Consider the following 72,089-nt stretch of genomic DNA (forward strand, 5'->3'; position numbering starts at 1 on the left):
AGAAGGCAGAAAGCTTGTCTTCTCAGAGTGCCCCTCCAAACACCCTGTTGTTCCTGCGTTCCAGGGTTTGCTTGGGCAGCTAATGCACCAGCCTATCCTGGTGAGTTGCCCACACCCTAGCCATTCAGTCAGTGTCATTTCAGTATCCCCAGAACTTCTAGCTCAGGTTGTGCAGCAGCCCCCTCACTCCTGTGCCCCCCCCTCCGTCCCCACACTTCTGGGTTTAGTTAAGGTGTTACAGTCTGCACCAGTTCAGGCAAACCCAGCTATGTGTCCCAATCGTAAGCGCTCACCCAGCTATGTGTCCCAATCGTAAGCGCTCACCCAGCTATGTGTCCCAATCCAATCTTAAGTGCTCTTGGTTACTACACTCAATAGACACAGGCTAAAATCCCACATCAGACATATAGCTAATACAGAAGACTGTGACTAGGTCCTGTCAAAATACCATAAATAATATGAAAGACCAAGACAAAGCAGCCTCCCAGTACCCTCTGGTATGCATAAAGGTTTGCTGATACAATTATCTAGGCGAAACAGCATTAGAATTTAAATGAACAATTATAAATGTGATCAAAAATTTAAGGGAAAAAATGAGCAAACAGGATTTGGAATAAATTCCTGAATGAAGTTCCAGAAAACACAGGTACCTGGCGGATTGAAATGAAGAAGACAATTCAGGATTTGGATTCAGTAATCAAAAATACTGAAGAATGTTCAAGCTGAAATAAAAATAGAATTTAAAAACTCAATAGCCCATGCTGCTGGAGAGATGGCTCAGTGGTTAAGAGCACTGACTGTTCTTCCAGAGGTCCTGAGTTCAAACCCCAGCAACCACATGGTGGCTCACAGCCATTTGTAATGAGATCTGACGCCCTCTTCTGGTCTGTCTGAAGACAACCATAGTGTACTTATATACATAAAATTAAACCTAAAAAAAAAAAAAAAAAAAAAAAAAAAAAAAAAAAAAAAAAAAAAAAAAAAACCCTCAGGAAAGCTGACCAGTAGAAGAAATCAAGTAAAGAAATAGAACTCGATAGAAGAGTTGGAGCACTCAATCAATACTAATTAAAAGGTTTCTGAAAGCATGATCATTCTTATTATCTTATCTCGTAGGTAATAATTAGGACAGAAAGAATTTTTTTTATTACAAAAGTAATGTTATATGGAAACACAAAAGACACCAAATAGCAGCCTAATGAAATTAAACTAAAAGGCTTCAGCACAGGAAAGGAAACTATGGAATGAACAGGAAGCCAAAAGTGGGAGAGAATTTTTACCAGCTATACATCTGATAGACAGTTAATGTCCAGAATATACAAAGAACTCAAACAATGAGGAATCTAGAAAGCCAGTGGCCCAGCTGATCAGTGTGCTGTGGAAGTGAAGAGTGGGCTCTCAAAGGGAGAAATGAAAATGACTAGGGGACATCTTAAAAACTTTTCCACATGCTTAGCAATTAGGAGAATGCACATAAAAACTGCTTTGAGAATTCATCTCGGCCCAGTCCGAATGCCAAAGAGCAAGAAAACAAAGCAAATAACACAATTTAAGAGTTGGGTACAAAGGGCTGGAGAGATGGCTCAGTGGTTAAGAGCACTGACTGCTCTTCCAGAGGTCCTGAGTTCAAATCCCAGCAACCACATGGTGGCTCACAACCATCTGTAATGGGATCTGATGCCCTCTTCTGGTGTGTCTGAAGACAACCACAATGTACTTATAATAAACAAACAAACATTTAAGCCAGAACAATAAGACAACAAAAACAGGTTAATGTGATTCAAATTGGAAAAGAAGACGTCAAAATATCAAGATTTGCACATGATGTGATAGTATACTTATGTGACCCCAAAACTTCCACTAGGGAGCTTTTACAGCTGATCACCTTCCACTAAGTGGCTGGATATGAAATGAACTCAAACAAATCAGCAGCCTTTCTCTACTCAAAGGACAAATATGCTGAGAAAGAAATTATAGAATTGACACCCTTCACTATAGCCACAAAGGATATAAAATAACTTGGTGTGACCCTAACCAAACAACTCACAGACTGTGTGGAGTCCAAGAAAAAAACAAAACAAAACAAAAAAAAAAGTTGAATTAGTAAACCTATAATAATTTTGGTCATATGTAGAAATGTATATTTTTGATTCATTAGTTATAATTCCATTTCTATTTATTTGTTTCTTCTTTGCATTATTCATTCATTAAAGGTTATTATATCATGGTTAAAAAAAAAAAAAGAGTTGGGTACAGAGCTGGGTGGTGATGGTGCATGCCACGAATCCAGCACAAGCAGGTCTATTTCTTGAACCTTCTCTCGGACGCTTTTCCTTCTATTGTGTTTTGTCAAATTCTGATGTGTTACTTTTTGTTTTATCTTATCTTTTATTGTATTATTATCTCACTTAAAATTATTTTAAATTTGTGTGTGTGTGTGTGCTCCAGCATGTTGAAGAAGAGGGCATTGGATACCCTAGAACTGCAGGTTCAGGGCACCGTGAGCTGCTGTTGTGTGGATGAGTTGAACCAGGGTCTTTTGCAAGACTGGTTAGTGCTCTTGATTGCTGAGCCATCTCTGCAGTCTCCAGGCCCCTGGGGCTTGGCTGGCCTGGAGGGTAATTTCTTTAAACAATATTACAGTTTATTTAAAACTACCTTTGCCCATGCTTCTGATCTGGTGTCCTTGTGCCTCTAACTCTGTAGGATGCATTATTCTCCTGAGACTCATCAGCAGGCTTATTTACTAACACGTCTTTCTGCAAGGGGGTTCTTGTTCCCCGGGCATAGCATGACTAATGTCCATTACACAGTAGAGATTGCTGAGGTGGTTACATAGACCTCTATAATGCTGGCAATAAAATAGGCTGGGCCAGAGATAGCTAGGGGTATGGTAATATAACAGACCTGTGAACACTCTAGATGCAGAGGCAATGGGGAGTCGCTGGACTCTCAAGTGTGGCACTAGAGTACAGGAGGTGTGAGGCTGAACACTGGCTGCCACCCTGAGGTCACCTCCTCATGTTGAAGTGCGATTTCTCCAGTCATGTGGTTGCATTTCAGTTACCCATACTCCTTTAACTTCATCCATATTCCTACACCGACTCAATAAGTAAACATACTGGTCTGCCCCCCCTGCAGTCCCCCAAAAAAGGAAAGAAGGAAAACTATCCATAAATTCTGACAAAGACAAAAGGATGAGATTGCAGCCTGGTACAACCACTCTGGAAGTCAGTGTAAAAAAGGAAAACTTTGAAAAGCTAAAAGTAGATCCTCCACGTGGCCCAGCTGTACCACTCTTTGACGTCTACGCAAAGACACTGGCATCCTCCTGCAGAGACACTCAGCGGGTCCGAGCTGCTTCATTCATGATAGGTAGGAAATGGAATCAGCTTTAACTGATGAATAACAAAAGTTCATGTAAGACAAGTGTGTCTGCATTCACACTCATATCCATACATCAACACACACACACACACACACACCATACACACACAATAAATGAATAAATAAAGCATGCTTTAATTTCTCTCTCTGTTTTCATGATACTGTTTTCTCTGTTTTGAGGTTAAACTCCGGCCCTTCGTTTAGTTTCATCCAGATGGCCACAGTTCAGAATTGTAGCGCATCGTTTCAACTCGTAACAACGAGCGTTTTCACCATATAAAGGATGCCTGACATTAACACAATGTATGACCGCTGGTGTCAGTATTAATGGGATAGTTTTATTTGCTCCATCCCAAAGCGACTTTTTCTCCCGGCTTCTATACTGGTAACTTTGGAAGGGGACTCTGTGCAAATGCAGTTAATAAGGGGAAAGCTTTTTCTCCGCCTCCTTGAGAACTGAGTGTCTACAAGATTTATTTGGAGTTATTTTGCACTATCTTGTTATCCAAATTGACCCACTGGAAGCTCTGTCTTTTGACTTCTGTTTCAGAAACAGTTTTATCAACTAGAGTCCAACCTTTATGTACAGTTCTTGTTCTTAAACTTACAGTTTTTTCCTTCCTAGAGCTTCTTCCTTGAATTCCATAGTTATACTGGTGTATTTTCTTCTCTTGTTTTTTAGTGAGGTAATTCTAAATGCTTCTCACAGTCCAGCTTTTGACCTATGGTCTCCTGTGAGACTTGGAAAAACAAGACCGCAAGCCCGAAAGCATTGAGTGCTGTTCCAGTCCATTCTGTGCTATAAAAGTCTGAGTTTAATGCATGGAAAATGTCTCATAGCCACGCCTACAGTACCATATGGAGTAATCTCACACTGGAAATTCCTGTTCTGTGCTTATTTCTTATCCAAACATCCTGCCTTCAGGCCACTGGCATCCCCTGACCATTAGCTCTTGGTCTTCATAGCTTTACTGTCCCCAAATGTCATGGAGAAAGTAACCTGTGATGTTCAGTTCTGTGCCTGAACATGAGTGAGTCAAAGTGCTATTGGCCAGCTGCTAAAACACTATTTCTGAGTGCGTCTGTGAGAATTTATGAATGAAGAGACTAGCATTTGAATCAGTAAACAGAGTTAAGAAGTTCTGATCTGCCCTGAGGTGGTGTGTGTGTGTGTGTTTCCATTCTTTTTCCCTACCCTTCATTGGTGAATACTGGCTAATATGTTTTTTTCTGTACGTTTTGGAGAACAATCTACCATAGGCACACTTTCTGGTTTAGGATGAGTTAGTTTCATCAGTATATAAAAAAAGGCATAGAATAAGACAATAAATTATCAAGGGTGGATGGATCAACAGCAAAACATCATCAAAGTAGGGTCTCCAGACACCCAGCAGAAATCCACCGGGAAACCCTGAAGGTGTTGAAACCGGATGACGTTCCCAATAAAGTCTTTGTTCCCTCTGCAGACATTTTCACATCAGAGGATAAATACTAGCGACATTGGAAAGAGCTTGCCTTCCAGCTGCTCAAGAAAATGCTTTACCTTGGGTCATTTTGCTAGACTTTTCCTCAGCATCACAGGGAATGGGGAGCCATCCCCAGAGAAGTGGGTTTAGAGGACACAACTTAAACAGTCCTGGAGAGGAGGGACCAACCCCACTTCCAAAGCCAGCTTCTTAGGGAGCTCAGATGGCATATGAGAATTTACCAGCATAATGTACATTACCAACATCTAGTTCCTGGCATATTTGGGAGAGGGGATTGAGGCTTTTTTTTTTAACTTTTAAACTTGTGAAATAAACATTTATGTGTAGTTTTATCTCCTGTATTAAGACTATTAGGGTCCTTGAGGACAAGATAAATTTTATTTTATCACACTCTTATATCTTTTTTAAAACATGAACTCAAAGCTGGAGGGATGGCCCAGCAGTTAGAGCACTTACCACTCTTTGAGAGGACCCAGGTTCAGTTACAAGCGCCCACATGGTGACTCACACCTGCCTGCTGTTCTAGTTCCCAGGGAACCCAATCTTCGGGCCTCAGAGGGCATTAGGCATGCAGAGTACACAGACACACATGCATGCAAAGCATTCACACACATAGAGTAAGATGGAAACATTTTTTAAAAATGAATTAATCATACTTAGCAATAAAGCAAGATCTACATGTGGTAGGATGTCCTCAGCTCACACCTGAGTTCAGTCACACCCTAGGCACACGGAATACTCATCAAGGAGATTGGCCCTAAGGAATATACTCCCCGCCCCCAAAATGGGCAAAGTCATGAGTATTAAGCTTCCCTGTGTATATCTACTTGACATGTGCATGACTTCCTCATAAAAAAGTCAACTATACCTCCAAACTAATTCTCAAAATATTAATAATGTATGTATGAAATTTCAGATGTAATACGTATCCATTTACTTTTATTCAGACGAAGGAGACTTATAATTTCAAAGACAACTTATTCTGAAAGATCATATGCTTTTGTGCGTCTCTCAAAGTTTTATTTTTGAGTAATTTCCTGTTGTTGACTTGTGCTTTCATAAGCTCCGCAGCACAACCCTCAAGTGGTTCATGGCTGCCACGCTATGTTAATGCGCCTGATTTCTGGAGGAGTTTTATATCTTGGATCCCAGTTGTACTCTGGTGACAACACCCTAGTGGGCTTATTGATAAAGAAATATTTATTTAGGTGGCTTTCAAATGTGCTATCCAGTTCCTTTGTGCTGTCATCTGTGATTCCCTTTATACACTGTTCGATAAGATCTAAGACATCTAGGGGTGTGCCACCGACAATGGCATGGTGGTAATAAAGATCCCCTTCTTCTAAGGGGATAAAAGCTGCAGATTTAGTTCTTCTCTCGTATGGAAAATCTCTGGGCTTTTTAAAATACCACCATGCATGGAGCTGAGCTACAGATCTGCCCAAGGCTTCTACTCCAAAGTTGTTCTTGAAGACCTGGTTTGCAGTCACCATGAAGAGAAAGTTGACTTCATATTGTATATATTGTATGATTCTGATTTTCATGTTACCCATGTTTCTGAGATTACAGTCTTGACACATCTCTACAGAGAACCTCCATGTTTTAAGTGTCCGAAGAGGACCCAACTCAAAGTATGGTAGACTGTAAACGTCATCAGTCAAGATGTAGAAAATAACATTGTAGCCAACCATGAAGTACTTATCAGCAGATTTTATGAAGCGTTTCAGGGACCCACTTGAAAAGCTAGGGAAACAAAAGATAAACACTTTGTTAATTTCCAGGAGATATGTGCCATTTAGCATGCCAATTAACACACAAGACATTAGTGTTTAAGAGGATAAAGATAGCGAGGCTTGTGTCTGTCCCTTCGGCAGTATTGGTCAGTGAAAAGCAATCTGGTAAGCTTGGGGACCCGAGAAAAGACATAAAGTTTGTTATGAAGAAAAGGAAAGAGAGTTAACTGGACAGTAATTAAAATCCTTGAACAAGTTCTAGCATTCAGCTAATGCTGGGAAAAAAAAAAAAACAAATAAATAAATAACCACTATCCATTGCTACACAGGGCAGAAAGAAGCCATGACAGACTCATTAGGAAGTCGTACTTTGGCTGCTCATCCTTATTTCTCCAGAACATAAAGGGCAACTAACTACCAGCAGTGCATACTTTCCAGTAGCAAAGACGGCCAAGCCTATGGTGATGTTCAGTCTCTTATAATACTGTTCTAGAACTTCTCTGTTATAAGTTCCTTCCCATAAGATCGGAGCGAGCCAACCAGTTGTTGCTACAACATCAGGACGTTTTCTGTTGAACACAAAAGAGCAAAACCCCAGCAGATTAGCTTTACTGTGACAAGGTATGTAAGTGACAGCAGTTAATGACTGTGGGGTGTTTATTATGTTTTTAATTCCTGTTTCTCCTCCCCCACCCCCACCGCTGGAAGATCTAGAGTATTCTCTTTGTGGAAATGGGGATGTAGCTCACCCAGTAAAGATGCTTGCCATGAAAAAGTGACAGCCTGAGTCTGGTTCCTTGGAGCTCATGTCAAAAAAATGTAGGCATGGTGCACACATAGAGGTGGAAATGGGAGGAGCCCTAGGTCTCTGTGAGTACCAGCCTAGCCCTTCGTGACCTTCATGTTCAGTGAGAATCTGTCCCATGAAATAAAAACAAACTGAAGGAGACAATCAGTATCGACCTCTGACCTGCACATGCACATGTGCACACATGCACAAGTACACACACACACACACATGCACACTATGTGCTATTCCCTTTTCAAGCCCTCCTTTATGCTTTAAGCACATAGCTGCGATGCCAGGGGAAATGAGACCACTAAGACAAATAGAAAGTATCAGACTTGTTTCTGATGGATAACGGGAAGGCGGTGTTAGTAGCAATAAATAATCTGTCTGAAGTCGAAGCATTAAATCAAGCACATTAAGATACATGTCTCAGAAGGAGTTGTATATAAAATGAGGTTTAGATTTAAGTACAAATCTACATCTTTACAAAGATAAAATTTGGCAATCCTTACCAGTGTATTAATAATATTGATAAAATCACATAGTAACAAAAAAAGTAAAAATATGCCATTACTGTTTTAAAGATTCTTTAACTCATATATTTATTTTATATAGTTATTTTAAGCCTCCCCCTGTACTAAAAATGTATAGGCATACACTTATATTTAAATCACAAATTTTAAACTACACTCTAAGACAGACTTTCTGGGGTAGTAAATGTGGCTCAGTTGGTAGAGTACTTGCCTAACATGGTCTTGTATTAAATCTCCACTTAGGGGATGGAGGCGGGGGGTTCAGGAGTTCAACTCCGTCCTTAGCTACATAGCAAGTTTGAGACCAGTGTGGGCTACATGGGATCCATCAAAAACCTAACTGACTACATTTTTTTGCCACAGTGATGAGAGATAAATTAAGTTTGCTATATATTCAAATAAAATCTGTAGGGAACATGGGTTATACAATGCCCATTGTGGTTTTGTTTGTATATCTTTTGTTTCATTTTGTTTTCTGGAAGTGTTAGTGTTTAAACCCAGGTCTTCATATTTTACCATTGAGCTACCCACCCCCAAATCTATTTGAGACAATGAAACAATTTCAAGATTACTGTTTTTTTCTCAACAAATCAGGCTAATTTAGGGGGAAGGCAGAATGAAAGAAAAAGATTATTTTAAAGATCCATGATGAGAAATTGCGTGTGACTACCATGCTTAAGTTCCAGAAACAGACAGCACTACCCTCCCCTGCCCAGAGAATATTGGATCGGTGGATGAAAACATAAACACACACAATTGTTCAAATGCTAGTGCTGTTCGTTTCTGGAGCTTAAGTGGGATAGCAAAGCTACACGGAACAGATGGCGCCCACCGTGGGGTGAGAATCCACTATTAATCTAGGAACGAATCACACGCGCAGTAATTCAAATCTAGGAAGAGGGGAGAATTGGTTTCTCAGCGAGAAGAGCAGAGTAAGCCATGTGGTGGCTCCAGCGAGGGAGGGGGACGGGGGGGGGGATATGGCAATGAGGGGGGCTTGAACCAAGAAACGCAGAAAAGGCCTCAGCTCATAGGTGCTGGGATCCCCTGCTGTGACGAGATAGGACACAAAGAGAGGAGAGGGAGCTCTCCATGCTTCTAAGGGAGAAAAGGGTGACCGGCCATGTGAGATCACCTTCCAGGCCGCTCCTACAGGCGGGAGGTCGAGGATGTTTAACTGGGACTAGAGCTTTAGGTGTTACTGAGCAACTAAAGTTGAGGGCACCTGGCGAGGTACAGAGCAAAGAAGATTGAGAAGGGCATGTTTCTCCAGGCGGACATAAGCAGTGCCCAAAAACTGTCCCAAAAGGCAAGATGAGTTTGAATAGCTGTGTGTGTCCATGTTTTCATCTGCGGATCCATATTCTCTGGGCGAGGGCTGGTAGCAAACGGTCCTTTCCGGGAGCTTAGGTGGGGTAGCAAAGCTACACGCAACGGGCATGGGAGACGGCTCAGTGAGAAAGTTCTTCCTGTACCAGCACAAGGAATTCAAGCCCGAGTGCCCAAGCGAAGACTTCACGAAGAAGCTTTGGCAATCCCTGATCTCTTATAAACCACGTCTCTGTTTGCTCCTCTAAGCCTGGGCATGGAAGCCAAGAATGAAATATTGATATTACAAAATTAACATCAAGCAAGTATGTAAAATAAGAAAAACATTGCTAATATTCTCCCACTATATATTGGAAAGTAAATGGAAAGATAATCAAATGTAATTGAATAGTCTAAATCAGGGATTAAATTTTGTATCATTCATTCATTCATTCATTCATTTTCAAAGATCTTATTTTTGTATGTGAATACACTGTAGCTGTCATCAAACACACCAGAAGAAGGCATCAGATCCCGTTACAGATGGCTGTGAGCCACCATGTGGTTGCTGGGAATTGAACTCAGGACCTCTGGAAGAGCAGTCAGTGCCCTTAACCATTGAGCCATCTCTCCAGCCCCTAGTTATTTATTTTTAAGGACTTATTTATTTTCAATTTCTAAGTGTGTTTTGTCTGCATGTATGCATGTTTACCACCTGGTACCAAATCAGGCCAAAAGACAGAACGGGATCCCCTAAAACTAGAGTTCTATATGGCTGTGAGCCACCACATGGGTGCTGGGAACCAATCCTGGGTCCTCTGTAAGAGTAACATGGACTATTAACTGTGGAGCCATCGCTCCAGTCCCTAGTTATGTGTATTTACTTTTACTCTGTAATGTGTGTGTTGAATACATGTATGTGCATGCTTACATATATGCAGATGCATGTCTATGCGTGTGCATGTAGAGGCTAGAGATTGGCATGGGGCATCCTCCACAGTTGCCCTCCAGCTTCTGTACTGAGGCCGTCTCTCACTGGAATCCAGAGCTTACCAATTAGGCTAGCTGACCGGTTTGCCCCGGGATCCTCTGTCTTCACTTCCTGAGCTCAGGGAGAGCAGGCTGGTTACCGAGTATACACAGGTCCATTTTACACATAAACAGCATCCATTTTACCACACAGAGCCAACTTCCCAGGCCTTAAAATCTGAAGTCTTTAAATTATCGACCCCATGTTAGAAATCTATACTTTTACAATATGCCCACACACCTGCATGCACACGCACACACGCCATGTGCACACACTTATATATTTTGGAATATAATAGACCCCAAATCGCAAATAACACACAATGTCAAGGAAATGCAAAAATGCACTGTAAACATTTTATAAACATGTTCAGACCGCACAAACATAAAACCAAATATCCCACAACCATTACAGAAGAACAGTGACCTCCCTTGAGTGTCAATGGTGATGAATACAGTAAGAAGATTTGACACTAGTAAAACATGCTGCATACATGTGTAGGAATGTCACAGTGAAACATTCGTTTGTATAACTAACATGCAAATTACAGTGATCGTAAATTAAAACTCAGAGGAGTCAATATTGGCATTTTCAGGTTGGACTTAAAAACATTTTCTCCCTAATAGTACCAGGGAGAAACTCCCTAATGTTAAACCAGATCGAATATGACAGTTTTCTTATTACTTAACTGTACGACTCTTGAAAAATAGATCATAATCATATGAAAAAAAAACCTTAAAAGTAAAATGTTTCAGGAACGAACTGGCTCTAGGTGTCTCCAGTATCTACATTTTGATAGCAGAATAACATTCTCTTTACACTGAGTTACATTGTTATTTCGTTCTTACTTTGGATTAAACCAGGCCGAGAGCTGAGGTTCTTCCAAATGATCTTTCCTAGGCACAAAGAGAAGACTCAGCTGGGGTCATCCACTCAGTGACTATTTCCTGCATCTACCATGGGCGGAGTTTGGTGCAAAGAGACAGATATAGGAAATCTTATCAATAGAATCAAATGGAGAGAGAGAGAGAGAGAGAGAGAGAGAGAGAGAGAGAGAGAGAGAGAGAGAGAGAGAGAACTCAGCGGGTGGGCTCCATGGGGCTGGGATGGAGTGGGGGAAAGAATAACACAGCAGGTGGGATGGGTGGGACCAACAGTGGGGGGGGATAGAAATAACTCAGCAGGTGGGACCAACAGTGGGGGGGGGATAGAAATAACTCAGCGGGTGGGACCAACAGTGGGGGGGGGAATAGAAATAACTCAGCAGGTGGGACCAACAGTGGGGGGGGGAATAGAAATAAGTCGGCAGGTGGGATCAACAGCAGAGTGGAAAAGATGAAAGACTTTACAACGTGGAATATACCATTTGAACAACTAAGATAAAAGCTAAAAACAATGAAAGAGACGTTTGAAGAGTTGGGGTGGGCCATAACAACAGGCAACATTCTTGTGACTAGAATCTCAAAAGGAGAGGAGAGGAAGAGAGGTGCTAAAATAGTATGTGCTGGAAAATTTGTTATCATCATCATCATCATCATCATTTTGGGCATTATGCCTTTTTAAAAATTAATTAGTTTATTTACATTACATCTCAACTGAAATTTCCCTTCTCTCCTCTCCTCCCGGGCCTCCCCAGCCCCCACCCACCTTCCCTTCTGAACGTCCCCTCCTTCTCTCTTTCTCTTCAAAACAGGGGAGGCCTCCCATTCGTATCAACCCACCCTGCATAACAAGTTGGAGTAAGACTAAGCGCATCCTTTCCTACTGAGACTAGAAGAGGCAGCCCAGTAGGGAGAAAGGGTCCCAAAGGCAGGCAACAGAGTCAGAGACAGCCCCCTGCTCCCATTCTTAGGAGTCCCACATGAAGACCACGCTGCACAACTGTCCCACATGTGCAGAGGGCCCAGGTCAGTCCCATGCAGGCTCCCTAACTGGCAGTTCAGTCCCCGTGGTCCCTACAGATCCAGGTTAGTCCTGTAGGTTTTCTTGGGGCATCCTTGACCTCTCTGGCTCTTAACAATCCTCTCTCCCCTTCTTCCTCAGGATTCCCCAGTTGTTTGGCTGTGGGTCTCTGTATCTGTTTCCACCCACTGGGGGAAGCTTCTCTGATGAGAGAGCTAAGCTAAGCTCCCATCTGCAAGTAGAGCAGTCCCAGTCCCTCCACTGGAAGTCTTGCCTGGTTACAGGAGATGGCCAGTTCAGGCTCCTTATCCCCCATGGCTAGGGGTCCTTGCTCACATCACTTTCATAGATCCAGGGAGATTCCATTGCCCTAGGTTTCTAGCTTACCCCAGAGACGCCATTCCAGTTGTCTTTCTCTGTACTTTCTCCCTCTGGCTTTCCCCACTCATGATCCTTCCCTGTCCCCCTGCCATCTCACCCCCATCCAGTAACCCTTGAACCTCCCCATCCATCCACCATGCTTATTCTATTTCCCCTTCTCAGTGAGATTCACATGTCTCCTCTTGAACCCACCTTACTACTTAGCATCTTTGGGTCTGTGGATTGTAGAATGGTTATCCCTTTACTCTACCGCTAATAACCACTTTAAGTGAGTGCATACCATGTTTGTCTTTCTGGGGCTCAGTTACCTCACTCAGGTTGAGCTTTTCTAGTTCCAACCATTTGCCTGCAAATTTCACGATGTCATTGTTTTTAACAGCTGAGTAAGAATTTATGGTGTAAGTGTACCATGTTTTCATTGTCCAATCTGTGGTTGAGGGACATCTATATTGTTTCTAGTTTCTGGCTATTAGGAATAAAACTGCGATGAACATCATCGAGCAAGTGTTAATGTGGGATGGTGGAACATCCTTTGGGTATATATGCCCAGAAGTGGTATAGCTGGGGCTTGAGGTAGATCAATTCCCAACTTTCTGAGAAACCACCATTTTGATTTCCAAAGTGACTGTACAAATTTGCACTCTCCCCAGCAGTAGAGGAGTGTTTCCCTTGCTCTACATCCTCACCAGCATGTGCTTTCTGTTGCTTGAGGGTCTTCTCTCTCTCTCTCTCTCTCTCTCTCTCTCTCTCTCTCTCTCTCTCTCAATCTCTCTCTCTCTCTCTCTCTCTCTCTCTCTCTGTGTGTGTGTGTGTGTGTGTGTGTGTGTTATCTTAGCCAGATGTGAGATGAAATCTAAGTTGTTTGACTTGTGCTTCTCTGATGGCTAAGAATGTTGAACATTTCTTTAAGTACTTCTCAGCCATTAGAGAATTCTTTTTAGAGCTGTAGCCTATTTTTAAAGTTGTTTGTTGATGTCTGCTTTCTTGAGTTCTTTATATATTTTTTTATATTAGCCCTCTGTCAGATGTCAGGTTGGTTAAGATCTTTTCCTATACCCTGGGCTGCTGTTTTGTGTCCATTGCCTTATAGAAGTTTTTCAGTTTCATGGGGTTCCATTTATGGTTGATCTTAGAGCCTAAGCTATTGGTGTTCTGCTCAGGAAGTTGGTTCCTGAGCCAATGCATTCAAATCTATCCCCCACTTTCTCTCCTATCATGTTTAGATTATCTGGTTTTATGTTGAGGGCTTTGATCCACTTGAAGTTGGGTTGTGTTCAGGGTGATAGATATGGATCTATTTTCATTCTTCTATATCACACAGGCTAAAATTATCTGAGTAGAGGGATCTTGAATTTAAAAAAATGTGTCCATAAGATTGGGTTGCAGGCAAGCCTGTAGGACATTTTTTTAGTGACTGGGGGGTGGGAGGAGGAGAACCCATTGTGGGTGGGGCCATGTCTGGGCTGGTGGTCCTGAGTGGTATAAAAAAGCAGTCTGAGCAATCTGTAAGTAAGCAAGCCAGCAATCAGCACCCCTCCATGGCTCCTTCATCAGCTCCTGCCTCCAGGTTCCTGCCCTATTTAAGTTTCTATTCTGACTTCCTTCAGTATTGAACAATGCTGTGGAAGTGTAAGTCAAATAAACCCTTTTCAAGTTGTTCATGGTGTTTCATCACAGCAATGGTAACCCTAAAACACAGAACTTAGGGGCTGGAGAGATGATGTCTCAGCAGTTAAGAGGCTGCTCTTCCAGAGATCCTGAGTTCAATTCCCAGCAACCACATGGTGGCTCATACCATCTATAATGGGATCTAATGCCCTCTTTTGGTACACAGGTGTTCATGCAAATAGAGTACTCAAACATAAAATAAAATGATTCTTCACCTGTTGAAAACAAAAACTCAGCAAGTGGGTTTCTCATCAGGAACCACGGAGGCCAAAACAAAGCAGCATAATATTTTCCAGATCACTTAAGAAATCAAAAAAAAAAAAAAAAAAAAGCAACTGGAAATTTCTGGTTTCTTTGGAGACTCAGTTGTGTCATGTGATGTTTTTAAACTGTCTTATGAGAGTATATTTTTGTTGAAAGCAGAGATGTGGGAGGATGTTTTGTTAAGAACAGACACATGGTGTTTTTCTGAAAGGTGCCTGGGAAAAGGGCACATGATTTTTTGCTAGAGTGGACACTTGAGAGAACATGTGATGTTTGAAAAGGGTATAAATATAACCCAATAGACAGTGGACGGACACTGTGGCATTGGTTCACCTTGCCACTCTTTGATGTTATGACTTCATAGAGACAAATGCACCAAAGAACTTCTGGTGGTGTTCTGGCGGCCTTTTGAGGCACCCAAGAATTCAAGATGATTGACAGGGCCTCAAAGTTTCTTGCAGATAGGACTGCCATTGCTGATTCGTGAATGGTGTTTGACAGTGGATCTAGCTACTGTGTGTAAACTGAACTGCTGATATCCAGACAACAAAGACTGGATTCACCCCAAAGAACTATTTCTAAACAGGTCCACACTCTTCTTTGCCCTATTAACCTTTCCTTTCCACTACCTCTAGTGGGTAGTGGGCTAGAAGGGAGGTTAAAGCACTAAAGTACCCTTCTTAAGCTAGGTTTTGAAAAATATGAGTCTACACTAAAATCTGTCTGACAAATTTTGCTATGTTCATGTATAAAATATTACATATCAGTAAAATCATTTGGAATGTTAATAAACACAAGGTACTTGTGTGTCAAGGGCATTTTGCTGAGTGACAACACCTCTTAGATTATGTATTTTATGACCCTGTTTATAAAAGTCTCAGGATTACAAGTTGTTGGAGGTAGAAAAATGATTAGAAGTGGTACTCCAGATTAAGTAGGCTCTAGAACAGGGAGCATCACACAACGCCAAACAGGATAGTTTGGGCTGTAATGCAAAAGTAGTATATCTTGATTGGTGTTGTGGTTGTATGACTATTGACACATGATAAAAAGGCAAAATTATATAGGCACCTTGCCTTGGTGTCGGTTTCCTGACTTGGAGTATAGTCATGTGAGCTGTAACATTGGGGAGCATTGGGTGAATATCAGCTGATTCCTGTGCAACTTCCTGTGAGTGATAATTATTTTGAGATAAAGTGGAAGGTAATAAAGAGTGTATCTCTTAATTTTCAGAAGTATCTTTAGCCAAAGATACTTCACTGTAGAATCCGCCCGGTTCTCTTTCTACATTCAGATTATCTGTGCCTAAATGCATTAAACTGTGTAGTGACAGAGGGAGAAGTTTGCTTTTGCTTTATGGGGGCTTTGTTTTGCATCAATGGTTTAAATTTTTGAGCAACATCCATCATCTTGAAATTCTTTTTTCTCTTATTGAAAATAGATTTTTAGGCTGGTTGAGGTGGTACATGTCTTTAATGCCAGCACTTAGGAAGCAGAAACAGGTGGACCTCTGAGTGAAGGATGTCCTGTTCTACAGAGTGAGTTCCAGGACAGCCACAGCTCCACAGAGAAAGCCTGTCTAGAAAAACCAAAACCAACCAACCAAACCCTGACTTCCCTGCCCACATTTTTTCCCCAACAATATATTCTGACTACAGTTTCCCCAACCATAACTCGACTGAGTTCCTCCCACCTCCCTTCCCATCTGGATCCACACTCTTTTTGTCTCTGGTTAGAAAACAGATAAGCATCTGAAAGGGAACTAAATTCAAGGCCTGATAATCCTGTTGCTGGTTAGTATATTTCAGTCCTTAATAATTAAGACCTTCTACTATCTGGCAGTCTCTGCAATGCTGAATCCACTCTTTTAGGAGAAATAATGATTCCTATTGTCTGAATATGATTTGTCTAGGCTATCTCTTATACAAGGAGATGGAAAACGGGAGTGAACAGACAGAGAGAAGTATCTTGTCAGTTGTTAGCTAGGAAATTTAGGGCTTAACTGCTTAACTGCCTCCTCTGGACACCTGGGCACCATTGATTGTGGAGCTCTGGAATTCACAGTCATTAGCAAAGCTGTAACTTATCTTGTATAAACACCACAGTGCCTGAGACTGCTGGAACCTAGGAGGGTAATTCTTGTGTAAATGCCAGGTCCTTGAAAGAGCCCATCCTCTCACAAAGAGGGAATGGGGTGAAGAGGTCATTGTGTGGGGCTCGGGCTCCAGACTTCCCGACTACAGTGAGTGTTGAGCAAGCTTTTCTTAGCCCCCCAACTCCCTTATTATAAAAACCTCCAACTTTTGAGCCTCTTGGTCGATATGATACCTCTATCTCCTGTGTGAGATACATATCAGTCCGGAGCTCCGTCATTAAACTACCTCGTGCTTTTGCAACATGAAGGTCTCTCGCATTTCATTGGGTAACCCCGTGTCCTGAGACTTGAGTGGGGGTCCCCAAAAGGGGGTCCTACACATCTAAGGAGTAATAGTAAAATAAATAAACAAACAAACAAAATCAGAATAGGACAAAACAAGTAAACAGAAGAAAAAAGAGCTAAAGAAAAGTCCCAAGAAACATGGATAAACACAGAGACATGTTTGCACGCACATAAATCTCATGAAAACACAAAGCTGTAAGCCATGATACATATGTAAAGAAGCTATAAAGTGTAAAGAGAGTTCATCGTCTTGTGGGTAGAACCCAGGCTGCTCACAAGGAGCTATCACCATCTACAAAAAGCCAAAGCAATCACTGTCCTGAACAGGGATGCTTATATTGAAGTTTATGGCCAAAGCAAACTTCTCTGTACAGCATCTCTATTTGAAATCATTTTGCTCCAAACATTTTTCCCTCCACAGGTCTTAGAACATCACAGGACAGACCCTTACCAGCAGGCATACATCTTCTGTAGGTGATCCTTTGTTCTTTAAGGGAAAAAAAAAGTCAATTTATCAATTTAGTTTTAAATTTAAAAAATTTAAATTAACACAATATTTATTAATAATAAAAATATAGTAAACAAAACAAAACAAAACAACCGAAACTCAACAGTTGAAGTTTCTCTTCCATCTGTTTGTGCACTAAACACGATGCCTGGCTTAAGGCTGCAGCAGTAAAACGGGATGAATTAAGCCTGCTTGCAGGCCATGTGTTAAGATTTTAATGCCAGGCTGTGAATCTCCTTTATTAAAATATAACAATTCTGGAGGACAAATACATGTAGACTAGGATACCAAATAGATGGGGTTAACTGTAAGGACTTTATGTCCCCACACTCGGCTGTCTTTCAAACCATGGCTGGTGCTGCTGTTACAAAAGAAGACCTTGGTGAGTAGGGCACAGAGGAGCTGAGAATTTAAATGTTTCTGTCTGGGGACATTAGCATATTAATGGTTTTTGTTTGTTTGTTTATTTTCCCCTAGAGAGTGGCTATTTTAATTTAGTTTAACTGTTTTTTCCCCTACAGAGTAGCCTCATTAAAAATGATTAGAACTTAGATGTTTAAAAGGTTTTTTCCCCCTAATAAAACAAAACAAAACAAAACAAAATCCTAAATTAGTAGCCTATTGTCTTGAAGGTGTTTTTGTTTAATACACTGAAAGCAGACTTGGCATAGAAGCACAGAGATTGAACTGAATTTCAAGCTAATGTAAATGTAGCTTTGCTTTTTTGAGGTAGCAGTTTTTTTGTTTTTTTTTTGTTTTTTTGTTTTTTTGTTTTTTTGTTTTTGGTGTGTGTGTGTGTGTGTGTGTGTGTGTGTGTGTGTGTGTAGCCTGTCTTGGAATTCACTCTGTAGACCAGGCTGGCCTTGAACTCAGAGATCTGAGTGCTTGCTGGGATCAAAGGCAGGTTCTGGAAACATTGTTCTAAGCGAGTGCCTTGAGAGGGAATAGGAAGCTGGAGAGCTGGCTCAGCAGTTAAGAGTGCTGCCTGCTCTTGAGGAAAACCTGGATTTTGGTTTCCAGCATCCACATGGTATGGCTCCCAACCCTCTGTAAGGGGATCCAGCTTCTCCTTCCAGCCTCTCCTGTCACTGCATGCATATGGTGCATAAACGTATATGCAGGCACTCACGCATACACATTAGACAGAAGTTTTTAAATTTTGAGTAAAATCAGGGAGGAGCTCCCTATGGCCCTTTCATGGTCTCATCTCTTCATAGCATCATTACACAGCATTATGACAGCACAGGAAACAGGCCATTTATTTCCTTCTAGACATAAGGCTTATTAAGCACCAAGAATTTGATCAACTCTTCTTGAAATTTTGAAAAACTGAAGGAGTTGAGATATATGTTCGCCATCACCATGGGAGAGTGCTGTGATGCCTTAGTGTAAAAGCCCAGCACTTTAGGTCAGCTGTGTCAGTCATTAGAAACTGTGATACATCAAGGTTACATATTTACCTGGAGTAGCGCTGAGTGAGTGCTAACAATACAGCAAGCACAATTAACAACAGTGTTTCTTTTTTATGCTGCATCCCTTCCTAAAGAGATAGAGGGGTCAGGGGAAGATTTTGATTAAAGGTTTAAAAAAAAAACTTTCTTCAGTGTCTTAAAACAATGAACTGTAGAAATTGGGCCACCAACTTCAGATTGCTCTATAGTTAAAGTGTATCATGAAGATAATAAAACCAATAGTTGACTTCAAGACCTCAGAACTGGTAGCCTCAAAACAAACACAGTCTTATAGGTGTACAAAGGCATCAAGCTCCCACTAATGCATTGAGATACCAGGGCAGTGGTAGATATCAACACACAAACTGGGTTTTGGCAGCCATCAGCCAAAAGCAGGCCTTGCTTTCCCTTTGGGTACAGGAGGAACACAGAAAATAAATATATTTTCCTTGAATATATATTTAATGATGAAGTTTTGGGTGTGTACCTAATAATACAATGGCCACCAGCCACATGAGTTGTGAGCATATGAACCATTCATGCTCCAAAAAGTAGAGTTTGAAAACAGAGTATAACAAGGAAGAGTATGCACGGTGTGGGGGGGGGGGGAAGAAGGAAGGAAGAGGAGGAAGGAAGGAAGAGGAGGAAGGAAGGAAGGAAGAGGAGGAAGGAAAGAAGAGAAGGAAGGAAGGAAGAGGAGGAAGCAAGGAAGAAGAGGAAGGAAGAGGAGGAAGGAAGGAAGGAAGAGAAGGAAGGAAGGAAGAGGAGGAAGCAAGGAAGAGGAGGAAGCAAGGAAGAGGAGGAAGGAAGGAAGAGGAGGAAGGAAGGAAGAGGAGGAAGGAAGGAAGAGGAGGAAGGAAGGAAGAGAGGAAGGAAGAAAGAGGAGGAAGGAAGGAAGAGGAGGAAGGAAGAGGAGGAAGGAAGAGAAGGAAGGAAGGAAAGAAGAGGAGGAAGGAAAGAACAGAAGGAAGGAAGGAAGGAAGAGGAGGAAGCAAGGAAGAGGAGGAAGGAAGAGAAGGAAGGAAGGAAGAGGAGGAAGAAAGGAAGAGGAGGAAGGAAGAGAAGGAAGGAAGAGAAGGTCCTCTGTGAGTTCAAGGCCAGTCTGGTGGATATAGGGAGCTCCAGGACAATCAGGACTATATAGAGAGGAGACAGAGAGACAGAGAATTTTAAAGTATTTGATTTTTTTTGTATTAATCAATTGAAATTTTGAAAACATAAGTTAAAGAAAATATTTGAGTAAAGTTTCATCCATTTCTTTTTGCCTCTTTCTAATGTGTCCCCTTGAATATTTAAGGTAACAAATGTGGCTTACATTTCTATTGGAAAATTCTGCAAATAATACCATACCAGGTTGTAGCCGGACACAACCTCTCTGTCCCAAGAACATGAAAAGTTCACTATTTAAATTCAAGATCTTTTGGAACAAAGTTTGAATGAAGTAAAACTGTGGCTCATTTAGCCAGATTATTTCCTGTTCATGTGACCTTAATGACATAATTCTCAAAAGTCAAGAACACCCTGATATTTTACTCATTGCTTTGAATAAAATAGTTTTAGAGTCAAAGTTTGGGACTGATAGCCAACTATAATTTTTATCATAATAATGCAAAATTGTAACTATTTATTCCTCCTGAGTCACGTTACCTTTAGTTTTGATAATGTAAAGAGGAATGGTAGGAAAAGAAAATACCAGCTCAGGTATTGTGTGGTACCTTCTGTTGCCAGGAGCTTTCTCTCCTGGTGATGTCACTAAATTCTTTTGATAATGGAAATTTTAGAAGCTGTTGCCCCAGTGACACCCAAGGGAGCACCATGTTTTATGGCTACCAAAGATAGAACTTAGTCTAATCTGAATACCTTTAAAAAGTTTTTTTTTTAAAATTTGACTTGAGTTTTTGTTTTGTTTTGTTTTTCTTATCTTTTTTCAATAATACTTTGGTTAGTTATTTGGGAATTTCACTTCACACATCCCATACACTTATTTTCCAGTCCTCCTAGGTTCACCCTCTACCCTTTGACCTCCCCATCAAAAAAAAAAAAAAAAAAAAAAGAATGGAGGAGGAGGAGGGAGACCCACACGTCTAATCTGTATGGCCTATACCTCACCCGAATATGGCAAAACTCCCAATAGCCAAACCCTTAAAAAAAAAAACAAAAAAAAACCCAAAACTTAGTCCCCACCACCCCCACCAGAAGCCCGTAGTTGTGGAGGGCTACACTTCAGCATCCTTATCACAATTTTTAATGGTTTATTATTTAGGCTGTTAGGTTTTTCGGGGGTGGGTAAGGTGGGGATAGGGGTTGTCACTAAAGCCTTCTATGTCCCTCTTTCTCAGCTGTGAGTCTAAAGTCATTGATGCCATTGCAAAAGTCTCTTTCTTGTCCTTTACAGTCATTGGGAGATCAGACAATGACATCCACGTGGAGTCAGCACATGCCACTGACCCCAGCATGACATCCAGTGGCAGTACTGACTGTGGACATCAACACAACCCCTGCCGAGGAACAGGCTACGAACACCCTTGGTGGCAGCACAGTCCAAAAACATCAACATGACCTGGAGTAGCAACTTCAGTCAAGGACACCAATATCAACATACCCTGCCCCCCAATACACACACCCACATAGCAGCACAAACCAACATAGTCCCTGGCCACAGAAGGACCACACCCAGACATGACCCTTGTTAGCAGCATGAACCATGGACTGGGGACATCAACACCCTCAGATGGCTGCTCGAGCCACTCCCATCAGCATGCCCTTGATGGTAACATGACCCACAGACATCAATGTAGCTTCAGGTGGCAGCATAGACCGCAGACATTCTTATGGTGGTGACAGTCTTCTTTCACACTTGTCATTGCCAGTCAGTCTCTAGTTCTCTCTCATTGGTCTGGTTCAAGGGTTCTGGTTTCTGGATGATTGCCGGGACTCATGGTAGATAACTTGCTGTTGCCCAGAGTCAGGGTGATGTTTCAGGTAGGCAGGGTGAGTTCCATCCAAGCTGCTACACACCTCCCCGCCCTTGATCTTGGCCTCCCTTAGGCTCACGGAGCTCTTCCTTTGTGCTTGTAGCCTGAACACAGCGTACTCTCACTTCCCCCGCCCACTCTCACCTGCCCCGCCCACCCGAACCTGCCCCGCCTACTCTCACCTGCCCCGCCCACCCTCAGCTGCCCCGCCTACTCTCACCTGACCCACCTACTCTCATCCTGCCCCGCCTACTCTCATCCTGCGCTGCCCCATCTCACAGCCCTGCAAACTGTGAAGTCTGAAACCACAGAATCTCCAAGCTGGGGGCCAGCCAGCAGACCTAGAAAGGGCCCTATTCAGTGATGACAACTGGTTCAGCAGCTCGAAGGTGGAGTAGAAGTTGGAGAGGACCAACTCAGAGCTCAGGACCTGAATGGCAGCAGGGATGGTAAGCCTGGACCGGGCTTCCCCGGGCTTCCTTATCCTTTTTAGAAATGATATTTATTTATGGAAGTGTATTTTGGATAATGTTTGTGTGTGGATGACAGAGAAAAATTACAACTATTTTCCCATGCTCTTTAGACATTGTTACCACAGGCAGAGCTGGCCCCACGTTATTCCTTTTTAGGATGTTTTCATGGTGCTTATTTTCATGACTATAGAAATAACATATTTTCAGGTTATTAAAAGATGATCATGGTTATTACAAGTTCACAATGAGATAGCCACACATAATTTGAGATTACAAGTACCTTTATTTTCCCCTTTGCCTCTAAAACTAATTTTGTTTTTGCTATTGAAAAAGATGTAGACGGATGCATATGTGCAAATATATGATTAAAAAATTTCAGTATAAGATTTGAGGCACAGTGAGTCTTCTTCTGCCTAGCACCTGACTCTTGACATTATTCCCTACCCCCAGTTTTAGACACCGTTAGGAGCCTTGCGGATTTCATTCCCTATCTTTCTCTTTGTTCATGCAGGCACAGATATTTTAAATGCATGGCTTTTCTTCTCCAGAGGCCCACAAATGTCACCATTTTAAACACACTCCTGCCATTTCCGCTTTTCCCTCAGAGGAGTTGGAAAACCATCCCACGGCACTTCACACAGATGCATCTCACTACTTTTTATGAATGAGCTGTATTTTATTCACAAATATTATTGTGTGCCATTTTTTTCTACTGCCAGGCATTCTGCCTGTGCCTCTGCGGGCTCCAGGAAATGCCATGCTGGCAAACATTCTCTGTGACGGTGTCACACAAATCTGCAGGATCCTTCCTAGAGGTTCTTATTTTTATTTTTTAAAGATTCATTTATGTTTGTGAGTGCACTGTCGCTGTCTTCAGACACAGGGCATCGGACCCTTTTATAGATGGTTGTGAGCCACCATGTGGTTGCTGGGATTTGAACTCAGGATCTCCGGGAGAGCAGTCAGTGCTCTAATCACTGAGCCATCCCTCCCACTTCCTAGAGTTCCTATACAAGATAAATTCCTAGAAGTAGCATTTCTTAGTCAAAGGTGAAACCTTAAGTAAATATCATGGAATTGTTTCTTATATTAATCATATCAATCAACTCATTGTGAATATATTGGTTTTTATTTATTATCCTGGTGAGGAGTGCCATCCCATGGTTTGGAGTTTTTATATTCTATGTAAACTGAGTCCAGCCTTTATTTCTTTTCTATTAGATTTTTTATAATGTTATACTTAAAAGAATCAGCTCTCAAGACCTTATGGCTTTGAAGATAGATATATAGGTTGTTTGAACAAAATGAAATTTAAATATGGACTCACACACATATAGAAACTCTGATAGAAAAGGCCAGTCACTGGAGAAAAAAAAAGTCTTAGCCTAGAGAAATGGCTCAGCCAGGGCTACATAGTGAGATCCTATCTCAAGATAATATAAATGTGTGTGTATGTGTGTGTGTGGTGTGTGTGCTCATACACACTCTCCAGTACACACACTGGTATGTGTACACACATGGCATGCATGTGGAAGACAGAGGACAGCTTGTAAGGCTCAGTTTCTCCTTGCGTGGGGGTTGGCAGGCTTGGTAGTTGGTGTTCTTATTTGTTGAGTCACTTGGCCAGCATAAGAGTCTTTGCTGAATGGAGAAGGGTGGCACATGCCTGTAATTCTAGGACTCTGGGCGACTGTGAGTTCAAGGCTAGCCTGGCTATATGTTAAGAGGAGAAGGGTTGGGGTTGGGTGGGTTCAGTGGGTAGAAAGATGTGACTTTAGAAGGTAATACTCCTGGAGCCTGGCAACAAGTGCGCCAATTACCATGGCAACCGACCCAGATAGGGCCCCAGTGGCACCTAATGCACACTTGGTGGTAGCTTGCCTTACTTACAGAAGGTTTCCATCTTAGTGGAGGAGTCAATCAGTGACTGCTCAAAGCCTCCTTGTCTGTTGGGGTGCAAAGTTGGGGGATGGGGAGATGGGAGGTGGGGAAGTAGGGGGCAGTAGGAGAAGGGTACTGGGAGAATGGGGAAAGCAGACTTGATACAAGAACATAGACCTCAACCTGGGTGGTCTGCCTCCGTGTCTCTCAACCATCACATTCCTCCAAGCTCACTAGGCAGGGAGTGGCCACGCCCTGCTATACAGCTAGAGACCTGGGATATGGGAGTGGTTTGTCCTCAAGGAGGAAAGACAACAGGGAACAACAACTGAAGACAATGTAGGCCCTGATTTGGGGAAAGACCTTGCTAGGGAATCTGTAAGAATGAGAGCCAGTACACAAGCTGGGGTAGTTATAGGGCCAGAAAGGAGGTCAAACTTTTCTTCTTCTGGCCAGATATTGGATGTTGCTAGGAGTGACCAGAGAAGGGGTGAGTAGTGAGTAAGGACTGTCAGCGACTGACAGACGTTTCCTATGGCTAGCCATTCCCAGTGGTTCTGCAGTGGGTCTGTCAGGAATCTAGGAAAATAAGTCTGGAAGGCTACCCAGTGTGCTTTGGGGCAATTGTCATCATTTAACCAAACTGGAGCAACTTTTCAAAATGGTGACAGGGACAGACTGAGAACCTCCCTTGGAACTCTGGTCTGTCCCTACCACCTCCAAGACTCCCAACAACATCAAGGATGCCGACAAGCTTTGGCTAATCTCTTGAGGCCATACTTCTATGGGTCCCAGAAAGGAAGCAGAAACAACTGGAGGAATGAGGAAGGCCATTGGAGCCCGGAGGGCACACACTGAGAGAAAGGTTTCTCAATTCAGCAGGAATTCGAGATCCAGACCCTGCTTGTTTTGTGTATGCAAGCTTTGAGGCAACACACACACACACACACACACACACACACACACACAAACCATGCATGCATGCACTCACGCATATAAACATGCAGAAGTGAGCTGAAAGTAAACTTGTAACTACAAGTGTCCTGAACACTCAGCCTGCTGACACACAACCCAAAACCTGTCCTCATCCATCAAGTACATCAGCTCCAATGTGTTACAGAGCACAGGACACAGCTTTCTCAGTCCACCCCCTGATTCCTGAGGAGCCTGGTGGGTCACATGGAGAAAATCAATATTGTCCTTTGTACAAGATGCTTTGCAGTTTAAGTAAGTAGGATCCACACTAAGTGTGAGTAATAAGAGCAATGCTTACTGCACCTGCTCCTGTCTGCTTTGCTTTTGAAAGGTTGCACAACAGAGCCCTGGCTAACCTGGATGTTGCCATCTAGGATCAGGCTGGTCTCGAACTCACAGAGATTCACCTGTCCCTTTCTCTTAAGTGCTGGGATTACAAGCATGCACCACCATGCCCAGCTGGACTGTTTTTCAGATGGAATCAAATACTATTGGTCAGGTCAGTGTCTCTTCTAAAACTAGTTTCCTGTGAACTAGGCTGGCCTCAAACTCACTAGTTACAAGAGGATGACCTTGAGCATCTCATCCTCCTCCCTCCCGCTGGGATAACAGGAGTACAGCACCATGTTGGGTATCTGACTAAACACTTTCCAGGAATCATGGCGGCACACAGGCAGACTCGGTGCTGGAGAAGGAGCTGAGAGTTCCACATACGGATCCACAGGCAGCAGGAAGTGGTTCTGGACGTGGCTTGGATTTCTGAGACCTCGAGCGAAGCCCACCCCACTGACACACTTCCTTCACCCAGGCCACACTTCTTCATCTGTTCAAATAGAGCCTCTGCCTGGTAACCAAGCATCCAGATCTATGAGCCTAAGAGGAACCTCTCCATCAAATCACCACACCACACAGCAGGTTTGAACATTCTGAGTCTGTGACAATCAAAGCACTGTGCCCTGAGGTAAGACTAATGTTGTATCACAGTGTTAGACTTATGATGTGGAAGCCATTCCCATTAGTAACTTTCCTAATGCTATGAAGAGACACCATGACCAAGGGGATACCGTCTGCTGGCCTCCATTGACAATGGCTACACACGGTCCACATGCATACATACTGGTGAATGCTCATACACATAAAATAAAAACATGAAAGCCCATAAATGTCACATATTCTGTTTTTTATAACATTCCCATTAGATAATGCCTCTGTTGAGGGTTTGTTTTGTTTGTTTGTTTGTTTGTTTGTTTGTTTTGAGCCTGGGTCTCACACAGTGGCTCAGGCTACCCTTGAACTGATGGAAAGCCTCCTCTCAAGCCTGAGATGACAGGGTATGAGCCACCCTGCTTGGAGTGTTGGCTGGTTTTGTGTCAGCTTTACACAAGCTGGGTAGGGTTAGGAGGTGAGTTTGCATCATTTAGAAGGATGGACCCTGAGACAATGCCCCAACTGAACTGGCTGTGAGCAAGCCTGTGGGGCAGTTTCTTGATGGATGGCTGATATGGAAGGTTGCCCTGGGCTGGTGGTCCTTGTGGTGTGGGCAGGCAGGCTGAGCAGTCCACAGACAGCAGCTAGTACACAGCACTCCTGCACGGGCTGAGCTTCAGCTCCTGCCTCCAGGTTCCCTTCTTCAGTTGGTGCAGTGACTTCCCTCAGGGACAGACTGTGCTGTGGAACTGCACACTGGAGTTAACCCTCTCCTCGCCGAGCTGCCTTTGGTCATGCTGTTTACCACAGTGATAGAAACCTTAACTACTGGCTGTGACATCACGACTCAGTGTCTCTGCTTTGCTCCGGCTGTAGTTAATGCGCTCGGCAGAGGTGCGCATCTGCGAGGGCTGCGCGTGTGTGGGAGCCACTGTTCATGCCCGCAGCAGGCACAGGTCAGTGACCCGTGGATGGGAACAGGACTCTGGGAAGAACTGGTCTGGGGGTGTGAAGGCTATGGTGCCACACACACAGGGTTAGGATGTGAGTGGCTTCAGATTCTGCAGGGTTCTTATGTTTTCACCACGCTGGCCAGAAGCATCCTCAATGGCAAACCCTCCCTTGTTCTTCATCATCACATGACCACACAGCACAGATTGATTGTTCCTAACTAACTCTGGCTGTGAAGGAGGGCCAAAACTTTCCTCCTGACTGTGCTAGATTATTGACAATCGGTGATCGAATCCTTTCACTTTACCTGCTCGCAAAGTCTTCTCTGTTTAAGTGAATCAGAACATTTCAGTGCCCTGAGAGATTGAGGCTTTGGTGCCAGAGGAGGAGGAGTTATAGGAAACATCGAGATCAAATTGCTTGTCAGGCCTTGTTTATATCTAGATGTAACTAAAATATAAAAGCAATAGGTTAGCATTCAGAAATCAGTATCTATGGTATCTACCACCCCGTAGAACACAGAGAAAACAGCTGATTAAATTATCCTTAAGAAGCCATATGTGGTGCCTCACACCTGTAACCCCAGCACTCGTAAGCTTGAGGCAGGAGGATTGCCTCAGTCATTTAAGGCAAGCCTTGGCAACAAAAATGAGTTTCAGGCTAGTCTGGCTACCCTGGGTAGGGGCGGGGAGGGGGAAACAGATTGAGAGACAGAGAGATAGAGAGAGAGATCTTTGGAACCACAGATTAAATTGCTCATATATGGCTTCCGCTGTAAAAACCCATAATAACGGTAAGGACATTCCCCATGAAACATTTTTCACGTTCCAAGCACTGCTCTCATAACTGTTTATATTATCTTATTTATTGAAAAACATAGCATAAAGAAAGCAAGGACAAGGGCTGGAGAGATGGAAAGACAGTTAAGAGCACTTGCTGGTTTTCCAGAGAACTTGGAAGACATGGGAGCTAATAACAGAATTCCAGTTCCAAAGATCCCGCGCCCTCTTCTGGCTTTTGTGGGAACTGCATGCACTTGGAGCACCTAACATACATGCAGGCAAAATGCCTATATGCATAGAATAAGTATTAGTCGTTTTAAAGGGGTAAACAAAGATAGGCTGGCCAGCTCAGACAATCAACAGGTTCCCCAGAGCCAGAGCAAGGACTGAAAGAAAAAGGACGTGGCTAGTTAAAGCTGCAGCATGACTTCAGCCAGACTTGAGGCCGAAACCTCATGGCCGAAGTGAAGCCGGGTTTATTCCGTCCTCTTTTTAAGTCACTTTAATTACATGCAAAAAGGTGACATCATTTTTGAGTCCAGGAACAAGCAAGTTAACAATCAAAGATCCTATAAACTTCTTACTGGAGGTCAGAGACAAAACTGGATACTGCTGTGCCTACATCCGGGAAATCTGCCCTGCCCTGAGCTGCATTCCTAAGGGTTCTCCCTGGAGCTTCAAATGTAAAAGTACTTCCCTATGCCACATTCCTAAGGGCTCTGCCCTGAACTTCAGATGTGGTTGTATTTCCCTATAGCCTTATCTTAGGGGCTCTGCCTAGAGCTACAGATGTAAATGTGCTTAATTCTAGCCCTTACAGGGCGTAGCACAGAAGCCAGATTCCTGCCTATGGTCAGCTTCAAGATGTCCTGGAAAGTTAATATTACCCGGCCACCAGCTGTCCAGAGGTGCCAAAAATGCTCTCCACAGTTTAACTTCTCAGTCTAACGACACTGGAGAGCTTAAAGAGAGAGTCAAAAGCTGAAGGGAAGCCTCTTTGTGAGTCTAGCTTGCATTGGACAGCTTTGGTCCATAGGACAATGAGTTATCACTGGTGGCCCTGTTTTGACCTCTCTGTGCCTTCTAACCCCGTGGACCAGTACAACTTCAGTTTCCTTGTTATTACATTTAAATCTGCAATAATTTCATCATTGTAATCTTAACCTAGAAACGCCTTGTTTTAAATACCCAGATGTCCTTATTAGATTCTGAATAACATAGATCCTAATATTATTTTATTAAAACTGAGTTCTGGATATTCCCTTTCACTGTATTAAAAGTTAGATGTGGGGTATTGAGACAGCCCAGTGGGTAAAGATGCTTGTCACCCAGGCCTGACAACCCGAGTTTAATCCTGGTATTCATTGTGTGTCTTATGGTTTTACTGCTGTGAACAGACACCATGACCAAGGCAACTCTTATAAGGACAACATTTAATTGGGGCTGGCTTACAGGTTCAGAGGTTCAGTCCAGTATCCTCAAGGCAGAAACATGGCAGCATACAGGCAGGCATGGTGCAGGAGGAGCTGAGAGCTCTACATCTTCATCTGAAGGCTGCTAGCAGAATGCTGGCTTCCAGGCTGCTAGGTTGAGGGTCCTAAAGACCACACCCACAGTGCCACACCTACTCCAACAGAGATACACCTACTCTAACAAGGCCACACCTCCTAATAGTGCTACTCCCTGGGCCAAGCATATACAATCCATCTCACTGTGGAAAGAGAGATCTTATTTCTGTACTCACAACATTGCATCCTAGTTGCTCTCTCTCTCCCCCTCTCTGTCTCTCTGTTTCTCTGTCTCACTCTGTCTCCCACCCTTTCCCCCTCTCTCACATACACACACATATACATACAACACGGTCACCACCACACAGTAAATAAACAATAACAATTTAAAACTAAAGAAGTGACACATGGGGAATTTTCTCACCTCTGTCCTCTCCTTTCTGTTTCCCCTCTCCATATTTACTGAAAAACCAGAGGTTAAGGCAGAGGGCAGCATCTTCATGTTCCTTTCCTATTGTAACCTCTCCCTTATGCAAGCAAGGTCTTTCTAGGCAAACAGCTTAGCCTTGGTCACCTATCTAGTCACACACAGCAGAGACCGTAGCCTGCCTACACTCTTACCCCATATGTGCTATTTTCAGGGATGTCAATATAGTCTTTAGCTCGCTGGCCACTTTGGGGGCATCCCTACATTCTCAAAGCACACTCTATCAAGAAGCCATGCCATTTCACATCACATAAAGATGTCCACTCTAGAATCCCCTGTCATGGGCACTCCTCCTCTGCCTCAGTTGCAAGCATTATCTATAGCAGGGGCTGCAGAATTGCCACTAGAACAAGAAGGCATACCACATGTGCCACATGCCATGGGGAAAGGTCCCCGAAGACTCTGCTCTCTCAGAAGGCTCAGCCTTAGCTGCATGTATTAACCAGCCTAACAGAAGCCAGGCAACCGCAGCGCCAAGACTCACCAAGTGGGACTTTTCCTAGGAAGTCTGTATGTGTTCATCCCAGATAAGGGTGGTAACAACAGACCAAAGAAGCCATTCTACTCTAGTCTCTTAGTGAAGCAAAGAGTCTATTGCTGTTACATATGGCAACATGGACAATTTATGGTTTAGTTACTAACAAAAAGCTTCTTTTGTTTTCAGCAATCATTAATCATTTATGTATCTTCAGGGAAGCAGGGAGGAGCCTCATGAATCTCATGAGCCCTTTCCTCCTCCCATGAGGGAATGTTAATGGGCCCCTTTTTGTGAGGGTTTCCGCAGCTTCTCTGATTCAAGATAGCAATAGTTACAAACAATCTGAAGGAAGCAGCCACAACAGCACCTACTCTCATCATCTGGGATACTTAGTTTCCTTTTCTAGTTCCAGAATCTATTCCATTCCATCCTGAACTAACACACACTTGCAACATTGGCACAGATGGGAAATTATCTGTCCTTCTGTTTTCATCTCTGTGGCTGCTATATTCCTTATTACATCATTATTACGTCATTCAAAATGAAAGGGAGCTGAAGATAAGTTCTCTGTTGCTGGGCTTGGCACTTGGTAATGATTTTTTTTATTGTCAGAATATGCCAGGTGCTAATTTTCCAAGGAAATTGATACCCCCCCCAATTCAGAAATGCAAAGGAATGTCTATAAAAATTGCAGGTGCCTTCTAAGAAATTTATAATTCTTAAAATTCCAGATGACTTTAACACTCTTAATGTCAGGAGTCTTATTAAGACTTAAATCCCAGCAGTATTCTGGCGACAAGAGTTTAGTGGGTCTATGGAGAAAGAAATACTTGTTTAAATGGCTTTCATCATGCCAAACTGCTTCGATGTTATTTTCCTTGTCTTTCATGATGGCTTTGGCACACTCCTTGGTAATGTTGAGGACCTGAGTGGTTGTGCCGCCAAAGACAGCAGCGTGGTAATAAAAGTCCCCCTCCCCCATGGCTATGTAAGCTTCTGACAATTCATTCCTCTCATAAGGTACTTTGTTTGGACTTTCCTTGTACCAATGGGCATGTAACTGTGCTACAGAGTCCCCTAGAGTCTCCAGACCATACTTGGCTTTGAATATCTGATCCACATCCATGCAGAAGACATAGTCAGCCTCATACTGTATGTGAGCTGTGATGTGTTCGCTGATGGTCTTCATGCGCATCATGCTGATATCTTGCCACCTCCTCTCTTGTTTGATTTTAAAAATCTTGAGTGTCCGATGGCAATCCAGATCTATCCACGGCATGTAGGAAAAGTCATCCAGCAAGACATAAATGATGACCTTCTGGTTGACCATGAAAAACCTATTAGCAGATTCCAGAAAGCGACCCAGGTAGAACCAAAGGTATCTGCAAAATAAATAAGAAGCTGCTGAGTTTCGTCTTTGAGTTTTGGTGGAAGGCATGCATCTCAGTCGCCTGGACATAGCGTATCCAGCACCAAAGCTAAGCACCCAGATATCCGCTATTCTCTTTGAGCGGTATGGGAGGAAGTGAAGGTATTTACTCTCTTCCTTAGCAGGGTCTGCAGACTGCGGAACGAAAGAGAGGCTCTTTGGGAGAAGGAATGAGCGTTAGTGAGGTAAGGAGGCTCATTCTGAGCCTTGCGCAAAGGGAAAGCCAGAGTTCAGGGTTGCCCGGGCAACGCGGGGAGAAAGAGAGGGGTCTCTACAGGCTGCTGTGCACTTCTGTGCGTAGTCAGCTATGCACACAGTCGGTTTAGCAGTTGGCACTGTCGCCTGCATTTTGTATTATGAAGCTTATGAAGGCAGCAGCTGGAAAACACAATTTTCTCATTTCCACTCTTGGAAACCTGTAAGAGAGTCTCCAGTGATGAATAGAATCGGTAACTTCGACAGAGGAAAGGAAACCATCGCGGGGTGGGGGTTCCGCTTCAGCAATGCTTATGCAATCCTTAGAACTGAGCCCTGGGTAGTGATCTGCACTGTGGGAAATCGGCTAATGATAAATATCACTAGTGGTCAGGAGACAGGGCTGTAACTCGTCAAATCTAATATTTGTGAACCATGAGAAGAATCACTGGTGTGGCACCGTGCTGGATGCTGTCACTCAAATCCAAAGAAGTCAACGTGGCCCGAATTTCCTCTGTGGCAATCTGCGTCCCTCATGGAAACACAGTCTAACATCTCCTGGGTGCCTTGTGCTTTACCCGTTAGCTGTTTGCATGAAGTTTTACATACGAGGTGGTGAGAAACATTTTTTAAAGGGTCCAATTAATTTATCATTTAAAACCCTGACACACGGCATCCGAGAATGAAGGTGTAGTCACCCGGTCTCCTTAGCTCCACACTGGAGGGGGACACACAATTAGAGACAGTCTTGAGGTCACATACACATGACATCCGCACAGGTGTTTTTCAGTAAAGCCAAATTCTCTGCTTTTGAGTGTTATTAAATTTACAGGAAGCTCTCCCTCTATGCCGAGCGCTCCCAATCCACGTGCTGTCCGGCTGCTCTCCCATCCCTGCGGCCATTGTGCTTCGGACAATATGAGGCAAGCGTCAGGTGTGATGTTCTATCAGCTAAACTAGAGACTGCATCCTAATTTCCCCAGGCTTATCTCATAAGCACCACTTCAAGTGCCATGACTCAATCCCGGACACGTGGTGGATGGGTTTAGTCCTGATTCAGTCCGGGACACATGGTGGATGGGTTTAGTCCTGATTCGGTCCAGGACACATGGTGGATGGGTTTAGTCCTGATTCGGTCCAGGACACATGGTGGATGGGTTTAGTCCTGATTCGGTCCGGGACACATGGTGGATGGGTTTAGTCCTGATTCGGTCCTGACAGCTACTTGGTCTCCTCTGGTCTGCATTAGTTTCTCTGAGACTCTGCCACTGGCGGGTTGGAAGGGTCTTTACCAAGTATTTATCAGGACTTCTCCTAATCTGTTTCTTTTTTTCAGGGTTTGTCAACTTTACATACCTTTTGTAAAGGACTAAGTTGGGTTTTAATTTGGCTTTATTTATTTATTTGTTTTAGCTTGTCTTAGCTTGTTTTCTCTATCCAGCTCCTTAAAATGAAGGTTAGGGTATGTATTCCTATCTACATGTATGTGTGCATGTGTAGTGTGTATGTGTACATGTGTGATGTGTGTGTGCATGTGTGATGTGTGTGTGTTCATGTATGGTGTGTATGTGTGCATGTGTGGTGTGTGTATGCATGTGTGGTATATATGTGTACATGTGTGGCATGTGTACATATATGGTAAGCGTGTATATTTAGTATGTATATGTGCATATGTGGTGTGTGTGTCCATATGTGCTATGTATTGTGCACATGTGGTATGTATGTGTCCATATGTGCTATGTATTGTGCACGTGTGGTTATTAGTATATGTGCATGTGTGGCTGTGGAATTCAAGCCTAGGGACTCATGAGAAGTAGGAAATCCCTCATTTTTTTTTCTGAGAGAATCACATGTATCCCAGGCTGGCCTCAAAGTTTCTGTATAGCCAAGGATGACCTTGAATTTCTAATCTTTCTGCCTCCATATCCAAGTATTGGGATTACAGCTGTGACCCAGCATGACCTGTTCCGGAAGTGCTGGAGGTCACCTACGGCCTTATGTGCTCCAGGTTCTTAGGCTCTACGAACTGACTCCATCTTCAGTCTTGACCTACTGGGTATTTAAGATCGTGCCATGCAGATGGGCAAATAAAGAAATGTAGGTAGTGGTGCACACGTGGAAAGATCTGAAAGAGGGAAGGGGCTGATGGGAGTGGAGAGGGAAAAATGGGAGAGGATAATGGAGAAGATAAATATGGCTTATTTTATTTCATATTCGGAATTAGAATATAGTGGAGTGGGATGGTGAACTAGAAAGATGAGAGGTGAGTTTGAGCACAGTGCAATGACATACTGTACAATTATGAAACCCATGATTTTGTACGCTAAACTAAAAAAATGTATTGCTCAATGCAATGTTCACATATTTGTGGGTTTTCCTCGTTTTATCCTAAAATTGATTTTTGAAATTTTTATTCCCATATGGCATTTGGTTCGATTTCAGTTTTTTTTTACTTATTTGAACTCCTGATTTAAACATGGTCAACCACAAAGAATATTTCGCACGCATGGAAAGGACGTTTGTTGGGTGGACGGTTCTATGTGTTTTTGTAATATTAAATGTACACTAGAAAGGATGTATGAGGAAAGAGAGAGGCATTGCTAAGTCACAACGCTGTTGAAAGGTCTGCTAGCCTTGAACAGAGATGCCAAGAATCAGCCTGTCTCTCCTGAGCAGTCACTGTGGAGCTGCCCCTGCCTTCCACTGTTCGCTTCAAACTCTTCTCGGTTTTTGGACTTGTGTACAGAGGCTGAAATCTGCAGATTGCATACTTATGCCAAATTTGATGTCTTCACAATGTGATGGTTCATATTTTATACCTGGCAAGTTTCTTGTTTGATTTGCAATGTGTCCTAATTTCACTGAATGCAACTCTCTCTCCCTCTCCCTCTTTCTCTCTCTCTCTCTCTCTCCCCCCTCCTTCCCTCCCTCTCCCTCTTTCTCTCCCTCCCTCCCTCCCTTCCTTCCTCCCTCCCTTCTTCTCTCTCTTTCTGCCAATATTTATTGTCTACAGCATTTCTGAAGACAGTAGGTCAGCCCAGTGTCTGCACCCTTCTATCTAAGTGGAAAATTTTCATTGCATTTGTTTTCCTTTTTAGATAGTTGGGTTTTATGGCCTTGGTTTTCTATTTGATTAGGAATTTGACATAGGTTTGTTTTTGCTTTAAAGATCACTGGATGATTGTTATGTGCCCCTTTTAAAAGCATTATTATTAGTGCTCAGAGAATGTAGCATAGAAGACCTGCTGCATATAATCAGGTTAGCTACCTTACTTTGCTGTATTTCTCTGACAGTCAGTCCCACAGCTTAGTGGGAGTTTGTCACTTATCACTTGGGTGTGCATAGGAGGTAGGAAACCCCTGGGGTGAGTACAGAGATAATGAAGATTGGTATGCACTTGTATTAAGGCAATTTGTTAAAAAAAAACATGAAATTAATATTGGAGGGAAGACTGTGTTGTGTGACTCAGATCATCCCAAGAAGCGAGTGGTGGTGTTGTGAATTACGGCAAGAATTAGCTTAGAGAGAAAAATTATAAATTCCGTACATTGTCTCCTATTTTCTACAATGAAAAGCTTGAATTTAAAAGATACTTGATGTTACCTACCTTCCCACTGCAAACACGATTAACCCCACGGTAACTGGATGCTTTTTATAATGATTTGCCAAGACTGATTCATTGTAAGTGCCAGTCCACACAATCGGGGCTGACCAGTTCACAGCTCTCATGCGCACGTGTGTAGGGTCCATTCTGTATTTGTAAGAAAGACAGAATTATAAAGTAAAAGAGTTAACCCTAAAACATCAAGAGGGATACTGATAATGCCTAGTGCCTTGCATCTGAAGGCAGCATCCCATTATATCCAACACAAAGTCTTGACAGCTCTGATAAACTAGGGAAGCGTTGTATCAGAAATGGCCATATCAGATCATCAGGAAGATGAGATGATTGTGAGTTCAATGTCAGAATGGGGTATAGATTGAAACCAGGTCTCAAGAAAATAGATAGGAAGGTAGGGAAAAAGAAAGGAAGAAAGGACTAAAGAGATGGCCCAGACTTTAAGAGTGTGTACTGCTCTTCCAGAAAACCAGTTTACCTTCCAGTACTGTGGTGGCTCACAACCTTCTCTAATAGGCCACTTAGTTCATGTGTACAACTGCACCCCACATATGCATATCATTTAAAGTTATGCATATATAATTCCATATGTATTAGAAAATGATAATACAAAATATATAACTTTATATATTTTATATAAAAGATATGTAACATGTATATGAATTATATATAAATATTATATATAATGTGTATATACATTATATAATATAATATACAGCACTATATTATATAGTATATAATATTCTATATAATATACTTATATATAATTATATAAATAATTAATATATTATATTCTTTCCTAATATATATGGTAAAATATATACAAATATGTACATATGTATAAAATACAAAAGGGTTTTATTTCTTTCATTTTGAGATTATAATTACTTCATTATCATTCTCCCCTCTATATACTCCCATATCCCTCTCCTTACTTTCTTTCAAAATCATGGCCTTTTTGTTATTAATTGTTGTTGTATAGATATGCAAATTAAATCCCAAAACTACATAAATATATCTTACTGATATATAAGTATATATATTAGGAAAGAGAAGGGAAGAAGGCAGCAGGCCAGACCATTAAATAAGGATGCACTCACAGTTAAGTAGAAAACAAAGAGGAAAGCCAGGGAATGCTGTGTGCAGATTTACCCCTATGCTCAGGATCAGAGCCCTTTTTCCTGAGGATGAAACCTTCCTCTGGTTTAGTCCTATCTTCACATTTAGAATGGAATTTTCTGGTGACCCTAATCCAAATAATTTCTGGAGGGGCTTGGAATGCAAAGTGCCTGGACACATCTAATTTTCTATGCTCAAAATGATGATCACAATATAATTAGAAACATATTGGGCCTGAAACAGGCTACTACTATTAATAATTTCATTTTGAGTGACAGAATCCTGACTCCCTAAGCTTTACATTTCAGGCTTGTACACGGGAAGGATAGAACATGCCAGCAAGTTAGGGAAAATCAACTCAGAACACTTTTTACATGTTAGTTTTCACTTTCAATGTAAAATTTGAATCTTTTAAAAAAGATGTAGTCAGACTGCTCACAAGCTTAGGAAGCAGGATTAATGACCATAAATAGACATATTACTTTATATATGTGTGTTTTGTATATGCAATAGCAGATGAGTTTATTTCAGCTGATGCAAACAGTTGTAGATCAAATTTTAAATAGCAAGATTGCTTGAAGTTGGGACCGGGGAGATGGCTCAGTGGTTAAGAACACTTGATGCTCTGACAGGTCCAGTTCCCAGCACCCGCTTTGATGACTCACTGTCATCTGTAACCCCAGGTCCAGGAGATGCAGTGCCCTCCCCTGGCCTCCTTGGTACCAGGCACACACACTCCCAACAGTGGAACTGGTGCAATCTGTCAACATTTGTGGATTAACCTCACAGATGCAAGATGGGCATTCTTACGTGGCATTAAACCAGTCTGAGAGCTGTAGTTCTGGTTGGTTTTTCAGAGACCTAAAAGAAAGACATAAGATATAAAATTCACAGTGAGCAATCCTGATAAGTGCCAATGGCAATGGCACCTGGGACCCTGCTTCCTCCCCCAGCAGCCCAGAACCTGCTCCCATGCAGCCCGAAACCCACCTCCCAGCAGCCTGGGACCTCCCAGCAGCCTGGGACCACCCAGCCGCCTGGGACCACCCAGCCGCCCTCGTGGCTTTCCATTATTCTCTTGCACAGTCATCTAGTTCCGAGAGAATTTATAGCTCCCTCAACTTCCTGCCATCCCACTTCCAAATTCACTCTAAATTGCTTGATGTTTTGTTCCTTTTGCTCGAGACAGGGTCTTACTATATAGCCCTGGCCCGCCTTGAACTCACAGAAATCTGGCTGCCTCAGCTTTGCTCTATCTCTGTTTGTCGTTGTTTGTTTGATTGTTTTAACGATAGAAAGAGATGTTATTTCCTTTGCTAGATGAATATTAATCTGAAACCTAACTACCATTTTTATGAAGGTTTCTCTGAGACATTTGGTTTCTCCACATGACATTTTCTTGGCACTCCGCTGTGGCTTCAGGTTTTTTACATATGACTTGGACTTCTCCAGGAACTTAACCAATGAGTTCTGGAGGTCTTGAGTTTTTAGACACCTCCAAGTGAAGTGTTCAATGCTGTCATTTCACCCCCAGGCCTCTTTTCATAGCTTGTATCCCATTGGACGTGTGTGCACCGCCAAGACATAGCAGGAGTCACTACCCTGTATGCTGGTCATCTGGAGCTAAGAAATTAGTGGTGATTAAGAAGAGACCAGCATCATTGAGGTGAAGTCTTCAGGGAAGTGTTTTCTGAGAGCACAAAGATGCTTTGTTCCAGAGATAGCCAAGGCTGTATCTCCTGCTGCGGCCGGACTTGGTAATGTGTAAGAGTCAGCTGGAGCCTAGAAGACAAGGTGTGTGCTACAAAGGGAAGAGCTGGAGAAGTGCCCCAAGCCCTTGAAGAAGCCCAGAAGTTCGTGAGTGGATCCCAGACATTAGATGGTTAGAGTTTGATTGTGATTCTCCCCTGAAGGAAGAGGTGGAGCCCACAGTTAAGAAACTTTGAATTGTAAAAAGACTGATTTTTAAAAGAGATTGAATATTTTAAAGGGATTGCAACTTTAATATCTAAGAATTTGTAAAGACTGTGGGACTTTTAAGGTTATTTAGATCTTGGTGATGAATAAGAAAGTGAGAGTTGAGGCTCAATAGTGATGTGTTTGTGTATCACGTTGACAAGGAATCAATTTTACTGTCTGGTTTCATGTCAACTTGACACAAGCTGGAGTTAATCACAGAGAAAGGAGCCTCAGGTGAGGAAATGCCTCCATGAGATCCAACTGTAAGGCATTTTTCTCAACTAGTGATCAAGGGGGAGGGCCCAGCCCATTGTGGGTGGTGCCATCCCTGGGCTGGTAGACCTGGGTTATTTTTAATTAGTATTATTAGTATCTATTATTATTATTATTTATTGGTATTATTTTTATCTGTATTTACATTTGAAATGCTATCCCCTTCCCTCACCTCACTCCCATTTCCCTAGACCTGAGTGGAGGAACTAAGCAGGCATGGAGCTATGTTGTATCATAAGGTTATCTCAAAGGTGTGACCAAGCTATAATGTACAACTCAAACTCTGGGTGCCATTGCCTCTGAATGGTGGGTATTGATATGTTAGGTTAAAAAATTCCTAGGAGAATTAATGATAATAGAAGGAATTATTGTTGGAGAGTATGAGAGTAAATACATTTTCCAGGGCTGGGCATGGTGACAACACCTTAGGTAGCAGCAGAAGCAGGTGCATCTCTGAGTTTGATGCCAGCCTGGTCAACAGAGTGCTACACAGAGAAACCCTGTATCAGGAAATAGATAAATTAAATTTCCTAGAAATATATTAACCTATTCCCTCTTCCATCTTCTGCTGCAGTGGGCAATCCTTGGGTGCTTGAATCATTGAGTATTTGAATCCTTGGATCTTTGCCAGGAGAAAGGGTCTGTTTCATATGAGCAGCTGAAAGTTCCGTTAGCCACTGTTACTGGGACAGGTTCTTGTTTATCCTGGTGCTTTAAAACCCACTGCAATCTCCTGAGAGCCCTTTATTATCATTTCTTTTATTTTTGAGATTATATGATAATTATATCATCTTCCCTTTCCTCTTCCTTCCTTTCTTCTTTCCAACCTTCCCACACATCCCCTTGTTGCTGTATTCCAAACGCATGGCCTTGTATGGATGTTTTCAGAGGTGACCACTTGCTATCAGAAAACCATTGGTGCGATCTCCCCTAGGAATGATTATTTCTCCCATGCTCAGCGTCTCTTAGTTGTGTGTGGCTCTTTGTAAAGTTGAGGTCTCGTGGTTCCTCCTTTCCCCTGCCATTCACTTGGCCATGTCTATTGGTGTCTTCCTTGTTAGCTCATGTTTAGATAGACATGTTGAGGAAGCATTCTGGGTGTGGCTTCTGATGGTCTTCAACCAAGTTTTGTACCTGTGTGCTAGCCCAGAGCTTACAAGGAGGAAAGGTTTGTAGGGCCCAGGCTCTGTCTCCTGCTAGTACGTTTCTCCTAGCCATTTCCTAGCCCTCCATCAAATATGGCTGACTACCCATCTGTATTTCCTTTGGTTGCTTGCACTCCAACTTTAGTTATCACCAAGATGTGTTTGTCCCATGGTGCTCATTTAGTCTGACCACAGAAAGCATGGATCATGGATACTACAAGCCCTTCAACCAACTTTGTCCACAAAACACAAGTCATACCGTACTTGTAAATAAAAACTTACCAGCACTGATAGGTCATCTGCAGTTTCTTCATACTTAGGGGAAATAAAAAAGCACTGTATGATTTTGAAATGTATACAAAGGATTTTCACAAATCATCTAGCTCTCTTATTACTAATGTTTCAAAATGCACTGTTGGAAGTGCATCACTGAGTGCTCAGATAATGTAGGAAATATGATGAAGACGATTAAAGGGGAGCCCCGTGTACCATACATTCATTTATTCCTTGCCATGCTGGAGAATGAACTGGGTGTTGTTCACACTGGGCAGTGTTCTACCACCGAGCTAACCCCCCCACACCATTTTACATATTTAGGAAACAATACATCCACTGCCTAATAATGCTCAGAGACAAATGAGACCAGTTAGCATCATTAGTAGAAACTTGTTAAATAGCTAGGCAGTCTTTGTTTTTGTTTCCCATTTATGGAGGGAATACATTTTGCTCTGGAAGTCACCAGTGGTAAAGAGGATGTCACCTGCTTCCAAGTAGCAGTTCATATATTTTTATGAACATTATTGCTTCCACAGTAAGTGGTAGTTTCACACTTCTTCCCTTACAGCCCTCCCCAACCCCAACGGGCACAGGTATTCTGTGAGGCCCTGACTGTCCTGCCTGGAACTAGCTTCATAGAACACACTGGCCTCAGAGATCCACCTGCCTCTGCCTTCCAAGTGCTGGGATTGAAGGTATTGCCACCACATCTGGGTATCTATACTTTAAAAGTCTTTGATATCATTAGAACAAAGCGTTGGGACAGAGGGATCTCTTTATGGAGAGTGGCGGAGTATAATTCATATATATTTGGATCTGTGCATTGGGGTGATTTCCCTAAGGGGCAATGCTGTTAACTTTCTGACTCACCAGATTCTTGGCAAGAATACAACATCAAGTTTTCACAGTACCTGAAAGGATATTCTCTATACTGGGCATAGAGAGACATTAAAACCAATAGCAATAGGATTATTTTGTATCTCATTCTTTTCCTGGAGGAAAAAGAAAAAGATGAAAGTTGAGTATCTCCAGAGTAAGCAGTGGGAAACCCCATGTATAAATAATAAGCTGTAGGAAGCCCCTGTGCATACAGAGTGAGCTCTGGGAAACCCCGTGTATGCAGAGTAAACTGTGGGAAACCCCGTGTATACAGAGTGAGCTGTGGGAAACCCCGTGTATACAGAGTGAGCTCTGGGAAACCCCGTGTATACAGAGTGAGCTCTGGGAAACCCCTGTGTATACAGAGTGAGCTCTGGGAAACCCCGTGTATACAGAGTGAGCTCTGGGAAACCCCGTGTATACAGAGTAAGCAGTGGGAAACCCCGTGTATACAGAGTGAGCTCTGGGAAACCCCTGTGTATACAGAGTGAGCTCTGGGAAACCCCGTGTATTCAGAGTGAGCTCTGGGAAACCCCTGTGTATACAGAGTAAACTGTGGGAAACCCCGTGTATACAGAGTGAGCTGTGGGAAACCCCTGTGTATACAGAGTGAGCTCTGGGAAACCCCGTGTATACAGAGTGAGCTCTGGGAAACCCCGTGTATACAGAGTAAGCAGTGGGAAACCCCGTGTATACAGAGTGAGCTCTGGGAAACCCCTGTGTATACAGAGTGAGCTCTGGGAAACCCCGTGTATACAGAGTGAGCTCTGGGAAACCCCTGTGTATACAGAGTAAACTGTGGGAAACCCCGTGTATACAGAGTGAGCTGTGGGAAACCCCATGTATGCAGAGTAAACTGTGGGAAACCCCTGTGTATACAGAGTGAGCTCTGGGAAACCCCATGTATGCAGAGTAAACTGTGGGAAACCCCTGTGTATACAGAGTGAGCTCTGGGAAACCCCATGTATGCAGAGTAAACTGTGGGAAACCCCTGTGTATACAGGGTGAGCTGTGGGAAACCCCATTTCTCTGTGACTTCATCCTAGTGACACCGACTAGCAGGTAAGGCGCTGTGGCTCCTGGGATGCTAAACTTCTCTACTTCTCAGCTTCAGTCACATTGTGGGATATGAATCAAAGAGTTGGTTATGAAAATACGTACCTATATACAGAGGGTTCTATATAGAGAGCCTAAGGGGTTCTCGGGTCAAGTCCACCTGCAGCAGCCTCTTTTCTACTCTCTCAGCTTCTGTGAATGAAATAACAGAAATCCCATGACTGCGAGTCTATAATCTTCATCAAGAGAAGTTTACCGAGTGCCATTAGCTATCAGAAGCTACTATGATTGTGTATACGGAATGACGGCTTCACATTAACCAATGGCTCACTCTTTTCCCTCCTCTTTTCAGCCAGAAACCCATGACTACACCTACACATTATGGGGTTACTCATCAACAACTACATGCTGTAGGACCCCTGAAACCCACAGAGGAGCACCCCTACACGGCTGTGTGGGTCTTAGCTCTTCTCAGTTTCCTCACTGTGCTGTATTTCCCTGACACAGCTCCCCTAATCTCTTACCTCATGGTCTTCCTTGAGTCCCAGATACTGGGACTTTCCAACTTTGACTTCAAACAATTCTACGGTAGTAAAGGGAATGGCTAATTCTTTTCAGTGCCTTGGTATTGTGATGATCACAGCCAGAAGGGTAGTGAGCTGGATACCTGCATAAGACTATGTTCCTTCTCAAGAGTAACTGGATGTGAATGGGTGGTTTGCTGCCTGGAGGCTCAACTATATTATTTAAGTTATCCATACATTCACCTTGGATTCTCAGCCATGTAGGTTGCAAAACCTAACCAAGCATGCAAGGTTTCCCTTTATCCTGGGGCTCACATAGCCAGAAATGAGTGTATCGGTGCAGACTTGAGGTCAGACAAGAATGGAGCTCAAGAGCAAATCAAAAGGCCTGGCCCTGAGTTTCACCCTCAGTACTTTCACATATGTACACACACACACACAAACACACACACACACACACACACACACACAAACACACACACGTCACCATGTTGCAATTGATGGCAGCAACTCACTCTGTACACCAGGATGGCCCAGAACTCACAGAGATCCTCCTGCCTCAGCCTCATGAGCTCTAAGATTGAAGGTGTGTGTCGTCATGCCCAGTGTAAAGTTTATCTAAAGTTAAAAGTGTTATGTTAATCCACCCCAAATGGAATTATCTGAGCATCTAAAAGGGAGCTAGGTGTCAGTCAGTTTGGTTGAAATGAAGAACAACCTCTCACCTATTATTTTCCCTGGATCATGAAGTAATCCCAGACAGGCTTCATCGCAGACCCGGCACATGCCTGGTCTAGCAGCTGGGGAAGGCGTGACTATTTGAAAGAGAGTCCAGTGTGCAGGCTTCTTGTCATTTCACACTTTTGTGATTTATCATTCCAGTCTTTTGTGGATGTGATGTCATCTGAGTCCCTTGATGATGAATCAGGTGGCTGTGATCTTAGCAAGTCACATGCTGGAGTTTAGATTTCATCACCAGAAGACTAGATTTTTTTTCTATTAACTAATTTATTGATTCAGTTTACTTACTGATTGCAGCCCCCTCCTCCCAGTCCCCTCCTCACACAGTCCCTACCCCACGTCTCCCTTCTCCCCTGAGAACCCACCCTGCAGGACCAGGCACATCCTCTCCTACCTAAGCCAGACAAGGCTCCACAGGCAGGCAGCAGAGTCAGGGACAGCTCTCCAGACTAGATGTTTGACTGTAGTTAAATGTATTTGTTTGAGAATTTTATAAATGACACCTGTGCTTACCATATTTCCACCCCTTTGAGTCCTTTTATGTCTCCCTCCACACCCCCTCTGAAATTTATAACATCCTCTATCAGTAAATATACATATTTACGTATATATGTAAAGTCCACTGACTCCGTTCACTGTATACCAGGCGGCAAATCTCGTAAAACGGATTTATTGTAAGGATTAATCAGGGGCAGGGGCTGGGGGGATGAATCCAGGATTGCTGGGTTACTGACTCTGTTCCTGGGAGATGACATCATGGAACTGAGCAAACATGGCCTTTATTTAGGGTTTCCTAAGGAGTGGTGCTTTCTAGGGTAGAGATTTCTGGGGTATGGATTGGTGGGATTTCAAGTCCCACCAACTGAACTGATTGGGACCAATAGGGAAGCTCGGGGACTGATGCGTTTTCCTGTTCAGGGATGGGTGGCTCTTTGGTTCAAATTTTCATCTAAAATTAGCATATCTGGGAAGGGTTCTCTAGAGGGGCTGGAGACAACGTTTATGACAGTTACAGAGGCTGGAGGTGTTATAACAGAGAGGTGGGGGGGGGGCTGTTGTAGCTTCCCAGGCCAGGAACTGGCCACTTTCCTGTCTTGAGGGTCTACAAAGTTTACAAAGTAATCAACGTTTACAAAGAGAGTCCACCCCAGGAAAGTCTTCCGTGCCTCTGGAGTCAGCATGAATAGCATCCCAACAGAACTCCCTCCTACTGAACAGTTTTAAAATCAAATTAGACAGCTGCTTATTACCCCCAAGGTAAAAGTGTCACTACTCCACTATTTCTAATTGTATTATGGGTCTCTAACAACAGAACTGATAGGACTGTGTATATGTGTATATATATATTTGTGTGTATGTATATATGTGTATATGTATACATGTGTATATGTGTATATGTGTGTGCAACCTGTTGGTTCTCTTCCTCTAGAAAGCCCTGTCTTAGTCAATGTTCTAAGGCTTGAAGGAACTCCATTATCAAGGCGACTCTTGGAAAGTTTAAATGGGGTCTGTTTACATCATCAGAGATTTAGCCGATCGTCACCATGGCGGACAATATGATGGTGGTGCACAGGCAGACACGGAGAAAAAGCTGAGAGCTGCATTCCGAGCTGCATTCAGATCTGATCTGATCCTGGCCTGGCCTTATTTTGAAACCTCAAAGCATATTCCAAGTGACACACTTCCTCCAACTAGGCCACGCCTTCTAATGCTCCCCATAGTGCCACTCCCTAATGCCTGAGCATCCAAACCTATGATCCTCTGGGGGGGAAGCATTCTTATCAAACCATCACACTGACGAATCCCCTGTCTGTGCCCCTTTGAGTCAAAATGCTGCTTCTCCCAGAAAATTTGTGTACGGCAAGTTAAAAGAGAGAAACAAGGACTTTCATAGCTTTACTAGAAAACACTGTCAAAGTGAATGAACCACAGGAGTTCTTAGCCAAGCAACAGAATTCCCAAAACAATTGACACTCTAGAACTTCAGAGTACATATTGGCGCCGGGCACATGTATATAATTCTAGCACTTGGGAGGCAGAGGCAGAAGAGTAATGTGAGTTCCTGACCATCGTGGACTTCAGAGTGAGTTTAAGGCCAGCCTGGGTTATAAAGATGACCAGTCTCAAAAAAATATTACTGAATAAAATTGTCAACTGACTGAGCCACAGAGAATAAGAGATCAAAGAAATGTCAGTGCTAATGATCTAACATGAAAAAGAGGAAGACAATCTAGAAAATATCTGAAGAAAATATTTGACCTAAAAGGTGATTATTGAGAAGTCTAGCTGGGGCTGGAGAGATGGCTCCGCGGTTAAGCACATTGGCTGTTCTTCCAGAGGTCTGCAGTTCAATCCCAGCAGCAACGTGGTGGCTCACAACCATCTGTAATGGGGTCTGGTGTCCTCCAGGACATGCAAATACTGCACTCAGATACATAAGTGAGTAAATCTTTTTTTAAAAAAAAATACTGGCTTCATAAAGGAAATGGAATTGGCCAGCAGGATGGCTCAGTGAGTAAGGTGCTTACTGCTAAGCCTGAAACCCGAGGTTAGCGACTGGGATCTACATAGTAACACATGGGAACTGATTCCCTCAGGTTGTCCCCTGACCTCTACAGGCTAAGTTAGATAAAGCAGATTTAATTAAAAAGAAAAGGCAGCAGAAATCAAATTTAACCAAATGTTTCCAAATGTGATTCATAAGAAAATGATTAACAGTGGAGCTTAAGAACTTTAATAAACCCCGAACAAAGGAAAACACCACACCCAAACCAAAAGAACATCAAACTAAAAACCATGCACAAAGAGCAAATGGTTCTAATATAATAGCAGCCATTTCCAAGCTTCCCAGCATAACAGTCATAAGGGAAGCATTGAGAGCTCCTGATGTCTAAGGCCCACGCCGAGCCAGTTGAACAGCAGCAATCTTTGGGATGAGACCCAGATAGGAATATTCTCGATCTAGGAAGTTCCAGGGTGCAGTTAATTGTGAATAGTGAAAAAAATGTTGTATCCCCTACTACTAAAAAAGACAAAAACTCCCTTGGGCTGCCTTTGGATTCTGGAGGTGGTGTTCAACAAGCATTAATGCCCAACTGCTTCCTCTCCACCTGATAAATATACAAACCAGTGACCTTCCTGAGAAACCCTGGACAGATCTTCAAGTGGTCCAGGCTACAGGCATGTTACCTTCCCCAGGGATGCTGATGGCCACTGTTGCCTACATAGATGAGCTTTCAGAGAGATGGGACAGGTAGAAGTCTATAACTCACCTTGACAGAGCACTTGAAGCAAGGGCCACTGAATTCCCAATCACTTCTTGGTGTGTATTGTATTGCTACCACAAAATACAACAGGCTGGGTGCTTTACAAAGAGAAAAAAAAAAATGTGGCCTCCAGTTCCAGATGTCCAAGAGCATGTCAACACAATCCACTCAGCTTCTGGTTAAAACTGGCAGTAAGCCAGAGGCTCTTGGTGTAGATATGTGATAACAACCATGTCACAGAAGCCATCTCCAGAGCGACAGCTCACTCATAGAAAAGCATTAATCACTACTCAAGACCTCACACAACACTGCCCTCTGTGCCCAAACGTCAATGTGAGCTTCAAGGGGAGAACCATATTTCAACCATCGACTGCCTTCAAACAGTAGCGCCGTTCGAGCACATAAGCAATGTGTTTCTTCTTTAAGTCAGCATTAAGATTACCCCCTTTTCTCCTGTGCCTTTTTTATTAACTGTGGCATTTTGTTTATTTCACAAATTGCACAACACACCCATAACTGTCCAAGCAGAAGTGCAGACCTCCTAGAGACACAAGTACCCCCTGCCTTTGACCATTACACTACTGAGAAACTGCACCCTAAGTAGCTGGCATCTCTCCTGTGTGGATCTCAGGGAATCTCCTATGGATAAAATCAAAGGCTTGGGCTGAAGAGATAACTCAGCTCTTAAGAACACTGGCTGCTCTTCCAGAGGTCGTGAGTTCATTCCCCAGCAACCACATGGTGGCTCACAACCATCTATGATTGTTCTCTCCTGGTATACATGTATACATGCAGATAGGGCACTCATATACATAAAAATAAATCTTAAATAAAATAAAATACAGGGCTGAAGACTGGTGTGCACCAGAGGAGGCGTCTGGAAAGATATTTCACACAGTTCCCACAGATTGTCAGTCCTGCAGGACAGACTGGAGCTATGACGCTGACTGGCAAGACTTCATGTTGGCCAGGACTGCCTAGTTATGCATGCCTCCTACTTTCTACTTAACCAGACTTCATGTCAGAACTCCTCAGAAGAGCCTGGGGTGTGTCTCACTGGCCTTCTTTACTTATTCCTCTTCCTAATGGGGCCATGTTGACTAAATCTCCTTTTTCTGATTTTCACCATGACCATGATCTCTTTAATCAGCCTAACAGGATGCTTGGCCAAGCTTAGCTGCCTTGAGCTGCCATGACCCAAACTCTGACCCTAAAAACCACAGTAACAACAGTCCAGTGAGCAGTCTGTGACATAGTCTAAGGGACCCAGTGTCCTGATTTATCACTAGATACCCCTGTGTTCTGGGCCAGAGGCAGCTGTGCTGAAGGGCTGCAGAGCAGCTCTGGATCATGGTAGGAGGATGGATGATGGATGGATGGATGGATGATGGATGGATGGATGATGGATGGATGGATGGATGGATGGATGGATGGATGGATGATGGATGGATGGATGGATGATGGATGGATGGATGGATGGATGATGGATGGATGGATGGATGGATGATGGATGGATGGATGATGGATGGATGGATGGATGATGGATGGATGGATGATGGATGGATGGATGGATGGATGGATGGATGGATGATGGATGGATGGATGGATGGATGGATGGATGGATGGATGGATGGATGGAGGACCTATGGGAAGGACTCTGGATTTGCAGTGTTCACTGGTTTCAGATGACAAGTCTTCCTGCTTCCTTGGGCCTTACTTATGTTCTGGTTATGATGATGTCCTTATAAAATGTTAACAAGGGATACAAAATAAAAATAAAAAAGAGGAAGGAGGAAAGGGAGAAGAAAGGTAGGCTAGGGTCTTGCTGGTTCCCATTGTTGCTACAAATACCACAGTGATGTCACTGATCTCATGACTGGGGAACGGGGCCATCTCACCCTTGCCTTTCATAGATCTCTGCATCGGCCATCCCATAAGCTCCTGTGGGCCTTAAACAGATCAAGGCTGCCCCTGGCCTCCCTAAGGAGGCTATCTAACTGAGACTTTTCCTCTGGACAGTTCCAGGTGGGTGCCCTGATTCTGCACAACTCTCCACAGGAGGTTCTATATGCTAGTTCCATTTATATGCAGAATTAACACCGTTCCTACACAAAATGCTGCCTTCATGGCACCAACCAGAATGTTTTTAATCACTTCAGAAACTGGTTCTCTTTGGAACTCCTGCCCTCTGGTGTCCACTAGAAGGAACTCCTCTGTCTGAGCTCTGGATTCTCTTGGAGCTTTAGACTTTCCCACACAGTCGAACAGATGTTTCCTTTAGTGAAATCTGAAAGAATGTAACACCAGCAGCCCCAAGATTGGCACTACTCACATTTCTTGAGACAGGGTGAAGTTCTTCCCCCTGTGTAGTGTGTCCTCGTATCCACCCACTAAATCTCAGTAGCACCCACACCCACTCATCAGTTGGGACAAGGAAAAATATGCAGACATTGCCGTTTCCAAATGGCTGTGATGGCTGGGAAGGGAGTCCAAGCTGAAAGCCATCGACGTGCTGCTGCTAGGACGAACGGAGGCTGGGCCTTACTGCCCTCCAAGAAGCACCAAACCCTGTCTGTCGGCCATGGCACTGGCATAGTCTCACCCTGAGTCCAAGCTGAAACCCCTGGGGTCCCAGAAAGAAGGTTCTGTTGCTGGACCATGAGGAAGGAAGTCATAGCAGCAGGGATGTTTGGAAGCCAGTCACACTGCATTCCACTCGGGAAGCAGATACAGATGCTCTGCCTGCCTTTCTATTCAGTCTGAGACCACACGTTGACTGATGCCATCCAGTTAGGGAGGGCCGTGCTACCTCAGTCCACCCAGCCTAGCAACTCCCTTGGAGGCAAGCCCAGTGTCTTTTACTTTGGGAGGGAGTAGGAAGCATGCCTGGGCTGGAAAGATGGCTCAGCTGATAAAGTGTCTGCCATGCAAACGTTAATCTGATCCCTGAGAATGCACATAAAATGTCTAGGTGTGAGGGCATGCAGCTGGAATTCCAGTGTTGGTGAGGTAGAGATTGCAGACCCTGACCTGCAGCTTAGAGTCTAACCAATCAGCAAGATTACACTCCAGTGCCAGCCAGTCTAGGCAATCAGCGAGCCCCATTCAGTTCAGTGAGACCCTGGCTCAAAAGGTGGAGAACAACTGAGTTGGACATCTGATGTCGACCTCAGGCCTCTACACACATGCAAAATATGAATATGCACAAGCACCTGCACACACGTGAGTGTATACACACACATACATACACACACACACACACACACACACACACTTGTTCTGAGGCATGATGGGAATAGATGTTGCCGCATTTCCCCCTTTTTTAGATACCTGTGAGGCAGATGACAGAGGAGCTGGTTGGTGTAAACGCTCACAGCAGGCTGGCCCTGAGGAACTCCCAATTCTAAAGTGGTCCAAGAGAATGTCTCCCTAACAAAAGAAGCCTCATTCCAATTACTGGTTGTTTCCCAGGCTTGGAAAGCCTAGAAGCAGCAGAACTTGGGTAAGACTGTCCCCAGGACTTGTACCCCTCAGTGCCTTGCTCTTCTTCCCTGCCACCCTCAGCTAGCAGTTCCCAGGACTGCACGTTTCCTATGTTTTGGTAAAGCACCTGACATTCACTGTGGTGCTGTGTAGTTTGAGTGTGCTTGACCCATGGGAAGTGCCACTATTAGGGGGCGTGGTCTCATCGGAGGAAGTGTACCACTGTGGAGGAGGGGTTCATGATAGACTCAAGTCTTTTCAGTGTGACCAGTCCCTAAACCAGAGCAGAATATACTGAGAAAACAATTTATTCAATTGTAAACCAGAATATTTATTTTAAAAATGCCTAAACATTACCTTTAATAAAATCTTAAATTTACTCATTAGGAATTTATACTCAGATGAATTTTATTGAAAAAAATCAATTCCTTTAAAATTCCTCAAACCTTTTCCCTAGACTTTCAAAATGTTATTTCCTTGACACAGGACCATTAAAGCTCTCCAGAGGCAGAATTCTTATTGAGATGTAGGTTCCTTTGGCAACCCCCAACAGTTCTGGAATTCGGTGGGTATGTGACTTTTGTTGTTGTTAACAATCGGAAAAGGAAGAGGTGGAGCCAATGTGGACAAAGGTAAGATCCTTTTTTTATTGAAGCTCCTCACACGGTTCACCAAGACTTTTCACCAATGGCCTTTTAAATAAATCAATTAAAGATAGAAACAGATGAGCTAACCTGGAAGACAAGCAAAATATAAATATATACACACACACAGAAATACAGATCCACAACCCTTTACACGGATTTGCTTAAATACCCATAGGGAGCAATGGTTCTCAGCTTCCCTATGCTCTGACCTAATGCAGTTCCTTGCCATATGGATAACCCCCAACCCTAGAATCATTTTCCTTGCTACATCCTAACTGTAAGTTTGCTACTGCTACAAATCATAATGCAAATACCTGTCTCTCAATGGTCTTAGGTGACCCCTGTGTAAAGGTCATTTGACACCACCACTAGGGGTCGTGCCCCACAGGTTGAGAACCACCAATTTAGAGGCTCTTAGAATCCTCTCAGAGAAATAAATGTACTGGACCTTCAAGCAGTTCAGTCACAGTGACCGAATCTCCACTGCCACAAAGTCAGTCTATTACCCATGTCCCCGACATCTGTCTGGCTGTCACACTTGCATAGTGGAGACAGAGCAGGGGAAATGATGTCATGTGACAGAGGGCTTTGTTTTCGGTCATCTGCTGCACGCCAGTCCTCCGCACTGGAACATGATGGGTTGAGGAGCTTTGGGGTGCAGAGGGGGTGGTAGGACCAGATGACAGATCGTCTTCTGAGAAAAACTGGCTCCTTATACTCGGTGTGCTGTGGTGCTCCCCTGACACACCCACCACCCTCATCACAGGGTCCAACACACAAGGCTAACAGTGTGAATAAGATTTGGGCCAAAAAGAAAAAGATGTACTTTCCCCTCAATTCCTGCTGTTAGTCATTGTTAAGAAGGTGATCTGTGTTTATAACCAAGTTCCAACACCATCCCCGTGCCCTGTGTCCCTCCACCAGAGCGTAGCCTCTAAGTGGTCACCCCCATAGTTCCTGGGACTCTGAACATGGGCCACCAAGATATCTCTCTCTGCCTTTTTATGCCCAGAAGCCACACAATAGCCTAATAGGGCCTGGACCGCCAGTGACTCCAGGAAGGCATTAGCTGTGACAGTTTGCTGTCACACTGCTATCCTTCCTGAGGTTCTGGCTGCAAAGCCTCTCTGTGTTGTTGCTTTGGAACCTCCACAAGGAGGAAGACAAACCAATGGAACAGAGCTCCCCAACTCCGACCGAACCCCTCCTGTTGTCGAACACTTCTCTCAGCGCCCTGTGGCCTACAGTGAGTTCTGACACACTAGCAGAACATTCCTGTGTCTTCTTTACCCTTGGCAAATTGATTTTGATTTCCGCTGATATTGTATTTACCCCAAACCCAGAATACATAAGAAACCACTGAGAGTTTACACCTGATTACTTGTCGTAGATTCTTTCTCACATATTACAAGGCTCGAGGTTAGGAGAAATCATATGTGTTTGCCGTGGTGGTGGGTTTGGTTTCTGATTTTGTTTTTAAGTCGAAATCAAGTGTTAATAATTTTTTTTTGAGGAATTAGCCAGAGCAATTATCTCAAGTTTCCATTACAATTGAAGTCAAACATTATTTCTAACCAAATTATACTCTTTTGTCTGCCAAGCTATCTTGACATTTCTAATATCTGAAGGCAGGCCTATCTGATAGTCCCAGCAATACTCTGGAGACAGGATTTTAGTGGGTTTGTTGAAAAGGAAGTATTTGTTGAGGTGGCTTTCATCATGCCACTCGGCTTCTATGTCATGTTTCTTGTCCTGGAGGATGCCCTTAAAGCACTCCCTGGTGAGGTTGAGAACGTGAACAGGCGTCCCTCCAAAAATGGCGGCGTGGTAGTAAAAATCCCCCTCCCCGAATGGAATGTACGCGGCCGACAGTTCCCTCCTCTCATAAGTAAACTCTTCAGGACTGGCCTTGTACCACCAGGCCTGAAGCTGAGCTACGAGCTGGCCCAGAGTTTCCACACCGAAGTGGTCCTGAAAGACTTGGTCCACATCCATGCAGAAGAGGAAGTCGACCTCGTGCTGGATGTGGCCCAGAATGTGCTCCGCGATGGTCTTCATGCGCATCATGCTGATGTCCTGCCACCTCCTCTCAGACCTGATCTCAAAGACTTGTAAGGAGTGCAGAGGGCTCAGATGGACGGCAGGCATTCTGGAGGTGTCGTCCATCATGACGTAAAAAATGACCCTGTGGCCGACCATGAAGTACCTGTCAGCCGACTCCAGAAAGTCTTCCAGGTAATGCTCAATGTACCTGAAACAGAGAGGGCCATTACACTCCCATACACAGATAATATAATATTGAATATTACACGAGATGATCTGGATTGCATGCTTTGGAGGGGATAGGTTCTCCTGAGGCCAGTGGAGCGTCCAGGCCACTCAGTCCATGGAAAGTGACTTCTCACACTGCAGCTTTGTTAAGACTGGGCATGCGCGGCCCTGTCCTCTTGCTCTTGGAGGCTGGCCACCCTGAGAGCGATGTGCTCTCTTCTACTCTTCTTTGCAGTAAGCTTTGGGCTAAGGCTCCAGTTTAGAAGCCTGCTGTCAGAGAAGGAGCTAGTTCTTGGATATCCAGAGAGGCTAGTGTGTCAAACCCGAAGATAGAATGTTTCTTGGCGTCCTCTGAGCATTCACAACTCAACCCGACCTACTCTGTTCAGTAAACCAAAGAGCAGCACTGTCTCCTCCTCCTCTGTGACAGACAATGGTTCATAGGATATAGATCTATCCCTCAGTGCATGGCCATGCTACAAACCTATCGCTGGCTATCCCAAACACCAGTGTATCGCCTGGACAAAAACAATAAGTCCATTCAAATACTTGAATAATCTGAGATTACACCTTATTTTAGTTTACTTTTTCCTTTGGGTATCATTTAAGATGGCCAAACATCTAAGCTGCAGTCCAAACTACAGTTGTTTTTGTATTTTAATTAATTAATTAATTAATTTTTATTAGCATTTTTATCTTTTTAAAAATAGTATTCTTTGGGGCTGGAGAGATGGCTCAGCAGTTAGGAGTAGTAGTTGTTCTTCCCAAGGACCTGGGTTCAGTTCCCAGCATCCAATTCCCTGAACCCACATGGTGCTCACAACTGTCTGTAGCTCCAGCTCAGGGGATAGAACATCTTCACACAGATAGATATACATGCAGGCAGAACACCACTGCATACAAAATTAAATACAGATAAAACTTAAAAATTCTGAACACAGTGAAAGTGTTGGGAGCACCCACATACCTCCTGCCTGACATACAAATAGCCTGCCCTACTAGGGCCACCCATGCTCCCGGTGGCAGGTGTGTGACAGTCGGCACACTCACACTAATGTAAGGCACATCTGCCATAGCACAGTTCACACTGGGAAATGTCCAAAAGCAGAGTGCCGGGTATACCACCACTGCTGTATCCTCAGAGTTTCACTGCCTGAACCATCTTCTAGGCTCTTCCTTTTCTGCCTCTTTCTCACAGGCACCATTGTTTTCCCTGACACCATAGTTTGGCTCTTCCAGAATCAGAATCAGAGTCAGAAGGTGGACGGTATAGATCTGTCTCACACGGGGACCATTTGCTCTGATGAAACACAAAACAAAAGCAAGTTGGGAAGAGAAGTATTTGGGTTCCACTTCCACATCATTGTACATCTTAGAAGTCTGGGACAGGACCTCAAGGAGGGGAGAACCTGAAGGCAGGAACTGATGCAGAGGTCACAGAGTGGCACTGGTTACTGACTAGCTCATCATGGCTTACTCAGCCACTTTCCAATAGAAGCTGGAACCTCCTGCCCTGGGATGGGACCACATACTGTGGGATGGTCCGTCCCCCATCAGTCACTAAGAATGTGCCCTACAGACCTGCCTGCAGCTGCATTTTGTCTGCCGCTTTCTCAGTTGAGGTCCCTTCCTTTCAGATGACTCTGGCCGGTGTCAGGCTGACCCATGACTAACTGGACATCACAGGAGCCTTTCCAGCTTGGGTTCTTCACTTATGACAAGTGACAAAAACCTCCTCCTCCTCCTCTGCGGTTTGATAGCTCACTTTCCAGCAGGAAATACTATCCGGTTGTTGGAATTGATCAGTTCACATTTCCATTTGATTTCTCTGCTCCCCAGTTTCAGCAGCGGCGAAGAGAGTTTCTAAAAACAGCTGCCCAGGTTACTGTGCAGACACGTTTCAGCTCACTTGGGTGAACACCAAAGAATTTGATCAGAAGATTATGATCAGAACTTTTTTTTGCTGTGCAAGCAACTGCTGTAATTTCTTAAGTGGCTGCACCAGTTTGTATTCCTAACTAGCAGTGAACAAGGGTCCCTATTACGCAACCAAAAGACACCATATTGATACCTTTTGCAAGCTCAAGACACAGACTGTCTTCTGAAGCCATATCAAGGATGAGGGAGGAGTCAGGAGGACATGGACCATAATCAGTTACTGAGCACACAATTGGAAGCCAATTGCAATGTTTTGAATGCAATGGTAGATTTGTTTTTTTGGTTTTTCTCAATGCTTGGATGGTTCCGTGCCATGAAAAGAAATTGCACTTTTATTGTTGGCATCAGGGAGCTTAGGGGCTTCTAGCGTTGATTCTTTAGATGAGGTGAATACGTTTGAATGGTACAGGGGGCCTCTGACAGGACCCCATGGCTGGAGGTCAGGACACACCTCTGTACTCTGATCTCTAAGAAAATCCAGTGTGCTCCAAAGCTTGGGAAGCAAACCTTAGGAGCCGGGCAGGGAGGGCTGTCACTGTGATGTCCAACAGTTTATTAAGAGGTTGGAGTGCTGCAGGCATGGAAATTAAAAATAAGCAACAGCCAAGCCCTAAGGTCCAGATGTTCTTTCTCTGGAATCCCTGTTGCAGACTTGCCTAGCTGAGACCACAGTTTTCCCCGGGATGTGAGAAGGATCACAGGGCTTTTTTTGTTGTTCTGTCTTCTGTTTTTCTGCAGTTGTGACTGGATGGTTGATAGCATTGGGGGAAAGTGGGTGACTTTCTGTTCCTTTAGGGAAACGCTGGGATCTAATCAATGTGCAACGTGGCTGTCTCATGGCTTCGGTGCCCACAGGGTTGGCTGAGTTAAGCCCTGACTCCAATCCCTAAACAATACAAATTTCTCTAGTGAAATGTCTGAACTCCAGAGCCACTGTTTTCCACTGGGATGGCATTAGGTCTCAGGGAATGAGCACACTAAGCAATGTTAGAACTTCCCAAAGACAAGAATGACTGCTGGGCCCTCAGTGGGGGTCCTGGGACACCACAGCATCTTTTAGGTCCTGTTTTGTCAAAGCTCAATGTCAGGTCAACTCCTCTTGTCTATGACTTCCTGTTGATTTGTTTTTGTCCCCCCCCCCCCCCGGAAGTAGGAACATCAAGACCCAGAGGACAGAAAAAGAAAGAAAACCAGCAAGAATTTAATAGGTAAGGGTATTTGCTGCCAGACCTGAAGGCTTGAGTTGGATCCCCAGAACCCACATAGTGAAAGGAGAGAGCCATCGCCTCAAAAACTGTCTTCTGACATACCCAAGCATGTACACCCTGTCCTTGGCCCTGGGCTTCAAGACAGCAGAAGCACTTCCATTTCAGCCAGCCAACGACTGGTTGTTTGGCCCTTCCTAGGAAGGTCCTGAGGCAGGGAGGCTGTTGGTTCTGAGTATCAGTGGCATTGAAGAGATTCTAACTCCCACTCCCCCTGTAAGGTGACAGTGGGTGGACTTACCTCCTGTTTGGTTTGCAACCCTGAAACAAGGGACCAAGGTGCCTATTTTATAGATGAAAGCAGACCTGGATGTTCTCCCAGCATCCCCCAGTCCTTATCTGACACACCCTACTCCCAACTCTGAATTTTCCAGTCCTCCCCAAGAGGCTCCTCCCTATATAATTCAAATATTTTGTGCCCTCTCTCCCTCCTCGTCTTTCTCTGTCTGTCTCTCTCTCTCTCTCTCTTTCACACACACACACACACACACACACACACACACACACAGTTTGTCTCTCCCTCTCTACCTCTCTCCCTCTGACCAAGTTTCCCCATGGTGACATCTTTGGCCTCAGTCCTTGAGGCCAGTGAACTCACTGGAGAGCAGCTTCCCAATAAACCTACCTTTAATATCATTAATTGGCTTGAATTGGTTTATTTACTGAAAGAGAAATAACCCATCGCCTACTATTAAACACCCCCCCCCCCCGCCATCATAAGAAACAAGAGGGAAGTCTTCTGTCTAGTAACTCTGGACAAATTCCAGCTTCCACGGTGCTCTGGATCCCCTCAAAGACTTGGATGGGAGAGAAAGAAAAATGATCAAGAGTGAGTTTATCAATGATGCTTACTTTCCCACAGCAAAAACTGTCAGCCCCACAGTGATTTTCTGTCTGGTGTAGTACTTTTCCAACAGAGGTGTGTTGTAAGTGCCTTCCCACACAATTGGCGCCTTCCACGGAGTCACCGTCAAAACATCTGGGCGGTTCCTGGTGAGAAGCATACAACACTGTGTCAGAATCATTACACTACGGTGTGCTGAGAGACTGGTCAGGGAAGAGGAGACCAGTGACTGTCCTTGAATCCTGACTGCATGAAGGACAGGAAGCACCAGAGCCCAGCAGGGGCGGAGTCTAGGCAGGGGCGGAGTCTAGGCAGGGGTCAGGCATGAGTTCAATTCACCTTCAACTCACTGGAACAGACTGAGTACAAAGATGCTAGGTGCTGGGTGGGTGGAACACAATGTCAGCAAGCTTGCTTAGCTTTGCAGCATTTGCATATTCCTGAAACCTTCCCAGTGCTGTTGTCTGCAGTGTGGACCTGGCCTTTGCCCGAGCATCGCAGGGAAAGAGCCACCCAACTGGGAGGCAAGGGGGCCGCCAGAAGACTGGGACACACTGTAATCCTTAGTGGCTGCACATGTGATGAATGTCCCCAGTACTTTCTACAGTGGCTGGAAGGCAGGGTGTGCACAAGCCTTGGCATGAGCTCCTGAGGGCCTGGCTGGTAGAGCCTCCACCAGGCTCTTCTCTCTTATTCTTGAGGTAACTTTGATCTCCTGTCAATCTGTGATGCCTCTTTTTCACTGGGATAGCTGGAATTACCCCCATCCTGGTGTACTGCCGCGTGGGGAAAGACTTGTCAACTGCTCCCCTGGCCACCTGGTGCCTTGTGCCAGCTTGCTTGGAGTCTCACGCTGAGACAGGGCTTCACCTCTAGTATACCAAGTGTGCCTGCTGCAGGGTAGGCGCAGGTGCTGGGGCTTCCCTTCAATCATGAGAGATACTACAGTGGGCTCTGTACCAGCCCTAGACGGGCTTCTTTCCTGGGCCTCCCGCAAGTCCGACCCATTATCCAGGTAGGAAAAGCAAGGTCAGGGAAACTCACTCATTTGTCGAAATCCATATAACTATCCATGAATATTGTCAATTACATCAATGAACACAGAGCACTTCCTGTGAGACTTGCTACCAGAGAAGGTTCACTCTTCTGAGACAGGGTCACCTCTGAAGTCAACTGTATCTACTGTCTCATCAAGCAAATTCATCTGCCAGTGCTCTGAACCAGAAGCTACAGGAGATTACATTGTGTCAGAGTCATGTGCAAGAAACGGGTTCCTATTTAATCAAGTAGGAACCTGGAACAGGAAGGTTAAGTAACTCACTTAAAGTCACACAGCTACTAAGGGGAAAAGCTGAGACTTGAACCCAGAGTCTTTCTGTGGCGTCCAGGGCTTTGAGCCCCAGTTTCCATTGTTCCTTAGATAGGCATTCGCTCAGCTGATAAAATCTGGCTAAACCCCAGATTTGCCTTTGTCCACTCAGTAGCTACCATGGCATTTCATCTGCACTGAACCGTGACAGGCCTTTGTGTCGCTGGTGTTAGGAGTTCAGAGGAGCCAGCTCTGTGGGGTACTCATTTGCAGAGCTTTACCCTGGTGGGACATTTACTCCTGTCCCATTCTGGCTTCATTGAATGACAGGATTTTAAAACAAAAAGAAAAATAAATAACCATATAATAATCAATAACCATAATTCTCTTTCTCTAAAGCAGCGTTTGTGAGCCTCATCTCCCTCAGATGTTACTGCTCAGCTGCTGGGTTGTTGACTTTGCCAGTCTGGGAAGGAAGGAAGGAAGGAAGGAAGGAAGGAAGGAAGGAAGGAAGGAAGGAAGGAAGGTAGAAAAGAAGGAAGGAAGTCTCAGTAGCTCTGAGCAAGCCAGTCCACCAGTCTTGTTGCTGTGTAGGAACCACGGTGCTGGTCATTGTTGTACATGAGCAGATGGTGTTAAGCTGTTTTCAATGAAAGGACTAAGCATGTATTTAGTGGGTCGTGGATACCAGGAGCTAAGTACATGCCCTTATCTCCTGGACTTAGCCCCATACGAGTCACTGCCAGCACCCACTATCAAGTCAACTGAGGCTCCAGAAGGGGAAAGGGACTGAGCCACTGGCCACTTATTTTATACAAAGAGTCACACTGGCCCAGAGAAACGATGAAGTGGAAACCTAAGGAAACCTTTGGAAAGTTGGTTGGATGGTGTTTTCCCGGGGCAAACACATGAAGGAACGTGGTGTTAAAGTGGACACAGGTGTGAAAGGCTTGTGAAGGAACGTGTCACTGAAGCAGACACAGGAGAGAGGGTGCTCTGCTAAAGCACCTGAAAGGACACGTGATGAAAGATTACATCGCATAGTTGAAGTGCATTTGTCGGGGCGCCGTAGAGAGAAACACACCAAAAAATTGTGGTGGTTTGTTGCTGCTTCCAAGGACTCAAGTGCTCGGATTGCAAGTGCTGAGGAAAGACGCACGCTGAAGGCAAAGTCCATGGAGAACACCTGCTGTTTGAGGGGTAGAAATAGGTCTCCACGGAGTGACAGAGACAGAGCTTGGCTTGCTGGCACAGTTAAGCTGCGCAACACTTGTGGGTCTCCTGTCTTTGCTAATCTTTGCTTCCCTGAGAGAGGCACAGCAGAGAACTTCTGCTGGTGTTCCTGCTGGCCCCTCCCACTGACTCAAGCCAAGGCTGAGGCCTGGCTGTGTCTGCTAGGCCGTGTCACTGCCGTTGCTAACCTGACTCTAACGAACTGGACTGCTGATGTATCTGCGAGGTGTTTGTGAGTGGACTGAGCTGCCACTGCTGACCTGTGAACTGAATTGCAGATTTCCAGACAACACACATGGGAGCTGCTCCAAAGAGCCTTCGTAACAGGTCTACTTCCCCCATATCCTTTCTTTCCCACTGTCTCTGGTGGGTGATGGGTTGCAAGGAAGGATAAACATTTTAAAACCATCATCAAAAATAGGATTTGAAAAAAATTAAAGTTGCGAAATGACACCCAGTTCTCCCCTCAATCCTAGAGGGTGCTTAACCCTGCCGGCCACTCCTCAGCTGCGTGGCCTTTCAGGCCCTGTCTGCTAGAAACCGAGTATAAACCCAGTGTCTACTGGGTATTTGAAAGGGAGAGCCTCCTTTGAGCAGGAAGACAAAACAGCGCTATTAAAAATTAAAGTGAAATTAAAAATTGAAACATTCTATTTCCCGGCAGTTAATTGTTTAATCCCTCTGACAAGCTCAGCGTGTCGGTGACCCGCGACTGAGAAGCCAGACGGCAGCCTGGAAGTGCGGGTGTGGGCAGGTGGGAGACAGGATGAGGAGAGACCGGCTTTTAGGGGGAACCTGTGCCTCAAACAAGCTCAGTTACCAAACCCCACAAGCCTATCTCCTCAAAGAAACCACTGTGACACTGTCAGCTGCCTGAGTCAAGATCGCCATGATAAGGTTCTGAAGAGAGGTAGGAAACGGTGCCATGAGCCACTCAAATACCCTCCCTTCTGCATGGGGCACTCAACACTGTGTCACCTCGGCATGTCCAGATCCACCACAGAGGATGAAAGTTTCTGGAAAATCACAGACCTCCTACAATAAAGCATCTGGGTCTCTAGGTTACTAGGAGTTTGTTCCCACCTATGTCTTTATGCACAGGTACATTAATGGTATCCAAGGACTAGCTAGAACAAGTATTAGAATACAGTGTATTAGTCTGGCCAGGTGGCACAGCAGGCAAAGGCACTTGCATGGGACCTGCCAACGAGTTTGATCCCAGGAACCCACACAGTTGAAGGAGAGAACCAACGCCCACAGTTGTCATACACAAATAAATGAATCGTTATCTTAAATTCTTATGAATCACACCGTAGACTGGGGAGAGATGTGGAACACACATGACTCGAGCTGTAGAATCCCAGCGGAGAGCCAATGGCCACACAAACAGGGAGAGAGGAAAACCTCTCCCAGGCTCGGACTGAACTATTAACGGAGATGGGAAATGAGAAAGAAGAGGGTGGGTGGAACTGAGGAATCCATGTGCACCCAGTGAGGTGGGTGGGCAAAGAGGGGTGCATGTCAGGTAGGTACATCCGTGCAAGTCAGGGCTCAGAGGCATCCGGGCTAAAGACACTGTGAGAGTCAGCCATGAACGTGTGTGTGTGTGTGTGTGTGTGTGTGTGTGTGTGTGTGTGAGAGAGAGAGAGAGAGATGGGATGGGATACGGAGCGCAAAGAGGAAGAGGATTCGATGTGTAGATGCCAAAAACTCCTGTGACAGGAAGAGGGAGCTGTGAGAATGGAGAATGGCCAAGAGCAACCCGAAGACAGAAAACAGCTCACAATGTAGAAATATGCGTGCCCCACACCAGGCTGGGTCTGTGGTAGGTTACAGGAAAGAAGATGCTGATCCACACAAAAACATTTATCTACCGATTCATTCTTTCATCTCACCATCCACCTATTCAGAAATAGATTTTGGTGACTTTTAATGTGAAGACAGTCGTTTAAACCAATATTTGTGTGCACTTGTGTAGGTGTGTGTGCCCAGTGTGGCGACCAGAGAATAAGTTTGGCTGTTGTTCCTCAGGTACCATTCGTGTGTGTATGGTGTATGTGTGTGTATATATGTGTGTGTGTGATATGTGTGTGATATATGTGTGTGATATGTATGTGTGTGTGATATGTATCTGTGTGTGTGATATGTGTGTGATGTGTGTGTGATATATGTATGTGTTATATATGTGTTTGTGTTTGTGTGTGATATGTGTGTGATATATATATATGTATATATGTGTGTATGTGTGTGTGTGTGTGTGCGTGTGTTTTAGTTTGTTTTTTAAAGACAGAGTTTCTCCTGGCTTAAAACTCACAAAATCAGGATAAGAGTGGCTGACCAGGGTCATTCTAATCCACCTGTCACCTCATTACAGAGTGAAATTACGAGTGCCACCACACCTGGGTTTTGTGGTCACGCTGCTGTTGTCTTGTTTGCTTGGTTTGAAATGCATTCTGGGGATCAGACTTGGGTTATTATGCTTCGAGGCAGCACATAACTGACTAGACATCTCCACAGCCCTCAAAGCAATATTCATCATTCATCTGCTTGCCAGTCATTTCATAGTAAAGCTAAGTGGGGAGTGGGGTAGCCATGGCCTGTTTCTTCCCTCTGCCCACAGTAATTCACAGTGCAAAAACCACAGTAAAATTGTCCCACTTTCAGAAAAGGTGCCTAGTGACCATCTCAATCTGTCTAAGACCAGGGGAACTTATACTCCTAAGTGGTCATCTCCAGTGTCTAGCAGCGGAACCTCATCGCTAGGGTAGACACCTCTAGCTGTCTAGGTCCAGGGGACACCCTCCCCATAGCTGTCTAGACCTCAGCTCCATAGTGGCCATTTCTAGCTGTCTGCTCCCTGAACTGCACCTCATAGCTACCATCCCTAGCTGTCTAGTCCCATCTAAGGGGCTTAGCAAAGCTGCAGTGCTCCCAACTTGTTACACTCAATGTCTCCCAGGCAGCAACCCCATGCTCAGCCCATAAAACCACACGGGCAGGGTGGAAATTTCAGTCTTACACACTGGCATGAATCTCCTGTCCTGAGAACTCAGTGGACTTTCCAGAACATCTCCAGTTTCTCCAGAGTCTGAGATCTCCTCCCAAAGAACAAGGCACTGTTCTCTCCTTCCTCTACAGCAGTGTGTGCACCCCTTGAGGGGTCTCTTTCTCCGCCAGTTCCTCCAGTGCTGAGACAGAACGCATCCAGTCCTATTCTTCAACCCTGATGACCTCATCTATGACTACAAGGTCTCCCTGCCACCCGTAGGCTGATGACACCTCACCCTCTATCTTCAGCTCATCTTCAGCCAAGCTTTTGAGCCACTGAACTTCCACTCAGAAGCTCCACACCTACACAGCACAGTGCCACCTCTGAGGTCCTAAGCCTGTGGCAGTCCCTAGTACCCATTTCCTAGTAAAACCACCAGTCACAAGTCCCCCAGGCCTCATGCTCCTAGGCAGTGTTGTTCACATCCTTCCCGTCAGCTTGTCACACAACCTTAATAATTACGGCAAATAGAGTTCCACATCTACTGCCCCCTAGGACTATGAAGTCCCCCCACCCCCGTCCTGCTTCCTCTATCTGCTCCCCACTTCCTTGCCCTTCCCGCCCCCTTCTCCCCTTCTTCCTTGTCTTCTTTCTGTATTAGCCCTTGGGATAAACCCAAGGTTGAATGCATGATAAGCTCATATTCCTCTACTGAGCTAAGAAACCCCAGCTCCAAGATCAGGAACTTCTTAAATGTGCCATACTGTCCCCAACACAGTGACTACTGCTGTGTTTCTTAAAGCCATACTTTCTGGCAAGAATTACAGATTTGGTAGTGATCGAGTCAAGAAATAGTTTATAGAACATCCAAACACACACATATACACAGAATCAAAATTCTACTTGTTAATACCCATCCTTAGGGGATACCCTTTGATAGTCTATTTATACTTCAGCATCATATGTGCATGTGTGTGCAATGTATATGTAGCATGACAGCATGCAGATTCCACACGACACATGTGGAGGTCGGAGGACAACCACAGGGGACAGTCCTTACTACCCACCATGTTTGAGGTATGGTTTCTTGTTCCTACTTCCTAAACCAGCCTGGCTGACCCATGATCTTCCAGGAATCCTCTCATCTGTATGCACTCTCATGCTCAGTTCTCAGTTCTCACACTAGCATGGCAAACACCTTTCCCACGGCACCAACTTCTTGTTTTAAAAGCTCATTTAGGCTCAAAACTCCGGCTGGTTTCTGAGACCCTGAGTTGAGGGGGTGAACGAGCAGCAGTTTGCAGAGTACCAGCTAACACGTCCTATTTCCTGACAAACACGTACTGCTTGTGTAAGGAGTGAGTTTCTGGCCCTGTGATGTCTTGGCTCATAATTTCTACCTCACGGATATGTCTTAACTGAATCTAGAGAGAGTTTTCTCACTCCTGATCTTGTCATTCCCACAGCAGCATCCTACATAGCCTGTTAAGCCTGTTTCACCCACCGCTGGCCATTTCCTGTTGCAATTACCACAGGGCCAGTCTGGGTCAAAGCGCCCAGACCTCAGTTTCTTAACCAAACCCATTGAGGAATGTCTACACCCTCCCACCAGTATCCTCCTCAGCACCCGCACCCCCTCAGCACCCCACCTCCCCTGCCACCTCCTTCAGTGTGCTTAGTCTCTTCTCTGTCCTTACTTTGGATTAAACCAGTCCCAGAGCTGAGGCTCTTCAATGCTGTCTCCAGTTTTCCCGTTTTCTCTCCCTCTTTCTCTGTCCTCTTCTTGATAACTGTGGGTCCTGTGGACAAACAGAAGACAAAGCTGGTAAGGATAGGTGGTTTCCATGACTCATGTCTCAGGGATAGAAGACATCACACACGGCACCTGGTAGATTGGAGGTTGCAGGGCACTGACCCTTGATCCCAACATATTTCTGATAAAAGATGCAGCATCTGCCTCTCCGGCCAATGACCCTATAACCCTTGGTTATTTCAGAAGTAGGGGAGATTTTTGAGAACAGCACTCCAAGGAACATTTCTGTTCTGTGTCTAGTGTGAAATTTCCCCTTCAGCCTGAACTTTGCCCATAACTGGAGAAAGAAGGCAGAGAAAGAAGGAAGGCAGACAGAAAGAGGGAAGAAGAGGAGGAAGGGGAGAGTTAGGGTTCTCTGAACTGGTGAGAAATCACACGTGTACACATCTACATGCAATCATATATATGTCATACACAAAAACTCACACCACACACACAATAACAAGAGAAGCTAACAACAACAGCAATTCAGAGAGTCCTTGAGGGAGTCCAGTAAGCCAGAAGGAGTGAGGGAGGAGGCCATGTGTCCTCTGTGGGCTTCAGAGACTTCAGGAACCCATCCCGATCCCTTACCCATTGTTAAACCCACTCGCGAACCACCATTCCTTCTGCTGTCTGCTCTCACCAACCTCTGGGATTCTAGGAGATGAAGAAGAACATAAGCATATCTAGAAACCGAGGCAGTCCCAGCTACATGGGGGCTAGATGTTAAGAGTCAGGGATCGCTAGTCAACGTGAAGCTGCAGCTCATGAAACAAGGAGAAGCAAAAGGCAGCTGAGCTAAAAGGCAGAGGATGGGCCTGAGGGTCGTCAAGTGAACCCTTCCAGGCAGCCCTCAGCTCTCTGCTCATTCCTGGGACCTCTGAAAGATAAGGGGTAGGGAATCAGAATGGAGACCCTGCAGATTCATGAGCTTGTGGTCCAGAGCTGCTCCTGCTTGCAGAGTGACCATGGCACAAATGCACACTGTCTAAACTACAACTTTTTCCTCTGAAAAGGGTTATCAATAACAATCCTTCCAGTAAGGGATCTGTAAAAGACCATTGAGACAGCAGATATGCAGAAGCCCAGTGAACAGAAGAGGCCTTTAATGATAAGTAATAATAAAACAAAACAAAAAAGACTGCATGCGTGCATGCGTGTATTACAGAGGTCAGTCTGAGAAAATAATTCCCATTGTCCAATCAGTGATGGCTTCAGGAATTCTGAAGATTGCCAGACTTCAACACTAGTTATAATCCATCTTAGCCCTGACTTGAGATTGTTTGCGCATTCTCTCATGGTTAAAGTCTCTCATTCCAGGTGTCTCGGATGAGGTGACAAGGTAATTGTGAACAGGCATACAGCATTATGAACCCTGTTTGGAGATGGGGTCTTGGTATGTAGCTCAGGCTAGTCTCAAGTTTACAGTTGTTCTCCTGCTTGGCCTCTGGCTGAGACAACAGCCACACTCTACCACACCTGGCTAAGAAACCCACTCTAGACCTCGTCTGCCTCTGGAAATGCCTGACATAGTGATGAATTTGAGGTGTGCTTATAATGATTAGGAAAGAACACAAGAATAAAAAAAATCATAGGAAACAGAAAAGGGCTGGCAAGATGTCTCTGTAGGTAAAAAGGTACATGCTACCAAGTCTGATGACCTGAATCCAATACTTGGACCCATATGAGTAGAAGAACCAAGTTATCCTCTAATCTGGACACACACACACACACACACACACACACACACACACACACACAGAGAGAGAGAGAGAGAGAGAGAGAGAGAGAGAGAGAGAGAGGGAGGGAGGCAGAGAGACAGAGAGAGATAGAGACACACACACACAATTTTAATAAAAGAGAAATATTAGTGGCTAGGAAGATTGCACAGTAGATAAAGTGCTTGTTTCAAAAGCATGAGGACCCACATTCAGATTCCCAGCACTCAGACAAAAGTTAGAGTGGTACAAGTCTAGAATTGTGGCATAGTGTGGGGCAGGGGGTGGAAACAGAAGGATCCTGGGCTGGCTGGCCAGCTAGTGTAGCCAAAAATAACACTACCTGTGTTTCAGTAAGAGACATTGTCTCTAAAACGGAGGTACAGAGGAAGAAAATAATAAAAGTTGTTCTCTGGCCTACACTGGTACTTGCACAGGCAAGCACTTAGACATCTGTTCACACACGTGCACACATCACACACATACACCACGAAAACGCCACTGATTTATTTGGTTACCCAGTGTATATTTTCACATGACCTTGGCAACCCCAAAGAGTTTCACTTCTGTCCTCCTTTTTACAGCTGAAGTGAGGGCTCAGTGGGTTTAAGTGTGTGGCCAAGATCCCTCAGCAGCTAAGGACCCAAACCAGGGGTGACACCGGGAATAATATACACCCAAATGAAGAATAAGTGTGGTGAAAGCCGTTACGGAATAATTTCTTCTGAGTTTCCTGGCCACCATGCAAACGATAAGAAACTAGAGCTTAACATAGCTTCCCCCTCAGTGCCTCGAACCTGCAGGCACATGCCACAACATCCAGTCCCCGGGGTTCTTTTCCTAAGTCAACCAAAAATAATCCCCGTGACACAATTTGAGGAGATCCCTCTGTTCACAACTGAGGGCAAAATTCGTCACTGTTCTATAAAGACCAGTTTGGGGACTGGCGGAGTACAGACAGCTCCAACGCCAGGGCCCCAGGGATCCTCCTTCTTCTTCTGGCCTCTCTCCTTTTCCTTATACTGTGGTGTGAGCACCACATTGGCTGGCTTATAGAGAGTGGTCAAAGCAGCGCTGGCTCAGGACAGTGCTAACCAGAGAGGCTGCTGGGAAAAGTGTGTGGTGGCTTGGTGCCTCTAATTCCAGCCTTGAGCAGCGGAGGGTACGAGGTTGAGGCCTCCCTGCTCTGTGTAGCAACTGTAGGGGCTGAAAGATCAAATGATCGAGACATGCAAGAGATACACAGAACTCAGGGCACTTACTTTGTCTGATATATCCACAAGAAAGAGCCTTCTGGGCTAAAGGCAAATAAGAAATAGAAACATGTCACATATCCAGTTCACAGAAAGGCTTCACTGCAGTGGTGTTCCCTAAGCGCTGGGCTCTCGGGGGATTTCCACAAGCATCAATGAGGAACAGAAGTGGGCACCCAAACACTCTCGATTCTTGTTTCGGGGGAATTTTTTCCTCCCCCTTTTCTCTTTTAAAGCCACCCAGCTGTTTGTAATGTGACAGTAAGGTCCTCGTCTGCCACAGTCCCAGATGCCGGGCAGTGAGGAAGGAGTGGCAAGGTTGAAGCACCATGACCAGTCCTCTCACCCTGAGGATCTCTCTTCTCCCCAGGAAACAGCTGCTGCATTCAGCTCAGATCCCTTCTGCTGAGCAGCCTCCAAGGGTGTTGCTTTAACCGCACCCAGAAAGCTAGGCCAGCGACAACGACTGCTTTGGGGCACTAGCTGTAGCCAGGCACTGTAAGACTTGCTGGGTGTGTCCTACACACCGAGGCCTGGGACTCCCTGCAGTCAGGGCAGACAGGTCCTTAGCCCTGAAATATACAATGTAACAGAGAAGGCAACATACAGCAACATAAATCTGGCCTGCTGGGCACCTGCCTGTGAAGAACTCTTAGAAAGTTTAGTGTTGCTGCAGAGCGGTGACAGGTGTGAAGAGTTGATGTGGAGAACAGTGAGGAAGTGGAACAGTGGCCAAGGCAGCCCTGGCTCAGGACAGTGCTAACCAGAGAGGCTGCTGAGGAAGGTGTGTGGTGGCTTGGTGCCTCTAATTCCAGCCTTGAGCAGCAGCGGCTACAAGTTCAAGGCCTCCCTGCTCTGCATAGCAATGACCAATGAGTACTGTCGCAATGACCAGCGAGGACTGGAAAACTGAGAAGAGTCTCAAAATGACATGCTGAACAATTTGGTCCTGGGGGAGGCATGGTGCCCAAGCCCTACACCTTTGCTTATCCCATAGTAATCGTTTCGGATTCTACCAGGCCCTTATCTTTGGCCCTGATCTCCTCTCCCCACTTCCTCCTCATGCCAGAGCTCAAGCCTCCTCCTAGGGAGCAAGCATCTGCCTTCCTGCCCTCTCACCTCCTGCAGCTTTGCCTCAAGACCCACACTCCAGGACCAAGCCCAAATGTGCCTAGCCCCTAAATCAACATATTAATGCAGTGCCTTGGTGATCCTAGCCAGGCACTGTTGACATACAGTGGCTTTGGGAATTGTCACATCACTTCTGTCCCCAACCTCACTCTGAAGAGCAGGGGCAAACCATGAGTCTTCTCAAAGTCATTCGGCTATTGAGGTCTAGAACCCCACAGCTGAGCCTGTGGTATAACTCGATATCTTGCCATAGAACGATGATGAGGAGATAGTGAGAAGGGGGGCAGAGACAGTGAGAAGGGGGTGGAGACAATGAGAAGAGGGTGGAGACAATGAGAAGGGGTGGAGACAATGAGAAGGGGGTGGAGACAATGAGGGGGTGGAGACAATGAGATGGGGGTGGAGACAATGAGAAGGGGACAAAGGCAATGAGGAGAAAGAGAAAAAAACGAGAAAAGAGAAGATCATGTGAAAAAGGGGGTGACCATGAGGAAAGGGAAGAGACAACCCAACATTCAGAACACTGCCTGGCATGGGGGCACTATTTTGTGGTTAATGGTTACCAACTTGTTTTTAAGCAGCCTTCCTTCTAAATTTTACCATCTTCTCCCAGAAGCTGCCAATAATATTCAGGCTAAACTGACACTTTAGCAAGCACTAATCCTCCAAAGCACAGCTCAAAGAGCCACCTCTTCGGAGCTGTCCCCAACCCGATCCCAGTGGGCCTTGCCCACAGGATGTGTTCCATAAAGTGTCTATGAATCTCCTTCCAAGCCAGGCAGTCTCTGCCTCCTTGTCTCTCGGTCTCCGCTCTATTTTGATATCCTCCGTACACTTAAATCACAGGCTCCTAATGCACAGATCTCACCCAATTCATACGCCCTATGGGGAAGAGCTCTCTTTGGCTTCCGTGTAGCCTTTGTGCACTCAGAAGATGGGCACTCTCCAGGAAGCAGAGGATCTCAAGGCCCAATTCTACTTAGAACAAAGATATAAACCACTCCTGACTACCTCACCTCATCCCACCCAGCTCCCCTGCAAGGCCGGCCGAATACAAAGGGCTCAGCTCAAGGAAGGGCTGTGTAGTAAGTAAAAGAATGACTGACAGACAAAAGGGGCTCAGGCCTTCCCCATACGTGAACATAAACCTCATGTTGAGCACTTGTGAGACTTGGTGTCTTCATCAAGACACACGAGAGTCATTTCCCCCTTTGCAGAACTAGTCTAAGAACAGGAGTGACACAGGCTGGGTGCCCACACATGCTCAGCGGTTCCAGTCACCTCCATCACCTTCTATGTTAACCTGTAAGATTCCTTCTGGCACTGCATCTTCAAAAACCTTGAAATCAAATGCCTTCCTGGGCCATGTTCTCCTATTTATGCATTAGTTTTTAAAATGTTATGTGAATAGGTGTTTTGCATGCATATGTCTTTGGATCACTTCCCATGGAGACCAGAAGACGTACCTCTGAACTGCAGTTACAGATGGTTGTGAGCAACCATGAGGGTGCTGGGAATCAAACCTGGATCCTCTGAAGGAGCAATGAGTACTCTTAACCACTGAGCCACCTCCCTAGCCCCTGTTATTATTTTTTGAAACAGGATCTCACTTCAGTCCTGTCTGGCCCAGAAGGCAATATTAGTTGTAAATGACTTATATACACTAGTTGTTGGATATAGGCAATTATACCTAAATCCCTTTGAGCAGGGTGCCACCTGCCTCTCTAGGGTGAATACCTTTGGTCCACCTCAGGTCAGTGCATGGCCAGTTTGGACAGTGCCAGAGACCTGTCCCTCCCTGTTTGTACTCTGGCAGAAAAACAAGTGATTTCATGACTCAGAAAACAATGTATCTAGAGTCTGAGTATCAAACAACTGCCTGAAAAGTAGCCAGAGCCAGACCACCTCTACCCATGATGCTCAGAGCATGTGTCTGGTAGCAAAACAAGGGTATCTATCTCTTAGAGATGCCACGCCCATACGTGGTCTTGAACTTCCAACTCTCCGTGTGTGTGTGTGTGTGTGTGTGTGTGTGTGTGTGTGTGTGTGTGTGTGTGTTGGGGACAGGGGTGTTGTTGGTGTGCAGTGCCTGTGGAGGCCAGGAGAGCACAGCATCCCTAGGGGATGGAGTTACAGGTAGCTGTGAGCCAGTGAAGGAGCTGACAACTAAACCCAGGTCATCTAGAAGAGCAGCAAGTGCTCTTAACTACTGAGCCACTCACTACCCACCCCGTCTTCACTTGTGAGTCACTTGAAAGACAGAGGCACGGCTTTAATCAGACAACACCAAAGGTGTCTAATCCAACTCAGTTCCCAACTTGCCAGTTATCCAGATGCGTGTTCCAGCCCCAGAGGGCACTGGATAATCCCAGTGCTTAAAGACATATGCCACACAAGCTGTGGTACCTGGCTTTGATGACAGAGATGACTAAGGTGAGGATGGTGAAGGCAGTGGGAATTTCTTGTTTGCTCATCAGTGATGTAGGGATTGGACCCATACCCTCACACAAGCTAGGCAAGTGCTCTACCACTCATCTGTGAGTCTATGGTTTTGTTTTTAGGGTTTTTTGTTGTTGTTGTTGTTCTTGGTTTTTTTGTTTTGTTTTGTTTTTGTCATTTTTTAAACATAGACTCCCATTCTGTAGTTAAAGCTGGGCTTACCCTTATTACGTAACCCGGTTGGCTTTAACTCAGAGTGATCCTCCTGACTAAACCACTCAAGTGTGGGGACTGTGGGTCTGATCCACCATACTGGGATAGTAGCCCCATTTGTTTTTAACAGTAGAAACCTAAAGAACAGAGTATCTGAGTAATTTGCCAAGGTCACACAGGCAGTGGATAGGAAATCAGGACCAACCAGGCAGTCTGACTTTATAGTCTAGGCAGGATGCTTTTCAGCCTATTCATCATGAAACAACAGAACATCCCAGAAGCAGTTACATTGTTTGTCACACCTTGAAACTCATCTCTTCTGGATTCAGACTGGAAGGTTACCCCTCCTACTCCTGGACCTAAAGATTCAGTTTCCTTTTTTTGTAGGTCATCTGATTTTTAAACGCAGAATTCTGAAAGAGTTAAATCAGATGGCAATCCAGATCAAAGAACTCTCCGGCCACTAAACATTTCACTGTGAAAACAGTGACCCTCCAAGCAGCTCCTACACTTAGCTCTGGACCCATTGAAATGGAATGGGGTTCAGGCAGTGTTCTTTCTTAGTACCCTACAGGGACTTTCTGGTGGAGATGCATATCTCCAGAAGCCACAGACACCAGAGTTTCCAGGAGCACAGGCAGCGTGTAGATTTTAACTTACAGATGCATTTAACGCCCGAGAAACATTTCATTCACCCCGCTTTTCCAAAGAGAGAAGGGAGGGAGAGTGTTTCAGCCAGGCACAAATGAATCACTGGTAA

The 72,089-nt window shown here is 44.5% G+C and overlaps 3 protein-coding genes across 6 annotated transcripts in view; all 3 read right to left on the reverse strand.

Annotated features, from left to right (window-relative positions):
* Nucleotides 1–5,962: 5,962 nt before the first annotated feature.
* LOC308429327 (N-acetyllactosaminide alpha-1,3-galactosyltransferase-like 1) lies at nucleotides 5,963–18,965 on the reverse strand (the record flags this gene model as incomplete). The annotated part of the gene is made up of 5 exons (XM_080928100.1): nucleotides 5,963–6,617; nucleotides 7,039–7,176; nucleotides 11,117–11,164; nucleotides 17,375–17,410; nucleotides 18,892–18,965. The coding sequence occupies 5 exons, from the start codon at nucleotides 18,963–18,965 to the stop codon at nucleotides 5,963–5,965; spliced, it is 951 nt and encodes a 316-aa protein (XP_080784226.1).
* Nucleotides 18,966–30,998: 12,033 nt separating this feature from the next.
* Nucleotides 30,999–41,320, reverse strand: LOC308428819 (N-acetyllactosaminide alpha-1,3-galactosyltransferase-like; the record flags this gene model as incomplete). Its single annotated transcript, XM_080927387.1, has 5 exons — nucleotides 30,999–31,701; nucleotides 35,552–35,695; nucleotides 37,493–37,543; nucleotides 40,342–40,374; nucleotides 41,247–41,320. 5 exons carry the CDS (start codon nucleotides 41,318–41,320, stop codon nucleotides 30,999–31,001), a joined length of 1,005 nt encoding a protein of 334 aa, XP_080783513.1.
* A 9,408-nt stretch (nucleotides 41,321–50,728) lies between these two features.
* The window catches only part of GGTA1 (glycoprotein alpha-galactosyltransferase 1 (inactive)), a 72,605-nt gene continuing 51,244 nt past the window's right edge, over nucleotides 50,729–72,089 (reverse strand). For 2 of the 4 annotated variants that reach the window (XM_080928181.1, XM_080928179.1), the window contains 4 exons: nucleotides 67,556–67,591; nucleotides 64,478–64,579; nucleotides 57,258–57,395; nucleotides 50,729–53,182 (listed from right to left, as the gene is read on the reverse strand). In XM_080928181.1, coding sequence (XP_080784307.1) covers nucleotides 52,489–53,182; nucleotides 57,258–57,395; nucleotides 64,478–64,579; nucleotides 67,556–67,591 — 970 coding nt within the window. In that variant the 3' untranslated portion in view covers nucleotides 50,729–52,488. The remainder of the gene's footprint in view (nucleotides 53,183–57,257; nucleotides 57,396–64,477; nucleotides 64,580–67,555; nucleotides 67,592–72,089) is intronic. The other 2 variants (XM_080928182.1, XM_080928180.1) reach the window with 1 other exon arrangement.

This window comes from Micromys minutus (genome assembly GCF_963924665.1).
Source record: "Micromys minutus genome assembly, chromosome: 13".
NCBI lineage: Eukaryota > Metazoa > Chordata > Mammalia > Rodentia > Muridae > Micromys > Micromys minutus.